The sequence below is a fragment of the Neopelma chrysocephalum genome, unplaced genomic scaffold, assembly GCF_003984885.1.
Source record: "Neopelma chrysocephalum unplaced genomic scaffold, ASM398488v2 Primary Assembly neopelma1_98, whole genome shotgun sequence".
Taxonomy (NCBI): domain Eukaryota; kingdom Metazoa; phylum Chordata; class Aves; order Passeriformes; family Pipridae; genus Neopelma; species Neopelma chrysocephalum.
In genome coordinates, this window is record NW_020897761.1 from 4,908,873 (window position 1) to 4,980,961 (window position 72,089).

The 72,089-nt window shown below is 40.6% G+C and overlaps 2 protein-coding genes and 1 long non-coding RNA gene across 6 annotated transcripts in view; 1 reads left to right on the top strand and 2 right to left on the bottom strand.

The window, feature by feature from the left end:
- The first annotated feature begins 9,043 nt into the window (after positions 1–9,043).
- Positions 9,044–12,060, top strand: RGS2 (regulator of G protein signaling 2). The gene is made up of 5 exons (XM_027694714.1): positions 9,044–9,163; positions 9,400–9,501; positions 9,597–9,658; positions 10,524–10,690; positions 11,066–12,060. The coding sequence occupies exons 1-5, from the start codon at positions 9,054–9,056 to the stop codon at positions 11,258–11,260; spliced, it is 636 nt and encodes a 211-aa protein (XP_027550515.1). The 5' UTR covers positions 9,044–9,053; the 3' UTR covers positions 11,261–12,060.
- A 13,249-nt stretch (positions 12,061–25,309) lies between these two features.
- Positions 25,310–51,947, bottom strand: LOC113973069. Its single transcript, XR_003536112.1, has 4 exons — positions 50,886–51,947; positions 46,008–46,148; positions 36,346–36,437; positions 25,310–25,682 (listed from the first exon to the last, which is right to left on the bottom strand). It is a non-coding gene; the product is annotated as an uncharacterized LOC113973069 (long non-coding RNA).
- Positions 51,948–62,962: 11,015 nt separating this feature from the next.
- The window catches only part of UCHL5 (ubiquitin C-terminal hydrolase L5), a 16,513-nt gene continuing 7,386 nt past the window's right edge, over positions 62,963–72,089 (bottom strand). For 2 of the 4 annotated variants that reach the window (XM_027694685.1, XM_027694688.1), the window contains 8 exons: positions 69,084–69,209; positions 68,936–68,997; positions 68,728–68,858; positions 67,334–67,397; positions 66,157–66,259; positions 65,634–65,747; positions 65,370–65,468; positions 62,963–63,572 (listed from right to left, as the gene is read on the bottom strand). In XM_027694685.1, the coding sequence (XP_027550486.1) occupies positions 63,528–63,572; positions 65,370–65,468; positions 65,634–65,747; positions 66,157–66,259; positions 67,334–67,397; positions 68,728–68,858; positions 68,936–68,997; positions 69,084–69,209 (744 nt within the window). In that variant the 3' untranslated portion in view covers positions 62,963–63,527. The remainder of the gene's footprint in view (positions 63,573–65,369; positions 65,469–65,633; positions 65,748–66,156; positions 66,260–67,333; positions 67,398–68,727; positions 68,859–68,935; positions 68,998–69,083; positions 69,210–72,089) is intronic. The other 2 variants (XM_027694686.1, XM_027694687.1) reach the window with 2 other exon arrangements.

Consider the following 72,089-nt stretch of genomic DNA (forward strand, 5'->3'; position numbering starts at 1 on the left):
GCAACCACCACTTCTCTAAAAGATGATGCAAAGCAAGGCAGTTGCATGAGTTAATACCCAGGTGCCTGTGATTTAAAAATCTTGTAGTACCAACTAAACTGATCTAAAAATCTCGTCACAGCCTCTCCACAGCAAATGTAGTCTTCCAGACAGCTTTTCTTCTACATTGTTTGGAGTAAGTTTAAAACTTCATCATGTCTTTCAAATGCATCCCAGAATTCTGTGATTTAAGTCAAAGCTAATGACTACCCTCTAGGAAGCCCTTGATTAACAGCAGGGCAAAATACAGGCCAATATAGAAACATTTGAGATTGCAAAATCTAAAAATCCTCTGTTACTGTAAAAATAACAGGATGCTTTCCAGATAACAATTTCTTTTAGATTTTTGAAAACAAGTAGAAATCTGACCCAACCTTCCTCTATATACTCTGGGAGAGGTTACATTTTAGCTATTTTAGCTCAGTCTGCAAAGGAGAATATTTTTGTGTTTATTTTTTTTACAAAAAGAATATCAGCTGGCACTTACATTATCTACTTTTTATATACTCTTGCTAAACAGCATATAATTTGTTAATTTAATTAAATCTTAATTATTATTTAATCTCACTGATCCAGTCCTTGGACCACGCTTTCAGCTGCTTTCATGCAGCTTATGCAGAGCAAAGTGGGTGAGGATTAATGTCAGCTATGGCACAGCTTAGAACAACCAATATAGACACCTGCAAGTTTTCAGAACACCTCATACCTTCCCATTTCTCCCAGTGTATTTGCTGGCAAAAGGGAAATCTAGGAGCTGCTCATTGGTAGCTCTCTTACCTAGGAGAACTCACAGAGCTGGAAAATTGCTGTAAACCTACTAAATGGTACCACATGACCAGGTTAGTATAGGAGACTGGGAAAACATTCCCAGTTTCTTGTTTCATTATCCTTTGGGTAAATATTTATAAATAAACATGCTCTCAAACTTGAGCAATGGCAAATGGTAATGACCTGCTGCTTTTAAAAGCTTAAAACATTGGACCAGTATTGCTATTTCACTGAGGATTTGAAGAAAAGACAAAAAGAATTACAATCACAGCAGCACTGAATGCGCAGTTCTCAGAATAGAAAGAAAACATGAAAAGTAAAATAATAGAAATAGAGAGAGGAAAAGGGAAACCTTCAGTCTCTTTATTCAGAAGGTTACTTCCCAGCTGCCAGCACCACTTCAAAGGGCTTGCTGAGCCTGAGGGCTTCACACAAAGGAAGAAGGAAGCCACAGACAGATTTTTCTACTGAAGAGAAGCAGTAGGTGCATGATCCTGGTGCACACCCGCCTGGAACTGGGACGGGGTCCAAAGTGAGCTCCAGCCCCGGCAGGGTTGGGGCTGCCCAGCTCTGCCCTCCGAGGGTGTCGGAGCCTGTGCAGGGGTGAGATTGAGCTGTGACAGAGGGAGAGCTGGAGCCAGGGCTGCTCAAGCCAAGTCACCAGCTGCTGCAGCTCAGCACGGCTACGTGGAACATTGGCACGGGGCTGCTTCGCACAGAACGTGATCTCGGGCTGACGGGTGTTTCAGGAGCAGATAAAGCTGTGGATCAGCACAGATGCAGAGTGGCAAATGCTCGTTTCTCACCACTTGATAAAATCGCTTCCCTTTCCGGGCACAAACGCATTTGAATATGCATTTGCAATGTAAACTTTTGGTCATGGCAGGGAAAATGGAGGTTCATGGAGAACAAGGAACAACCTGTCCACTTCTGAGGGCTGCTTCACTCGGAGGGGGTCCAGCCAGGCTCATAGGGGCTTTGCCTGTGCTGCCAGCTGGCTGGATGTCAGGCAGACCTAGCAGGAAAGCCTCACTGCCATGTGCACATGCAGATGTGCTCCAGCTGTGAAATGCTGCTATTGAATACTACAGCCATCATGGTAACCCATCTCCATCCCCAGGACAGCCAGCCCAAAATACAGGCAGACACCCTGTAGGCCTGACTGTTCCTATTCAAGATGACTTCCCTGCTCTAGTTTCCCCAGTTCAGAAAGGGCTCACTATAATAATGTTGTAAATACATGTTGATTCTTCAGTCATAAACTTAAAAAACAAGCAGACAGGCAAGCAAAACCAAATCTTATTAGATTTCCCTCCATGAGGGATAAAAAAAAATGGGGATGTAGTTTAATAAAAAGCTGCTGATTTCTCAGCAGTACTTGTCACTGAAAATAAAGTCTATCAGAAGAGAAAATGAGCAGGCTACTAATACATTAGAAATGTAAATGCAAACTGGCAAAGAAAACAAAAGTTTCTCAGCCATTTTGACATGTAACAAAATAACCTTTTGTTTCAATATGTTTTAATAAATGCAAATTAAATAGTGCTGGCAGACAGAAGATTTAGTAAAAAATATTCAAAGCAGTCAATTCAAATGCCTGTATGATGCATAGAGAGTAGTTTTGTAATACCTGCCAAAAAACCGAAACCACAGCAGAGGACATCACCACATCCTTCTTTACTCTTCATTTACTTGCAAACCACCTGTGTGGAAACTGTCAATGCAAAAATATCCTCTAGCTGCAAGAGGCTTTCCATGTGCTGATTCTGTGCCCAGTTCCAAATCTCTCTTCGCTGCATACTGTATATGGATTAGAGTATTTGTCTGAAATAAAGAAAATACACTATATAAAGAAGTAATAATTCCATTATACGTGGAAGAAAATGTCCTCGCTTCTTCTGCAAAACAAGCAGAAGATGATCAATACAGCGGGGATTAGTTACTCGGTGGATACTGGTACAGGACATGGCAGAAAGAAATTTCCTCCAGATAATTTTAGTTTCTTCTATCACTCCTTGCAATTTACCTATGCCTCCTGTGATTCCTGGTATGTTCATGTATATCCCAGAGGGCTGATGTAAGCCATCTTGTCCCCTGGTTTCTTTCTCAGTTATAAACGTGCTGGGAATATTTTCCCAGCCTTCAAGTAACAGTTCTTATTGGAAAACTACCAGAAGAACACATTTATTTAAAACAAAGGCATTAAGTAAACAACTTGATTTAAAAAAAAAAACACCAAAACCAAAACCCAACAATAAGACCATAGCAACTAAACACTAGTATAATGGTAACTGTAAAATAAGTTCACCATCCCAGAATTTGAACTGCAGCTCACAGATCACACCTCAGAACAACATGTACCAGAACAAGTAATGAAGCGTTCGTTTAGAAACTGCCATAGATTTGATTTCATTTTTAAAAGAGTTCAGAAAAGCTTCCTGAAAGACCCAGGTAAACTCACAGCTAACATGACAGAGCATGCCCCTCCTCTGCAGTAGCTGTTCACCTCTGAAAAAAAGCCACCAGGCTGGACAGAAATGCTGATCTGCAAGGTCACACCTGAGGGGAGCAAAGGCAGTGTCCACAGTGGGACTCGGGCAATATTTGGCCCCTCTTATGCAGCTTGTTCTCCCTCCCTTTTCCCCTACATGCCTGCTGGAAGATCACTCCCCTCTCAGGACTTTATTACTGTCTTTCATCCTAGCTTGGGGATAGTAAAGGTCAGGGTTTGTGGTATCTTGTGAGGTTCCAAATGAGCTGACCAACATCCTTGGTTGTCTTCACAGCTTGGCAGCCTTTCTAGATCTTTACCAAACTTACAGATACAAGTCTGTTCACAGATATATTCAACTCTACCCTCTGCACCTCTGATTAACCTTTAAGAACTGGCAAGACTTCCTTTTTTCACCTTAAATTATCTATTTGGGGCATTTTGGTACTTATGATCAAAGAAGAAATTGCAAATTTCAGCAACTCTGAAAGTGATAAAAAGAATATACCACCCTAAAGTAATTTTAAGGAAATAAAAAAATTTACACTGACAAATTTGATATTTTGCTAGTGTTATTATTTTCCACTAAAAAACTCTAAAACTCTGCAAGTTCTACCCAACCTGGAAAACAAGGTGTTCCAAGAAGTGGTTTTGTTGAAACTTTTCTGCCTGTCACAAAATAAGAAAGACTGACATTTTATCTCCATTTCAACGCTTATTTTCACTTACTTTCAATGCTTATTTTAATTTGAACTTTGCAGGTGGAGCAAAAATGTTTATACTCCTCTCTAATCTTTAGTTTTCTCACTGATGTGCTCCTGACAGTATTTATCTGTAGGAGCTGTAAAAGAGGATTGATTCTGTAAGCCACAAAGACTTTGTGAATCAATGTCTGAGTCATACCATTCAGGCACTTACAGAGAGTTTCATTAACATGGATTAAGTAGTCATCAAAAGGAGTGTGTGTTGACTGTGTTACATGCAGATGATATGACAAAGATGGTGCCCATATCCAGATTTAACAAACACATTTGATTGTTTAATGTCCCTCTGCACACCCAGTGTAACAAATACGGCCTTTAAGGAGAAACAAAATAGGCTGCAAGTGGAACAGAACATGGAGCCAGTGTTCTGCATCACCTAGCTAACCTCAAACAAGATTAATCATATCTCTTTACCTGAGATGGTGTAACCCAGCTCATCTCTGCTAAGAAAATTTCATTGTTAAAAATACACTGCTTCTTGCTAAGCTGTTTGCTTTCTCTATTGACAAAAGACGTAAGGCATACGAGAATGTCCTGTCCTTTAGAATGCAGACTATATTAACAGGTCTCCTTTCAGCTTGTCTTTGCAGAAGGGATAAAGCAGATCTTACAGGAGGACAGCCATCCCAGCCTCCCCAGGGAACCCGCTGTTCCAACTCCTGCCCACCATTGTTACAGTATCTCCGCTTCAAAACTAACATTTCCAAACATCCACAGGTAGGAGTGGAATCACAAGCAACTGCTCAGTGCCTGGATTCGTGCTCTTTTTCCAGCATCACTAAAACAGAGACGTACCCATCCACATAACAGCAAGCCTGTAAGCAGACATACAGTCCCAGCTGATCCACTTCTTGACAAATTTCAGCTCTATTTTTAGAACTTTTATAAACTAATGTCAGTGTTTATGTGAAACAAGGTGGCTGATGGCCGAGAATGATGAGTTCTCAGAAAACTCTGTCTAGTTTATAGATTACTCAGACAGAGGATTTTGCTGTTAAGTGAAACAAGATCCATTTGTAATGAAATACTTTTTTTTTTTTTTTTTTTAGGGAAGAGTGAACATTTAATTGGTCCAGCCTTAGTGTTAATCCATAGTAGTGCTAAATTTAGATCCAGGAATGGCTTCTGATGATTTGCACGTTTTCGGCTTTATGACTGGAAAATAATACTGGGGGAAGTACAACAGCCCAACAGGCACAGCCTGCAGGGCCAAAGCCAAAGAATGCAACGACTTGACTTCAGCAAGCTTCAAGCAATTAAAAAAGCCCAAACAAAGAAACAATAAAAATAAATAACTAAAAATAAAACAAAACCCCAAAACAACCACAAAAAAAAGCCCACAAAAAAATAAAAGAATCCCCCAGCGCCCCCCACTACATGTAATTGAAATTGTAACAGGGACTAGAAAGGCAGAATGCAATGAACAGGATTAGAATCAGATTAAGAGTTTGAGTAAACTTCTTCACTTCCACACAAAAAAAATGAGAGTGGCAATTTTAATATTCATAATCATAATATTCATCTAGAAATGAATACCATACAGCCCATGCTTGGCTGCTCTTATTTAACAATGCACAGCAGAGAAGCAGATCCCTTCCCCATAGCTGGGTACCTCCTGCCCTTTTGTACTGATACAGATCAGTCCCCTGCACTTCAGAGAAGACTCAGCTTAAAAGAGAGATAAGAACAGACAATCACAGTGTTTTTAGAAGCAGCACAGTGGTGTGAGTCGCTGATCTCCTGTTCTGATGCCTACATGAAGCATCTCACAGACACAGCAACAGGACTGTACAGCTGGAAGTTCAAGAACAATTGAAGTACAGGAAAGTCACCTGTGTAATTTGCATGACAAAACAAAAAGACATCGCTCAACATCTCGTGAATACATCTTTTGAATATAATTTTTTCAGCATCCCTCAAATAACTAACGCATGGTTTGAACTACCATGCAAGAGCATATTCTACCCTCTTGGCTTTATGAAACTCAGCTATAAAGTCTTTGGATAATTTTTCCTATGTCCTCTCAGCCAAGTAAAAGAAAGAAACAAGGGCTGGCATTTCAGAAAATGCAAACATGGATTTAAGTATCATGCAGTGAGAACAGCTACTCACTGGGGACTTGAAAAAGATCAGCATGGCTATTGCAACATACAACGTAACTGAGATGGAAAAAACCTAATCTTCCATCCTGGTTGTTTATTGCATATGTTACAGTCCTCTGTGCATCCAGCCATCGTTGATGCCCGCAGGAATCATATAAGCAGAAAAAGAACAGAACATTCTCAAGGAAGCCTCTGAAAAGAGAAGTGTGATCTCCAGGGTGAGTGCTTGTGCCATTAAATGTCTGACATCAGATTTCACCGCAGGCAATAGCAAATCTGTCACCAACTTCAACAGCAAAGTTTGGCTACAGGCTCCCCCCTCCCATCGCTTTCCATGGGCCTTGCCTCTTGCCAATGAATTTAGTGTTACAGAAATAGACTGAAGCTTTGAGGGGGATCTAAAGGACAGGCTTTGGCACTATGTTTGCATTTGTCCTCAGCTACCAAGAGCTTCCCTGTTTTGAAAGGGTAGAGGTCAGCACACCCACAGACAGATCTGGAGTGCTGCTCTGGATGCTGCTTTGAGTCACACAGCCCCGTTCCCAACGAAAGGAATCACAAGATGGAGGTGCAGCAAAGTCCATGCTTTAAAAGTATAATAAACATATAAACAAAAGATATACCTTAATGCAGCCAACAAAATTCAGTTTTTAAACCAAGTGTTACCATAAGTATGTTTTATAAGGCCATCTAACCTCCCAGTTCCATATTCAGCTTATTTTTTACCTGTTTTTTTCACTGTTGAAAGATTACACATTATAACTACCTCTCTTAACTGGCACTTCCATTTTATGGGTTTCTGAAAGAAGCAATTAAAAAGTTTGAAATAAAAAGTAGCAGATAAATACATGATTCATGCTGCAATTTTCCACATGCTGTTTACTGCCAACTTTACAACTTGGCAGATGCTGGGAGTATCCCAGCTCTACCCTTGCAGGTCTCCTCCAGGACCAACAAGAAAACATTTTGTCAGGCTTCAAACATCAGCAGGATCTCTAGGGTGCTATGAGTAAGCTCCCAGAATATCAATGCTTAACCAAACCTTACCGTCGCTTACTAGACTTTAACGTTTTCAACTTCCCAATATTTGGCACATTTTCCCACATTCAACTCTGAGAATCAGGTGAAAGAAACTTGAAACCAGGTTCAAAATTGGGGAAATCTACAAATGAGGTGGCAGGTGAGGACGTGCTGTTCTCCTTGAGCAGCACTTGATCCTTTGCAAAGGCTCCAGTCTGGGTAATGCCCCAGGGCTGAGTTTCTATCTGTAATTCTAAGACAGCCCGTCCCCCCCGCCTGGGGCCGCCTGCTGTCAGGTTCGCACGTGCAGAGTGTGTTCCCTGTTCCGTCCCCACGTGTGTTACAGGCTGTTCAGCAGCTCCTGGCGAGCTCCTGCCCAAATCACTCGCAGCTGCAAAGCTCAGCTGACCCTGGCACTGGAAGCAAATGACGATGGAAGCGCCTGGGAACGAGTCAGCACGGGTCCATCCATCACACAGGCACTGCCTCCCCTGCTCTTTTCTTTGGCAAGTTCTCCCCATGCAGTTTCTGGAACATATGCTTTTACAGCACTTAGAGCCTTACCTCTGTTGGTGTTTTCACACTTCCTCCCTTCCCATGGTAACCACCGTCACAATAATTTCTCTTTAAAAAATGTATATACCATACACAGGACTAAGAGCTACCTGTTGCAAAAATCATTTAAAGGGATTTGGTAAAATTTAGAGGATGGAACTTTATTTTCCTGTCAGAACACTAATATATATACTGCAAAGAACTTACCATCAGCAGCACTGAAAAGCATCCTTGTTTAAATGCTGTCAGAAATTAAATTACATTTCTCCAGACATCTCATTTAAAGCAAAATGCCTTTGCGCAGCTTTGTGAGTGTTCAGCACACTGAGAGGTTATAAGACTACAGTAATTACCTAAAAGGATCAGACATTTACGCTCCATGATTGTGTTGAAGTCAGCCAGTGTTTTGGGAGTTAAATAGTTTCTCTGAACAGTGCTTTTTATGGCAGGGAAGATGTGCTGTACAGCACTGTGGAAAGGAAGACACGTGCACAGAGAAGAGTAGAAAAGCGGGGTAGGTTAAAGAAAAACTCACATGGTTCCTAAATCCAAATTCTTTGGACATGATACCCTCCAGCTGGATACCGCTGAGAAGGACCACATGGCCTTTTCAACAGGCTGAAGGCTGGAGTAAGTCAGTGCGACTTCAACTTCGAGCGCTGGGAGTAATTTACACAACTCACTGGTAGGTGGCAACACTGTACAGAGCTAAAACACGTGTGCGAACAGACGACTGAGGGGCTGGACAGCCTGGGTTAGCAGAGGGGTGGCATCAAAAATACCGTATGCTCAAACTTAGGGTCACTTCATTTTTTTTTTAAAGAAACGTAGCTAACTCCTTCCTTACGCTTTTCCGTGTGCTGGCCATACCCAAAAATCTGAATAACCTTGAAACAAAACCAAAAAAACCCCACCTGCACAAATGCAGGGTGCATTTCCGAGTGACGGAAAGGAGGGGACAGCCAGCCCTTTGCTGAAAGCGTTCCAAGAAGAAGACGTTAGCACGGCAAGCTGGGCAAGGAAGAAAAAAAAAAATAAAAAAAGAAAAGAAAAAGGAGGGGAGGGGGGAAGAGAAGTGAGGGAAAACAAAATAAAGGGAAAAAAAGACGTGATCCTGGGGGGAGGCGAACTTTCCTATAATGGGAAAAGACATCCAGCCCTGCCTCCCTCGCTCGCTCCCCCCGCAGCCCAGCCCGGAGCACCTCCCTCCTGCCTCCCATCCCTCCCTCCGAGCCGCGGGGGCCCCGCCCGCTCCCGCCGGGCTATAAGTGCGGGAGCGGCGGAGCTGGCGCGGTGGGTGCCGGTGGGATCGCGATGCAGAGCGCGCTGTTCCTGGCGGTGCAGCACGGCGGGCGCATGGAGCGGGGCGGCCGCCGCCGCAGCGAGGCGGAGGAGGCGGAGAAGGGCAGGATGAAGAGAACGATGTGAGTCCCCTCGCCCGGAGCTCCCTTTCGAACAGGCTCCCGGGCGAACCTGTTGTTTGAGTGGAAGGGGGGGGAATCGTTTCCTCGCCCTCGGGGTGCTGTGGGTGACTCTGGGTACGGAACTGGCAAAGCCATCTGAGGAAAATTACTGCTGCTCTTGGCAGTAAAGGGGCTGGTTCCTAGAGCTGTGAGAGCTGTCATTTTTAACAAGCTTCTCTCCCTCTTCTTTCTTCCAGCATTAAAGATTGGAAAACAAGACTGAGCTATTTCCTGCAGAACTCTTCTAATTCTAATAAAAGGAAATCTAAGAAGGCGGGGAAACACCGCAACTACTTCAGGTAAGTTACGAGAGTTTGTTTAAATAACTCAAGTGTTCTACAAAAACAGTAAACCTTGAGCAGTGGAGTCTGATATTCTCCCTCTCTTTCTGCAGACCTTCCCCTGAAGAAGCTCAGCTGTGGTCAGAAGCCTTTGATGAACTTCTTGCTAACAAATGTAAGTTTGTCTTCAAAAAGTAACATTCAGAAGCAAAGGGATGGTGAAGTTTATATGCCTGTAAGAGATTGCTTCCTTCCATGTCAGCATTGCACATGTTTATGTAAATAGCTTTGATTCTGGTCTTGCAAGTGAAATGCTTTGAACAGTTTAAAGCCAAAACTCATGGAAGTGCTCTTTAAAAAATTGTAAACTAATAGTAAACCAAAGAATACCTCATTATAGTGGATTTTTTTTTCTGTAACCCCCGTTAGCTAAAATCAAAAATATCAGCTTGGCTTTGCCAAATGTGAAAAGAGCATTTGTTCCCTGAGCTCACTGCATAACCAAGACAAATGTCTTCCAGTAACATGAGAAGAATTCTGCAACACAGAAGTTCAGTGATCTCAGGGTTTTACTTTAGCTCTACAAGAAGCAGCATTCAACAGCAAAGCAAAAAGTCTAAGAAATAGTACTACTATTTGCTCTTTGAACTTGAGTCATCCTTTCCATTGAAAGAATATTCCAGAGTTCTGCAGCAGTCATATTTACTGCAGTGTAAAGGTTAACACAGGCGGTCTTATCTAGAGAGAAGTGGGGTTTTTACATATACATAGGCTTTGCAAGCAGGAACATAACTAGAAATGGCTTTCATTTTTTGTGTTTACCTAAAAAATGACTAACTCAAAGTGAAGCCTGCCAAGCTGTTAGAGCTTTAACTTGCTTGCATACATAAATGGGGACATTTTTTTAATTGCCATGATATCCCTGAAAATAACAGACCTACAGCAAAACATTTCTATAGAAACAGATGTGAACAGTGGGTAAACCCAAGCTTCCTGAAGTAGTTAACTGACAGTGGCTTTCCCCCCCCTCCTTTCCCTAGATGGTCTTGCTGCTTTCCGAGCTTTTCTGAAGTCTGAGTTCTGTGAAGAGAATATCGAGTTCTGGTTGGCCTGTGAGGACTTCAAGAAAACCAAGTCACCCCAGAAGCTGACATCGAAAGCAAAAAAAATCTACAATGACTTCATTGAAAAGGAGGCTCCCAAAGAGGTAAAGAAAACCTGACTAAACTTGTGCTCTATTCTGTGAGTTCTTGCAGCCTTTACTTCTCTGAACTCATGTTAAGATACAGATGTCAAACTGCATTGTACATATCTCGGTGTCAATATCTGTGTCTGAATGCAACTGTCTCCCGAACTGCCTTTTCACCAAACTGGAAAATGGCACAAGCAGTGTTTCAGAGCATTTCCATTTTATCTGAACTACTTTGGGTTTTGTGTAAAAGAAGAGTTTTCTTAAAGCTTCATTAATTTGACCCTGTAGTAACAGAGTCTTGCCTTTTTTACCTCTTCAGAAATTGTATTGTGTATTATACTTACTTGAATTCAGTTCTCAGAAATAAATGTCCTTCTTTCTCTATTTCAGATAAACATAGACTTCCAAACCAAGAACATGATTGCACAGAATATTCAAGAAGCCACACATACCTGTTTCAGTGCAGCGCAGAAGAGAGTTTACAGCTTAATGGAGAATAACTCATACCCACGGTTTTTGGAGTCTGAGTTCTATCAGGAACTGTGCAAGAAGACACCCATCACCAGAGCAGCCCAGGGGACATGAGCAATGGAGAAGAAGAAGCAGCCTCTCGGCCAGTGAGGAAACAAAGCCACAGCTCATGGCAGCATCCTGACCCAAAAGACTGAGACACTGAGCACTCAGTCTGTTTGCCACCGTGCAAGGACAAATACCAACTGTGGTGCAGAGCTGATGGCCAAGAGTGATGCTTGGAGAGTGTTCAGGGGTGATGGCAGGAGTGTGCCAGCCAGCTGCTGGCAGTGCCCTTCTCTGCCAGTGCTGCCACGAGAACTGACTCCATGCATTAGACAAAACCGCACCGTGTAGGAGCCCTTCTGTCACGGCTGAGGAGCAACGCAGCAGGTCCGAACAGAGCTTCCTTCTTCTCAACACAAGCTGCTCTCTGCAGTTGGGCAGTGCTGGGAACTTGAGTAATTGGTTGCCTATTTATCTTTCCTAAACATCAGCCAGCGTTGCTGTTGTCAGTCGCTCGGTGTGTTCACACCGGTTCTGTGAACTGCCTCGAGCTGCCACGAGCTGTGCTGGGTTTCTGTGCAACCTCCAGACAGTAACAGCACTGTGCAGCGTGGGGTGAGGAAGGGACACAGCTCAGTTCCCAGAGGAACAGGTTCTGCAACTAAAGTATGCAGGGCTGAGTTGTCTCAGCAGGGCTGCATGGGGCCAGACTGAGGGCAGAACGTGGCCAAGGCAAACAGGAGCTGTGTAGTATTATATTTATATGTGGATTATGATTGTGTTGAATGCTGCAATGTCATAATTCTGTCTCGAGGACAGCAAGCTTCAGTGAAGTTTTATTGTTTTTTAATAAACTATTTTCATACAAAGCTGCTTTTGCTTGATTTGTTTAGCACACACAGATATATACTATCTGGCACTGGATTCCAAAGTACTGAGATTGGGGAACCTGGGGGAGATCTTAATAGGACTAATTTTAAAGCAGTTAGTTCTTAATCGATGAAGTGAGTGTTCTGTTTGGGTTTTTTTCAACAGAATAAAAATCTTCAGAGCTTGAAAGCTTAGCCGGGGACACAAGTTATATCACATCCTCTGTCTTAAACACATCTCTGCGAAACCAATGTCTAGGACAGTACAAGGCACAAGTATGGCTACACAGGATGACAGATCAAAGAGAGAGCAGCAGTATTGCTGGAGGTCACAGGATGCCATTTGGAATGCAGGCACCCATAGTACTGCACTTTCTGCTTCAGAAAGGACTTAGGAGGACTTCAGTATCAGGCTGCAAAACCTCTGAAGGTTCAGTAGAGGCAGTACTACAATAAAGGCATTTGACTCCCAGCTAGGTTAGTGCTTCTTAGAGGGAAAGTTACTGGTTGTCATTATTTCATGCTAACTTTTTGGACAAAATCCAAAACCAAAACTTCCAAAAACAGTCCCTAGATTATTAGTTTTTTGGCATCTGAACACTAGGTCTGTTCAGGTCCTGGCTCCTTGACTCCAATCCTCAGGTCACAGCTTTAAATTGCTTATTTCACATATATCCACAGCAGTCACTTCTATAAGGGTCCACTTTTCCAAGCATCAAGAAACTATAACGATGGGATTTTCCACTTCAATTACACATGGAAGGACTGTTCAAAAGCAACTACTTCATGTCGGTATACATACACTGCAGGAAAGCCTACAAGAAAGACACAGAGGAATTTTTTACAAGAGCATGTAGTGACAGGACAAGGGGGGATGGATTAAAACTAAGACAGGGTAGGCTTAAATTAGATATTAGGAGGACCCTCTTTGCTGTGAGGGTGATGAGACATTGGAACAGGTTGTCCAGAGAAGCTGTAGATGCCCCACCCCTGGAGGTGTTCAAGGCCAGGCTGGATGGAGCTCTGAGCAACCTCATCTAGTGAAAGGTGTCCCTGCCCATGGCAGAGGGTTGGAACTAGATAATCTTTTAAGGTCTCTTTTAACCCAACCCATTCTATGATTATATGATGATTCTATGTATGGTATGTGTATATGTACAGATACACATATGTCTATCTGCTATCCTGACTCTGTGCATGGAAATAAATTTGGTACAGCCCCCACCTTTCTATAGCCCCATTTCTGGGGCTTTTAGAGCTGGTTCTCATACAGCTACATTTGCTGATCAGTTAAGTCCACATAAAGGAAGCACAAAAAAACCCCTCAGCCCAATAATTTATTGCAACAGAGGATTTTTTTTATTAACCAGGAAAAACAGATTTGGGCTGATAATTGCTTTCCTAGTATAACAAAATAATCCAAAGAGGAAAATAGCCAGAAGTATACCTATTAATGACTCAGAGCCAGGGCAGGAATAATTCCATGAAGCTTCATTGGCTTCAGTGAAGCTGAACTAATCTGTGCCAATTTGGGATGTGGTAATTAACCACTGCTGGTGTCTGGTTTTAAGGAAAGAAACATTTCTAGTTTCAGCAGGTGCTTGAACTACTTATAGCACAGTATGTATTTCAAGGGGAAATTAGGTGGGGCCGTTAGGCTTGGCATCCCTGCCTGAGGGCTGTCCTAGTGTATTTTTAAAATCTGAATCGTGAATATTGAGTCTTAGGAAGGCCATGCAGGCAGCTCTGTAGCTTCCACAGACCATGCCACTGGGGTGGAAAACCAACCAAGCCATGCTGAGTCCCTGGCACAGTCTGTCTGCAGCCTTGGAGAGCCCTGGCTGCAAGGCTAAGCTGTGCAGCAAAACTATTTGGTGCATCAATGGCAAAAAAACCCCAACAACAATAGGTCTGTTCATACAACATTGCTTCCAGTTGCAGCTTTTCCATTTTTTTAATCAGAGCCTTGTTTTCCCCAACTCCCAGGAGTAAGCTTCACCAGAAAAAGGGTACTACAGGCACTTTGGGAATGCTGCAACCCAAGAGATTACTATGAACATTTCCTGGGGAAATAAAGAAAACACGATTGCTTTAAGAGATGCTGGTTCTGTGCTCTGGGCAGCCTTACAGCTGCAGTTAAAATTGGTACTCTGGTGTCAGTATCCAATGACAACAAATAATAAACTGCTCATTCCCCCACCGCCCATCCAAACATTCACATACCCTCCAGTCCCACTGGGTGCTCACAGCCAAACACACCACAGTGCCAGGGAAAAGACTGGTCTGGGAACAGCAAAAGGAGGGTGCAGGCCAAGGTGTGGGTGCTGCTAAACAGTTGGCCAGAGCACCATCCCTTTTTTAGCTTCCATCAGGTTATAAAACAGCTCCAGGCCTATTTGGGATATAGGCTGGAGCCTACCAGGCAGGAAAATAAGAAAGCATCTCAGTGGGTAGTTGCAAAGGAGCACAGACCCTGAACAAGTCTGTAAACAAGCTTAGCATAGACAGGAAAAGGAAATATTGCAAAGAGCTGAGGAGTGAGAAGTAGGCACCTGTAGGAAGGCAGCCCAGCACCCTGGTGCAGGCTTCAGGGGCACAGCAAGCCCTGTCCGATCCCAGGCAAGCCAATGCCAGCCTGCTAACACACCTGATACTGGCACATAAAGTCTGAGTACCCAGAATTGCTGAGAAACACCAGCAAATCTAGGAAAAAGGCAACTTTTAACCATCCATACATCATTGTTTTTCAACCACAGTCCCACAATTTGTGGTGCTTTTCTTAGCTGCTAGGGGCAAGCAATTCCCCTGCTGTTGTATCGCAAAAAAAGAACACCTCTCACCCTTATGATAATGAAGAAAAATTGAAACCTGCAACTGGAGCATCTCTAATAAGTTCCTAAACCAGAACTTAAAGCAAAGACTACATAATCTCTTAAAAAAAAAGCAAAAAAAAAAAATCTAATTTTCTAAGCCAACCACATGATTTTGGGAAACTAGGTCAGGAGTTTCAACTGCCCACATCCGGCAACAGCTTGGGGTTTTAAGGGCTTGTGATGACACTGCAGCATAGGACAAGCTGAAGGAGAGTCCTCCATACTGTCAAGAGGCAACATGTAAATTAAACTCCTAAAACACAACACCAAAGCAGCTGACCCTCATCAGGTCAAAGACTGGAGAGGGCCTCTGAGAACAGGGTGAGCTAAACAGTGCTGATGATTCACCACTGCAGCCGAATGGGAAAGCAATGCCATGCAGTAAACAAAGGGCAACACAGGGCTCTTGCTCCATGTATTTGTGTATTGTGGCTGAAAGATATGCTCAGACTATAAATAAAACCAATCTGCTTTTCCACATGAAATTCTAGATCTCCATTTGGAGAAGGGGACACTAATGACAGCTTGAAGGGCTTTATAGGCCCACATGTACGTGTGTGGAAGGATTTCTTGGAGGAGACTTCGTAATTTGGCAACTTGCATGGAGCAAAAAAGTGACCTTTAGAAGTAGTTTTAGGATCTTCATGGATTTTTTTTTTCCCCAGATTTGACTTACTGTGATTCAAGAGGGAAAACCTGATAAGAATCTGGGACAGTGTCCCACATCCAACTTCCTTGGGGTGGCAAAACATTACCAAGAGCTCCTCCTTTATCCCACCAGCACAGGAATTTCTGGTGTGCCTACCAGCTCACATGTGCCAGGGGGACAGCAGGAGATGGGAATGGAACTGGTAGCAAGGCTTCCACATCAACCCAAAGTCCATCCCAGAGACTGGCCAGAAACAGGGCTAGTGGCAGACATACCTGCAGTGTAGGTCCTTAATCCATCCTGGAGCAAGAGCTGGATGTAAGATGGTGCCTACAACAAATTCAGGGGAAAGACAGAGGCTGAGCTTAAATGGAGCCCCAGCCAATGGGCAGCAGGTGGGGGGTCAGGTGGGGCTGGTCAGGGCCCATTAGTGGCCTCAGGGCCCTGACACAAATACAAAGAAATCCTTTTCTGAGGGTTCCTGCACTGAGCCATATGAGCCCATCAACTCACAGACCCAAAGATGACTATTTTTGAGGAGGTTCTGCAGCCAGGTTTGTGGTGACCACCCTAAGCAATTGGCCTCAGACAATTCTGTAGCTGTGCTAATTGGCATTACCCTGAGTGCCCTAACTGGAAAATGAGGGCTGGCCAGCACAGAAGCCCAGGGAAAACAGTCCCGCTGTTATTCTACGTAGGAGTTTCATATGCGAGTCCTTTGGCAATCTTTCATTAAAATAATCATTTAGATCAGAGTTTCCAACAGCTACAAAGTACCCATGAGCAGCAATTAAACAATGTTCCATTAAAAATATTAAATATTCCATTCAAGATAATCTAATTGACATAAATTAGTACTTATGTTCCTGAGCCAGTTTTCCCACTTGGGATCTCATGGAATAAGTTGTGTTTCTGCATTACAGATTTAGACTAGAGAGCAGCTCCACAGCTTTTTGGGCGGGAGCCTGACTTTAGGCTTTCAGGGGACATGGTACTAATATGATATTTATAGGGCTCAGAAAGTCGGCCATCCAATATGGAAAACACATTCAGGAGCAGAGTGGGCTGTTTACTGAGCCTGTGTGTTCCTTTGCTTCTGCGGGTGTCCAAGGGAAATGGAAATAACAGGAGCAGGGCAGGACACAGGCATGGCAGAGGGGCAGCGAGGGTCTGTCCCTGCACCCTCTTGACTTAGCTATTGTTTTTAAAGGCTAGCAGGATTAACTGCTTTGCTGGGACCAGCCGGAGCTGATGGGGCTGAGCCTGGGAGGTGAAGGGGCACTGGGAGAGAGCCGTCCCCACCGTCCCGGGGCCATCACAGCATGTGCAGATGTTGGAGGCTTCCCCGCTCCCAGCAGGCTTCATCCTGCGTCACAGAGATTATCTGCCGTGTGTGGCTGCCCTCCTGGTGCCTCCCCAGCCTGAGTGCGTCTGTTTGCTGAGCTGAGCTGTCTCCTGGCTTGGCTGCGGTTGGTTCCTGCTGTTTGCTTTCCCTGATACCTACTGTGGGCTGGGACCAGGTGCCTGAGCATGGGGAGGAATGACTGCCAGGCAGGACAGGATTCTTCCAGACGCCTTCGGTGCCATGGGCAGACTGAAATGTCATTTTTGCCACTTGTCCTCCCTGCAGGCTGCTGGGTTTTGGGGCAGGGTTCCTCTGTTTTCAAAAGGACAGGTCAGCAGCAGCCTCTCAAGAAGAAAATGCCAGATAAATACACACCATGAATGGGTCACAATATTTAAGCTACGTATTTAGATACAAAACCTGAGAAGGCTTGAAGAGCATCAGCCCTCTATTCCAGCAAACCTCTCTTCTCCTGTTCACTTCCTGCATCCAAGTATTTCTTCCCCACAGTCTAAGATAATTTACTTGCAAAGTAATGTCTTGAAGCTGTTTGACTCTAAGGAGAGCCCACAATTTTTATGAAGTGTGGTGTTCTGAAACACAAACACACTTGTAAACAATTTCTGCTTTTGTATGTTTCCTTAGAAAACAAAAAAATATAATGGCACAAATGCCACTACACTCTGGAACAAGCAGCCTTTGCACACTGAAAGGTCTCTTGGTGTGCTTGTGCCCTGTAACTTCTGGAGGAGGTACTTACACTTCACACACAAGAATTTCAGCAAATCTCTTTGTGCTTTTTTTCTCAAGGTTGCTGATTGTGGGAGAACCTTCTGAAAGTGGCTTCTACCTGCTTTCCCTTTTCATTGCTGGAATTGGAAGAAATAATTTTCTTAATCAACTCTACTGGCCACCATAAAACAGTTATTCTCTTTTAGTAATTTCCTTCCTGTGAGAAAACCAAATTTTTATCAAGGCAACAAACTAATGACAATGTCTAGTATTGAAAGGGGCAGCAAGCAGCAACTATATGAGCTGTACCCCACACCCCAGCCAATGCACCTCTCCTGCAGCGTACCTGTAGCATTTAACCTGGAGCAATTATTATGTAAAGCCTAGTTAAGCAAACTCTGTTTTTTTACGGTGTTCATGAAGTGTTTGAGCAAGGTGTTGGACCTGGTGTCAAATAACCCTAGTACACCACTGAACTCCTGCCCTCTGTAGAGCTAAGGGTTTGCAGAGGGAGAACCAGATCAGTGAAACGTCATCATTGCCCAGCTGGCTGCCAATGCATCCAGGGATAACTACAGCCCTTCTCCAGCCTCCTCTGAACAAGGGGCTGGACAGGTTCATCCCCACTGACTCACTCTGTGATAGAGATGGGGAAACCAAATCACTGATTGTTCATTAAGTGACACATAAAAGAGGCACAGCAATATAGCAGGAAATATTAAATAGAGATCCTCAGCTTTGTGCAGGGCAATTAGACCAATCTAGAGCATCCACAAGGTTTCAGCTAATGCAGTGTAACTGAAACAGCAAAGCAGGGACTATGCCTTTAATCAGGTTGCAATAGCCAGCTCCCAAAAGTAGCACCTAGAAACCTCAGAGGATGGTGAGCCTCTCTGGAACACCCCTGCAGCAGTGACTGGTCTGTTTTTAGAACAGGAGTATGACTCCAGCCCAGCAGCTTAGCATAATTACAGGAGTACTGGGATTGAAGAGAAGCACCCTTGGCACGGGAAGTGGCTTCCCTAGGGAAGACAGAGCATTCCCACCAGGCCAGCCACGTGGCTGGCAGCATGGTCAAAACAGGACGTTGTAGAGGATGGCTGGCCACTAGCGAGGGGGACAGACCTGCCAAGCATTTGCTTCAGCCCTGTGAATCACCTCCAAGGAAAGGTTTTAGTGGCAGCTTCAGGATGGGAGAGTCATCTCAGTTTGCACATGAGCAGGTGGAATCAGTGTAGACTTGCAGAGGAGTCTGTGAGGAACACATTTTCCACTAGGAAATAGTAATTGACTAAGAATGATGGCAGTCACTAACAAAGCAACAAGTTAGGAAATAATGCCTAAAGACAGCAGCAGCTTCTCTGAGTAAGCTCAGGCTGGTGGAGCATCTCCCACAGCTGCCTAAGTGGAAGGCTGGGCTTGGGCAGGTGCTGCTGGTGACAACCAGAGGACCACGAATTGGTGCCACCAGAAACAAACAAGTACGAGGGGACCAAAGTACTGTTTACATGCAAAGAACATATCAGCTGCAGGGTTTGTATGGTTTCAGTGCCACGGACAATGGAGTTGTGTGGGTGAACTGTCACTAAGGAAGTGTGGGTGTAGTTGATAGCAGATTGCCAGCAGATAGGAAATATTCCTCCCTTCAGATCAAAAGGAGGTGGCAGGAGCATCACTGCTTGCACTCCCCAAGGATAGAAATAATGCAGCTGCTTTGCTGCTTTACTGACAACAAAGCATAACTTGTGCCTGTGGGACTTAATACAGACTTAATTCCAGCTTTTTCCTGGAACAAGCCACTTGTGGAACTGACATAACCACAAATGAATACACAGGGCTATTTTAATAGCAGTTTACCAAAACCAGCCACATTTGGGCGTCTTTTTTTAAATCTCAACACGTTGTTAATGTGAGTATCAAAGGACCTTGAGCGACATCACCAGCTGGGTGACAGCTGTTTGGTCACATCCTTCCCAGTGCCACCACACTGAGTGACTGACAGGGCACAGGATATGGCCTTTGCTGGGACAGCATCAGCACTCAGTGTGCTTTCCATGGGGTGTTGCTGGCTGCATGGATTCAGGAAAGTTTGCTCAGACAAAGGATATGGAGTTGGTGTTACGCTTTGGTCTGACGAAGCAACAGCAGCTGCTTTACCAGCAAGCAGGACACTCACGCTCCCCCGCTCCCTCCCCTCCCTGGTCCCTGCACGTCCCTCTCTGCCCTCGCATCTGATTTAGCAGCTGTGCAGCTGCTGTGAAGCTGGATGAGCAAGCTGGCTGGGCAGGAAATTGTTCTTTTTTTGGTGGGCTTGTTTTCCATGGGATCAGATCACTGACCCAACTTACCCTGCAGACACTCAGATGAGGGTGATGGGGAAGAGAGGAACACACTGGGGAGGGCCCGTGGCCTGAGCTACAGGAAGGCGTGGCTGGCTGACGTCAGGGTTCATGTCCCTTGTCACTGTTTTGTCATACTCTCCCCTTTGCACTCCACCTCCACCTTCCTTTGGTGCATCACTAGCTTCTTTACAAGGAATGCTATTCGTCTGGAAATGGCACTGTTGATTTTCAGCCCCTCCTTCCTTGATAACCCAGCCAGACTGGTCACAGAGCAGCACATCAGGAGACATTTACAAACTGTGGGAGCAGCTGAAATGGTAGATATCACCAGCAAAGCTGTGAATGTGGTGATGCCCAAACACAGAAGGGGCAGCTTGGGTCAGTCATTAGGAAAGAGAAGGGCTGGTTGGCTGGTTTAACAGCCAATAAATGGTTTCATATTACAGATCACCTGAGTACCTACTGACGCTTAACAGACTTGTTGGGAGGTACAAGGTTCAATTATGGCCTGGAAATAATTTCAGTACATTGGTAATGTGACCTGATCTGAGTCATTGGCATAATGCAAATGGACAGAAGAGTCAATGGACAAAGCTGCTCAGCACCCTCCTTTTCCAAGAGCAGCTTACCTAGTTTCCAAACAGAGCTAGAAAAGCACTGATGCAAATTCATATCTTCCAGCAGTACATCTTCATTTATTTATTAGCTTTCCGATGACGAGTGCAGTTTTCAGAATAAGTAAAACCCATGCTGTTATGGGATAGGAAACACTGCCTACAGTGTATTGATTTTTATAAGGCAAATATTAGACAACAAGTCCACTGCCAGGAGACATTTTACCATTGATTAAGATAGCCAGCTGAAGGTGCTGATTTTTACAATATTTTAGTACCATCAAACAGAGATACCTTCCCAAACTAGTTAGGATTCTGATTTAGTCAAGGATCCAGTATATTTGAGATGAGGGTTAGTTTGAAGTTAGTTTGTTGCACCACCTTTCTTACTGTGTAGTTTATAAATATTCTGCCCCTCTCAGGCACTACCCGTAACAGAGAAAAGGTTTTACTGGCAGCAGGCACAACTCAGCAGCAGCAGCTGCAGCTGATGTTGTTACTGACTGCAGTTACTGGACTTACATTTTGACTGAGGCCAGACAGTTCCGATTAAAGCAAGGACTTTAACTGTTCTTGCTTGAACAGCTTTAACTTTCACCAAGATTCAATGAAATTTTATTTAGAGTACATGTGTGTTCCTAACTAAGCCATAGTTCCTAGTTTAATCTCTCCCAAAGAGACAGGGATGAAGCAAGGGAGCACGGTGATTGCCTCCTGCTGCAGTTTCAGATACGCCAAAAGACTTGGATAAGCTGACGTAGTAGGTTATTTCCCTTTCCCAGAGTCTGATGACTGATGATAATTACTTCTATTCTTGCAATCTTTCCCAACGACCGTTTCTATTTACTGCCATAGCTGCAGCATTACAAAATTCGGGGAATCCTTTTCACCCACATTTTCTCCCTGGCAGGAGTAAATGAAGTCAGCAGTATTGGATGTCTTTTTTTCTCCATCATCCTTCCATGAACTAAGAACCCAATCTGTCCTTGGTCACTAAGAGCTGGATCTAATGGACAGAAAAAAACTGTGAGATGACCATGGAGCCAGATTTCTGGTTTGAAATGTCTTTGAAATGTAGCTTTTCAGTATCACCAAATGACACCAGTTACTGGCTGGCACATCTTGAGCTGCATGCTGCCAGCACAACTTTCCTTCCATTAACCTCTGCAGCAGCCACTTTCCTCCCAGGGGGAGCATCTGGTGTGTTTTCTAAAATAGATTCCTCCCACAGGCAGCATTTACGTTTCCGATTAACCTTTCATAAGAAGCCGGGTTTGTCTGAAACCAAGCTCAGCCAACATCACTTCAGTCACATCACACCTGCAGTAATGACACCTTGCTTTCTTTCAGGGTAAGGATCAAGCCCTCCAAGACCTACAGCTCTGCTGGAAAGTCTCAGCTTCAAAAATTTCCCCCATTTATCATAGAATGGTTTGGGTTGGAAGGGACCTTAAAGATCATCTCCTTCCAACCCCCTGCCATGGGCAGAGACAACCTTCACTATACCAGGCTGCTCAGAACTCCATCCAGCCTGGCCTTGAGCACCTCCAGGGATGGGGCATCCACATCTTCTCTGGGAAACCTGTGTCAGTGCCTGACCACTCTCACAGTAAGCACTTTCTTCCTATTATCTAATCTAAACCTACTCTCTTTCAGTTTAAAACCATTCCCCCTCGTCCTGTCACTACATGCCCTTGTAAGAAGTTTCTGATACAAAAGGCTAACTGGTACAGCTCTTGATTTAGACCCAAAATAAAGCATGGTGATTTACATTACAAGATACCTGAGCACTCTGTAGGTGGATTAAAGCATTTTTCTTTCTAACTGGTATTAGGTAATATATCCAAATTATTGATTAATAGCTAGATCTGGTGCCAAGGGAAATCATCCCAATTACTTCAAGGACTGATCATATATTTCTACCCATCAGTTACAGCTTGGATAGGAGTTACCATCTGTAAAGACTGTGTTTAAAATACAAATACTCATTAGTATTAAAATAAGACATATATGAAATATCAACTGGTTTGAATAAACAGATATTCCCCTCAAGTTTAGCCCTTCAGAAAAGCCTGAAATTCAAATCAAGTAATCAGCCACAGAAGCATTAACTTAATCTTTCCCATTACTCCACCTGCGTATCTGAATGGGGATTTTGTAAGAATGCAGCTAAATATGTTGAAGAGGGCGTTATTTATTTATTTTTTTAAATGGAACTTGTAAAGACATGGAAATTGAAGAAATGCGATACCTGACGTTAGGAAGGGCTCAGCAATTTGCACAAGAAACAAAAGCAAAATAAATGTATACATCGAAGTTATGGTTACAATTCTTTGGTCTTCAAGACTAACCAACACTATTCTAGGAAAAAGTATTATCCCGAACATAAAAGGGAGATTTTTTTTCTGCACCATTGAGCATAACTGTTGGACTAGGTTCTGGACCATTAATTTTGAGTTAATTAGGCATAAGTGCAAACTGCAGTGAAAGTTGTGACTTAAAACTTTAACCCTTGGAGAAGAGCCTGCCATGTTTTCATGGCCGGTGTGGTGTGACTGATGGGGCAGCCCTGGCAGTGGAGGCACCTTTCCTTCTGTCCTGGAGCAGCCCCAGGTTATCAAGAAGCTTTTCTCACTCCTATACCTGCTGTTCTCAGGCAACATCAACTTTCCAGCTCTGCAGATTTGCTTCTCAAATTAAAATGAGGTCTTTTAAACAGAGTAGAGGATTTGCAAAAAAGAGATAGTTGGTAAAAAGACTGGCATTTATAAATGTCAGCATAACAGAATTTTCTATCCAAAATACCCTTTTAGTTCCTCGGTCTGGGAAAATATGAAGCAATTCAATGAGGTTACAGTGATGCTTTGATTTACTAGGGAAAAAAAAGGTTTTAATTCTTTCCACAGTTCCATTAAACACTTTTTTTCATAGGAGAATTTGCTGGAATAGTTAATGTGGAATAAAATAATCCACAGTACTCGGTCCAGGATAGAAATATTCAGATGCTGGTACACAGCTGTTTTTTGCTTACTTAGTTCAGCCCATTCAAGGAATTACATTAAGCTGAAATGAACTTACATTTGGAGTAAAGTACCAGGAACGCAGACATTCAGGAATCGCTTTAAATTTAAAAAAAAACTGAGTTAACTCCAGAGCAATTTCCTAACACTAGATCTTATTTTATTGCCATACGTTACTGGGAGGAGATGGAAAATAAAGACATACAAAATCCCCAGGCAACACTGGAACAGCTTTCAAAAGCAATTTTGGCTTCCCTGGGCTCCCGCTGCTTTCAGTAGCCAGTGTTTAAGAGAAATCGCATTATCACATTGGACAACTTTCCCTTTCAGAGATTTGTTTCCCACAGAAAAGCCCATGGGAACAGGACGATAAGCAGAAAGCCCCGGATTGTGAAATCAGATCCACGTTCATCTCCCCGCTGGTCTGGGAGCTGGCAAAGGGTCTGTTCTCAGGAAGGACTTCACACCTTGTTCCCCAACAGTCAGTTCTGAAGGGGTTTAATATTTTATGCTGAAGAAAAAAGGGTGGCAGAGGGGCCTGTTTATAATTTTGCAAGTAGTGAAGAGAAGTTTAAAAAAAAAAACCCAAAACAAACCCTCCTTGCTTCACACAATGCGGGAAGTGTCTGGCACCCAACTGCATCTGCTGGGAGGCAGATCTAAAACAAACAAGCGGGAACACGTCCTTGCACACTCTGTAATTACACCCTGGATCACCCAGAGGCTGAAAGTATCAACAGCTTTTAAGATGTGACTAGTTATAACAAAAAAAAAAACAAAACAAAACAAAACAAAAAACGAAAAGCAAAAGAATAAAATTAGGGCTGAGTGATTATTAGAGCCGATGGCCTGCTTGTGAGAAATCTCCAAGCAGTGGTTTGCAGCCAGAGCACAAGCAGAGAGGGATCATCTTGTCTTTGCCATGATGAGAAAGGCAATGAGCAGGGATTTGTGCCACTGTGCAGAGCACCCTTAAGACTTAAGGGGTTTAGTCAACATGCAGATCTAGAAATGGGAATGGGTTAAAGCAAAGCTGGAAAGCTTCTCAAGACTTTTGCTGAGGTTGTAATTAGGACTTAGGAGCTTCATATTTTCCCTGTCCCTCCTGTATGCTCTTGTGAGCACACACAGTCAGTGCTGCCAGTTGCTGAATTCTGCAGAAGAAGAAGGAGCAAGAAAAGCAGCCATTCACAAATAGTAAAAAATCTGTGTGATTGGAAGTTCTCTTTCTGCATTATCACTGCAGGAGCCCAGGACAAGCTTATGTATCATGGACAAGCACGTACACTCCAACATGAAAATACTTGCCCAACTTTATGTCAGGGATATATTTCTATATTATGCCAAAGTTGCTCACACACCCAGAGCTGGAATAGCACAGTGCAAGGCACTTAAGAAAAAGGCAAACCCAGCATTATGCTGCAAAAATGCGGTCTGAAAATCATGTGCTATTGTCAGAGACTGGAATGTAGTCCCACAGCAGCGTAACTGGGGACTTCCCATCTATATTTAGGATGCTGCAATCCTACCCTCTCGCCCACATGTCCTCACCCCTAGTGGGATGCCAGCTCTGGCATTTCTGGCACAGAATGCAGCCAGCTCCCTACACCTCCTTCCACCTCCCTGTCGCAAGTATCAGCTGTTGGTTTGGGGTGAGAGCGTGTGGCAAGGCAGGGCTTGGTGGCTAAACTGTTCATCACTTCCAACTACTGAAGTGGTTGAGAGAAAGGTTAAGAAGTGACTCAGAGCTGTTGAATACTTGATAGCACACAGTGCTAAACCTACGTGCATAGTTCCCAGAGGAGCTGTTTGCACTGCACCCGGAGCCTGACCCACAGAGTGGGCCTTGATAACCTCTCGTGCTGGGAGTCACACCAGGATTATTAACACTGATTACACTTCACCTGCATGTCCCAGTGGGCACGAAGGTGATATTTACAGGTGGTGCGCATTCCCACGCTTCCAGCCAACAGAAGCAGACTCATATTGATTCCCCATCATCACATACATTACAGAAAGGTGCACCCTTCACTGCTCACACACTGTTCTGCACAAAACCAAAAGGAACTTTCAGTTTAAAAATAGAAACCTGATGCTCCCTGCTTGTTTGATTTGCTGTTCACTTAGGCCAGCCCAGAAAGCTTAGGTGCAGTCTTTGTTCTTGCTCTGTCGACTTAAGACTTACTCAAACAATTGTCAGACGGCACAAGGCTTTTTTTAGTGAAGCCCCACGTACACCCAGCACTCCCACATACACTACTCATTATGCCACTTGTTAATATTTTCCACATCAGTCACTGCTGCAGCCCAGGATGTGCACATTGAAATTTGCCTTTCCCTTTTGATTCATTTGGAGATGTCATCGTGCACAGCTGCGGGTGTCAGCGCGGTGGCACTTACACACCCTCATGACACAGCTTCCTGAGCAGAGCAGTAAAAGTAGGGCCGTGAGGCAGTGGCAGAAAACAACCATGGCATGTTAATTAATTGGGGATTTAGCAATACACTGTAGTGAGATTATTTGACAAGGTTTGGGCAAGGAAAACAGAAAGTGAAAGTTTAAGACATAGAACCAGAGGTAAATTGAAAGCACGTTGCACTTGGGCAGCATTTCCAACTTAAGGAATCTTTTCTGTTTTATGAGAGCCCTCAGTTATGGGAGCTGTTGTTTAATATGATTAATTCAATCTTCTTTCATAAACATGTTTATAGCATTTGTGGTTGCAGAACAAAGACTGAAATGTGACTTCCAAAAGCACAAAAGGCTACTACATACAAGGCTAATAACCCCCACTTTCCTCTCCAACCCATATTCCTATTTTCTTATTATTTAAGAGGCCTTAACTTTTAAATTCTTACTGAGTGTTTAGGACTAACATAAAATGGTGCATTGCTGGTCCTTTGCCTGTAGCCCCTGTTGCTGCAGAGCAGAGAATCTGCTGGCAGGTGACAGATTCACCACCGTGGAACATTTAAAAATTATTATTTAGACCTAGTTGCAGAGGGTCAGAGCCAGACTTTCAGCAGCATCTCCTTAAAATAGCAACTGCTTTACTCAGTTTATAAATCTAAATACCATTTATGGACATAACCTCTCAGATGGGGGTGGGATCCCCTTTTGATGTATGAACCTCATGTTTCAGATGCTGAGAATCAAATGAAACTGCTAAGATAAAGGCACATCATGGAAAAACCTACAGACAGACAGCAGAGGCGATATATGAGCGTGGGGCTGTGTACAGATCCAGAAACAGGCACTGCATCATTGTTCATTTAACACCTCTGAGTGTGTAAGTATGAAGGGTGAAAGAGCCCTGGTCTCTGCCACTGTCCCTGGGGACACTCACGACCCAGCTCCTGTCATCAGCAGCAGGGACAGCAGATCCCAGGGCAGCCTGGGGTCGCAGCAAGGGCACACACAAAAAGCAAGAGGACTAGCACAGATTGCTGCAAGAGCAGGCAAGAATTGCCTCGATGATGACAAAGCAATTGCACAATTAGCACAGAAAGAAACAGGCTGCTACGTTTGTCACCTCTCAAGGGAGTGTGGCAGTGCCTGTACGTCCCTTGGTGCAACACTTTTTGCTTAATTCAGTGCAATCAGCACAAGGTCCCACCAGTGAGGGCTTTGTTATGTGTGTAATTCTAAATGTTACCAGGACCTGATGATTTTCAGAGGTTTTTGGGTGTTGGTTTGGGTTTTTTTGTTAGCACAAGCTGGATACAAATAGCGTTGATCATATTTAGCAGTACATTATTCTGGCTTCCAGAGACAACTTGTGGAGTTGGACAGGGAGATATTAAAAATGCTGAGTCAATCCCAGGGTAAACACAGTCCTTTCCCGAAGTGTACTGTCCAGTTCTCACACCTGTATCTACGTGGATTTAGGATCTGAGCACACAGATGTCACTGACCTTTTGTTTGTCACATCTCTTTTTGTTCACACACCTTTCCTCCATGTTGATGACACAGCAATGAAAAATTTAAGAGAACAAAAAAACAAAGTTCAAGCAGAACCCAGAACTCAAACATTTTACGTAAGAGTCTCTGAAACAGCACATTTTTAAACAAGTGCAGTAGTTTAGCTCTAAACCTGGTTGCATCTTTGTAAATGTAAGAGGCAGACAATAAGTAAGCATAATTAGATATATTTGTATTTTCCATCTAAACACTTCAAGAGCCAGAAAGAGGATCGGGTAGGACTGGGTGCACAAGAAGTTAATGTACTACAACATTATTTATAAATAAATTCTCTCAGGAATGATACAAACAACTTTTCTAACACAAGACTTAAATTCTTGCCATATTTTCCCTAAACACTTTGAGGAGTTTTGATTATTCTTTCAGTGAAAATGCCACTGTCTCATACAAATCTCTGAGAGAGTTCAGTGAAGCGCTATGAAGCAATGGTCTTCAGTGCTTTTGCTCTTTGCTGCTGTTGCTGGGCTCTTCAGAGGAACTGCCTTACAGCTAAATTTCAAGGTGAGAAAAAAGTTTGACAGCAGCTGAAAGAGCTTGTGCCTGCAAGACACACAGACAGAGAGCAGTGCTGCAAGCATAGGAAGGCAGAAAGACATTTCCATCACCAGCCAGATCCTACTCTAGGGAAACGCAGGTTTTGTTTTGGGTGCTCTGGCTCTGAAACTGTTCTGCAACTGCAGATTTCTGCATCTGTCAAGTGAATACTTGAGTCCCTTTGGTCTGTGTGAAGTTTTGCATTTTGCCTTCAAATATAGGGCAGAGCCCCACACCTCCTCCTGCCAGCAAGCTCGGATCGCTGGCTGAGGTTGTGACTCCTTCCCTGCCTCACTGGAGATAGACTGCTCGTACATCAGAGATTACTGCAAAGTCCAGACCAGCCCATTCTTGTTTGGGGAGAAAATGAGAAAGTACAAAAGGTGACCGTGGGTTATGTTTATAGATGTTCTGTGCAACAGCAAAGCTGTACAGAAACTAGAGAATGCACAAGGGCACCAAAAAATACCAGTTCCATGCGGATTTCATATGTTACCTACCTGTGAATGATCTGCACAGAGATGGGGGTACGAGCTGGCCACATCTGTGCCCAAACTTGGACAGCAGTGTGCATTTCAAATGTCTTTGGAAATCAAAGCAGTGCTTAAATTCTAGATTTAAAGATAGTGTCTTGATGTATTTACTCAGGGAAGACTAAGCAAAGTTTTACAAGTGACCACAGTTCAAGCATTTCTTTTGCATGCCCAGTTTTGGACCCGTGATTACGTTCTTCTGACACAGATGTACATGCATAATTTATACACTGATGCAATATCTATCTGTGTAATACACAATGCTCTCTGACATTCACCAGAAATTCTCAGGGAGGAAATCCTGATGGCTTGGTACTGCCATCATGCAACCTGCCCTTCCTTCCTCCTTTGTACTACAGTACAGAAAGTACAGGGCACATCCTCTGCCATCAGCTGTACATCCAACAGCACAGATCCCTTCTTATTCACTTTCCCAGGCTCATTTACACTGGTCACAAACAGATACACCGTGTTGGCAGATGCGATTTCATGGCATAAAATAGAAGTTACCTTATCTCTCTCCTGGTGTGCTCTAATGCCCTTCTCTTTGTGCTTAGTACACAAACAGTAAATATGTGCCTTTAGTGTGGTTTTTTGGTTTTGAGATATCCTGCTACTTCTAGCAAAGTAGCTCTGAATGTTTGTGCTGGATCTCTTGGAATAATTCATCCTGCAGCAGGGTCAGTAGATTCTCACAATTGACTTCAAAACAGTTTAAATCGAACCAATAATTTTGAACCAAATACTTCTTATTTTTTCAATAGAAACAGTACCTCTTGATACTCTTGCTAATGCTTTATCCACCCATCATGACTTTTGGTACAGTCTGTGACTGGGATTACAAAGGTTTGGAAAATGCAGGGGAGGGAATGGAAAAACCCTAAAGCTTTTGGTTTGGGATCTATCTAAAATGCATTGATGGATGCTGATAGCATGCAGGAACACAGTTACAAAAAAAAACACCCACTGTCACCAAGATGTCTATAAATAAAAGAATACTGAACTTTGCTCTTCCACATCTAGCACATTTCAAAGGGGGCAAATTATAGTCTCATATATTATACTGGGGTTTCTGCACTGACTGTTATTCTCAAATAGTTTTTAAGATGAAAAGACAATTTTTCCTGTAGATGGAAATGCCAGTAACTTTGAAAGCAGGTTTCATTATATACCTATATTCAGTTTTCAGAGAGGTTTACTTTTGCCCCTGTATGCCAGCAGTGAGTGAGCCATTCGCAATCAATAATGTCCAGCTCTGAGCTATAACCCACACGCCACCGAGCATCTGCTGTCTGTCCAATTCTGCTGTGTTTTGGAAACACTTAGTGGCCCCTGCAGCTGCTCTGGGTAGCTGGAAGATAACTCATCAATACATGCTCTGTATGAATTTACACCTTCCCCATGTTACCCTTTGTTTTTCCGACCCGTGCTGCACATCTTCCAAGTACCGGTGCGACTTGCTTTTTACCAAATGCAAACATCTCTGACAAAATATAAAATCTCTTCCAGAATGGAGGTCACATTGTTGTACAGCGAGAGCCTTGCTACTGCCAGGGCTGATTTATTATTGGCTGGCCACTTTGATCTGATAACGTTGTGTTGGTAGGTTGCTCACGTATTAGGATTAGTGCAAGACACTGACGAAGGAACACAGTGTTCTGCTCCTATTTATGTTTCTTGCTATAGTTCCCTCAAAGACAAATGTTATTAACTTCCCCTGTCAGACAAACGACATTCAATTACAGGTCATTTATACCTGTCTCTTACACTTCAGGAGTTATTAGAAGAGCTTAAATCCGACAGAAAATTGAAGTATAAACATAGCAATGTGTAATACACATATTTACATCAAAATAGATGGTTTTGGATGGCTCCTGTCACAATTTAGGACCTCAAGCCACCAGCTAATCACTAGGAGAAGTTATATTGATTTCAGTGGCCTTACTTGTGCTTTGCTAGACCTAAGGTCTCGGTGCTTCCTTTCTGGAATTTTGGAGTGACATTTGCAGAAGAGAGACCTGATGCTTGCCCATCAGGCTCTTTGGCAAAGGGACACCCACACTCACAGAGCAGGGTAGCCTCTAGCACGCTTGGCAGCTCTGTCCTGCAGAGCCCCATCTTTCTGAAAACATCTCCAAAAGGGACTCTGCTGGGACCATGGCATTGATAGCACCTGCAGGGGTGAAACAAGAAGAGATCTGCAGAGAAGAGTCTACAAAGCAAGACTTCCACTTATGGCCAGGGCTGGGATAGCATCTGCTGCATCTGCGTTTAGCTGTGAAGCACCAAGCAACTAAAACGCCAACACCCATATATCGACTGCGGTGATAGTACAACCTGCATGCAGGACATGAAACAGGGAACAAGCTGAGGCTGATTATACACACAGAAAACAGACCTACTTAGTCAGAGGCTGACATTTTTACATAGCTGCTGTCCAGAGCTCAAGTGCGCTCCAAACCGAATAGTTTCCACTGTTTCCCTTTTCACACACGCTCAGTTTTCCAAACCATTCACCTTTGGCAAAAAGCTTCATGCCTGGCCCCTGCTAGAAGGTCAGCTTGTTTTGAAACACAAGCTGAACTCCTTTGGCTGTTAAAGATCCAGGGCAGCAAATTAATTTGCTTCTAGATCCCAGGGTTTTTTACTTCATCATTGTCACTAAATTTGTGCATCCACTTCTTAAAATTTATAGGTCATTTTCTGAATGAGACTTCGGGAGACTCATGGAGAGAATTATCTCCTAATAATTTAAATATGTAAAAGGGAAATTAGCTCTCTCATTGCTACACAGATTCTTTTTTTTTATTAGCAAAACCTATTTTAGTCCTGTACTTTCTGTGCCATTGTCAGTTTTTTTATGTGCGCACATGGACATTTGCATAATTTCCATGAGGGAGACTGAAACCTTTCAGGGAAACACAATGCAAAGTCCAGGAAGAGAAAACTTTTCATACAGGCAGAAAGGAAACAACAGTGCCAAGGAACAACAGTGCCAAGGTTAATGGGGGAAATGCTTTCCACTGTGCCCCTCAGGGCTTGTCCCGGTTCTGGCTGAGCTCCTTCTGACATGTACTCTTTTAACCACACATTTTCATCAAACTGATGCATTTTGGCCAAGTGTTTCTATATTGGCCTATAGTTCCTGTTTAGGAAGCTTCCCTGTCCAACCATCCAAGAGCCACTTTGGCAGTCACATCTGGACCACCTGAGCTGGGACCAAAGCCCCTCTGGAGCTACATCCCCCCCACTCACAGTCAGACCAGGTTTCCTCACCAGCTCGACCCCAGGTTCCCCAGAGCAGAGTCTCCTCAGATGTCTCAATCCTTAAAATAATTTAATTTTGGTGCAAAAACTAATTAAGAAATTAACAACTTGAGGTGGTGCCTCTGAGGAAGGACCCCGAACAAAGGAACCCCATGGCTTTTATACCCTCACAGTCTAAGTGCAGTAGAGTCTGGGGCCATCGGCTCCTGCTGTGTCTCTGAGTGTCCCTCACCTGGCTGTGCCCCAGGTCCCCATGCCCTTTGTCATGAAAAGGGTCAGCAGTTCATGGCCTCTCTCCTCAGGCTCCTGCCCCTCAGAACTCACACCACAGCTGCCCCCTGAGCTACCTGCATGGAATGTATCCCTCAAAAATTCCCCTACAATCTGTTAGCAAACAAAAGCAAACAGCCACAGTGCCAGTAAGGCTTGTCTCTCGTGACAGAACTGAAGAACCCCTCTGCATGGACCATTATTTTCCAGCTCTCCCCCTGCTCTCAGCCAGCTTGTTCAGCTGGGTCTGGCACTTGTCAGGCCCTTCTGTTTTAGCTCATTTTGTTTGAAACATAAATTAGCTCAGTTATGGCTCACAGCTTGTTCAAGGATGGGGCAGGACTGCACAGCCAAGTGTGAGCAGAGGAAAGGGCAGAGGAAGGAAGAGGTAGGGCAGGGAAGGAGAAAGAGCAGCAAAACAAGTTATTGCATTGGCAAGACTGCCATAGTAAACAACACTGAACTGATATATGTTATTCTGGCCACCAAGACGTACCCTTGCTGGAACATGAAGAACAGCAAGGGAATATAAGAAATAGTGAGACTTAGTGGAATAACGACAGTAATTTTAAAAACCTCAAATGTCCAATGATATGATTCTGTATCATAAGTTAGCACATTACCCAGTAGGGAAAAAAATCATCTGAGAGACAGTATCAGCTTTAAACTGCACTGGAGCTATCTTCTACTTCCAATTTTCTTCTCTTTCTGTGATTGTATATGTTAACTCAGGTAATTTATTGCACCACCTCTATAAACACTGTGTATGTTAGATCATGTTGTCATTCAAATTTCATTTCCCCATTTGCTGTTTCTTACCTATATCTCCTTTTCTAGAATAATGACTGCAATGGCAATGACATTTCATTGAGAGGCAGCACCACAGTTCACATCAGTACAGTATTTCCAGTTGTCCCAGTCACACACTAATTCAAAGCCAGGAGTGATAAAAACAAGGCAGCTGGACATTTTAAAAACAGTATTGTGGTATATGCAACCTGTACCTCAGCTTCCATTCATCTAAAGGCAAACTCTTACTCGTGTTACCAAGTTACTCATCACATCCAATAGCTCAGAAACCCAGAGCTGGAGAAAGGTCAGAAGCAGGAAGACTGCCAGGAAAGATGTTTGGGACAATGCTTTCTCTTGTATTACCAGCAAGGTTGATGAATTGTAGTTTGTTTTACAGTTATCTTACAGTGAGAAGTCACATGGAAACGTAGTACACACAAGAAAATGTTCATCTTGGGATTGAAAAAAGCATTCATGGAAATAAGTAAATAATTCTGACAATATGTAAGAGAAAGCATTATTCTCATTATTGGGGATAAAACACCAAGGAAATATATGCTGATGACACAAAAAGGCAGGGTCAGAGTTTAGAGCTGAATCTTTAACCTCTAGTGTTTACACAGGAATTGCCTGCTGTCCTTTCTCCACATTTCTGGTACAGAGCACCAGAATTATTCTGTTACTGGTTTTACCACTTCTTTATAGCTATTCAAGGACCAAGGACTAAAATACTCCAATTCCATTCCAAAAGAAACATCAGGATTTTGGACTTGTTTCTGTACCTTTTTTTTTTTCTCATAAATGATTTTTTTTAATCTTTCTGGATTTTTTCTTGATTTCAGTTATAACCTCTGTATGACAGGTGGGAACCCAAATTAATCTCAGATGCAATGAAGCACTACGTTAATGTAGCAAAAAATGACCCTTATGATCTTCATAGGGACGGAATCACTTTACATTCATTACACCACTGTACAGTCTTCATTTATTTTTCATAGTTATTAGAACTTTATTGCATATATTGTAGAATAAAACCTCATTTATTTTATGCTTTAGAAGGAATGATGCTTTTTTCCACTATCACATTTCAAATTAATTCCCCTTACGTAACTCTGTCTCTTCATTTTTTGGTACAGGCCAAAGATTTCTTTAATCTTCTCAGTAATCTAGTTTTATCAAAAATAAAGAGCAATAGTGAAAAAAGGGACAGAGAAGAAGAAAAAATATACAAAACCACAGCTGGGCTAAAACTTTAATACTCACAGGAGAATACCAACTGCACTGGCACCACCAACTAAAATTAAAGGGTATTGCACGTTTCAGCCACCCAGCTCTGACAGCTGGCAAGTTCTCAGAAGAGTTCTACTTCTCCAGAAAATCCATGCCAAAGCAAAATGCTGAAATGTTTGTCTTCTTGTTTACAGCAATATTATGTCTTTTAAAAGAACGCCCCTTGCCCTACAAACAAGGAACTCAAGCATTTATAATAATATTATTTATATAGAACATGAATAGCTTAAAATTGGGTTAAAAAAGTCTGGCTTGTAGCGCTTAATGGAAGATGGAAAATAACGCAGTCAACAAAGAAACCTTATACTGCACAAGAGAAATGTTCTAATCTATTCTTAACTCACTTTTATCAATAATCCCATAGCTGGCTTCTGGCCATCCCAGATGAATAATTTAGAGCCAGGAAAAAATAGCGATTTGGGCAGACATTGTCCACATCTGTAATTCATCTGCCTTGCTATATTAAGTCATTCACCTGTTAAAATCCAATTTACTAGTATATAGATGAATATACTTAAAGGTTACACAGCTAAAAATAACACTGCCTCCAGGATTTTCTATACTGTGGAATACGTAAATTATCCTTGTCAGTATGCTGCTATATAAAGGCATTGGCTTGTATTTCTAGAAGCAGACATTTCAAAGTTCAGTCAGGGGTTGCATTTTGCTAGAACAGCTTTGCAGCATATATAAAAATGTTCATTTTGTTTTTAAGGATACTTTATTATGGCCATTCTTTGGCAAAGAAAGCTATCAGGCTCACCACGGGGGATAGTAGCACATGCCTAAAACTAACAAAATCATGAGGTTTTTGGTTTCCCTTAATTTTTATTTTTTTTTAAAGTACTCTGTGGCTGATCTAACTTAAACCTGTATATTCTTTTTCTGCAAAGTCACATGCTTTTTCTTCTTTGAGAAGCCTGATGAGGCAGCTTCAGCTCTTCCTTCTCTCCCACCATTGCTGACCCCCAGCTGGAGCCTGGACCTGCTCTCCCCATCAGCCCTTTCCCCCAAAAACCCTCCCATTGCTTGTGACACAAAGGAGTCGCTGTGATAGTCAGTCAGCATCCGAATTTCCTCTCCTTACTCCCTTGAGCTAGAAGGAACGTGGCTTTATTCCATCTTGAGCATCATGAATAAAACCATTTGCAAAGCTGTGCGTGCATCACAGCCTCTGTGTTGCTGTTGCTACAGCCCTGGTAGGGCCTAATGCAATATTTATTGTCTGTCATTATGCACAAGATGGAAAAAATGCTCTTTGACTCTTGGGAGCCTGAGATGACTTTCACTGGTCTAAAAGGGGTAGAGGTTTCCATCTCTAATATGGATATGGAAACCACTAACACGTAGAGGTAACTCTACAGCTCACATCTCCAGTGGCCAGGCCATCACCCTCCAGTGCCACTCAGCAAGACCTTACTAGAAATGAGTGAAGTTGTCTACATACAGCCACTGTCTTGCACTTTCCTTCTCCTAATGACAATGCAGCAGAAAAGCCAGTGTGGCAGAATGCCAGTGACATTGAACACAAAACATGCAGGTAGTAAGCTTTTGTCCATGGAAAAAGTCATCCGAGGGTCAAAAAAACAATGGAAAATTGTAGTTTTAGAGTCAACGCTATGCCAAGTATTGTCAGAAACAGAGAGGGTTTCTGCTCCAACCAAGCAGATGGAAATTATTCTATTGTTCAGAGATAAAGCAGGGCTCCCACCCGGGAGCTGACCACACAATTACACTTCTCTGCCTGGGCTGAGCCTTTCAACCACCCTCCATGGGGGTGGTTGGTTCAGGAAGAAGGTTTGATACTGCAGCTATTTTTACTTTTTCTCCTTATTTCTCTTGTCCAAAGATGCAAATGCAAGGACGACGCGTTCCATGAAAAAACAAGAGACTTCCTTTGATGAACAGGATGTTGGGTTTTCTGTGGAGTCACACACACACTCACAAACCTGTTCTCTTTATGGCTGAGTAAACATCCTCACCTCCCCACAGATCCTTTTACATATTGTACACATTATGCATCTTCCTCTTGCTGTACTCACCCCTGGGCTTCAGTGGGAGCAGCTGGCGTGTTGCTCAGCGTGCCCATGGAGTTACCAGAGTACATTAATCACTCATTATCTTGTTTGCAGTGCTGAGACAGAAAAGCACAAAGATGAACACATCAATCCTTTCACAAACATTACAAAGAAACACTCAAGTATTCCTTTCAGCAGAACAAATACTGAGAAGTGAGCTGACAAAACACAAGGTCAGCTGGCACCCTGGTCTATAGCATCACTTATATTTACTTTCTCTTGTCTTATCTAACTTGAATAACTTGCATTCAGGATATAAGCATACATTTATGTTTATCTTTCCGAATATAGTACCATGACTGGAGTAAGCCTCTACTGGAGTGAAATTCCACTCAATGCTATCCAGCCATGTTCCAACATGTGGGCTGGATTATCTTTGTTTTGACTCTTTAGATGACATCCTCAAGCGGTGCCACAGCTGCACTGAAGATCACCACTGCCCACGCTGCCCTTCAGACACGGGGTGTGGGCGCTCCAGCCTCTGCCTCCAGCAGGAGACTTGGGATACCAACCTCCTGATGTTTCTGAGTAAGCACACAAGGAGCAGTGTCCACCTTTCCCTGCTCTTGTGGGCCCATACCCTTCTCCCAGTTTTCTATTCCATAGCTCCATTTCTCCCTGTCTCCCTAGGTTGATGCGGGTTTTCAGGTGCTCATGTGCCCCTCTTCCCCTCCTTTGCACCCAAGGACCATATAATTCTGCAGGACAAGCCTTGGCTGCCTTTTTCCAGAGAAATCTGACTGCAGCACATCAGCAGAAGCGCAGACATGAGATACTAAGTTTGAATCAAAGACCAGGTTTATACATTGCAGTGAGGGCACTGCCCCTTGAGACAGGAGGCTCCCCCAGCAGGTATGTGAGCTCACACCTACAAAGACTTGGCTCTGAGCGAGTAAAAGTGCAAAATATTCCCTTTTAAATCAAAACACGTGACAGTTTACCAGATCGAAGAAACCTGGTCTGGCTTAGGGTTCCAGATAGGAAAACACCACTTCGGTTTCATATGTTTAAAGCCTTTAAACCCAAAGCAGTAGCAGCCTATGAGCTGCAGTTGACTTTTAACTTGGGATCATTTGACTCTGAAGCTTGAATGGTAAAGAAGCAGCATAGTTTTGGACCTGAAACTTTTAGGCTTTGCACATATCCGATATATGAGCTAATGTAAAATTAAGTAACATTGATATCTTTGTTACAGCATCTTCTTTTTAGAAGTTGTTTTGACAGACACTCAGTGGCAGTTAGTTTCAGAGATGTAAGTGCAGACCATCATATCACTGTTCCTGGAACACAAATAGTCCTTTTTTACCAGCAACCTGGAAATGAAGTAATGAAACAAAGAACACTGAGGTGTTTGATGGCTCTTCTAGCCATTACACTTGTGATTCAGCTCTTAAATTCAGGGTAGCAATTTTCTTCTAAGATAAAAGAGAGAGAGATATGATATATGTAATAAATGACAGACTATCTTTAAACATTTATCACCGTAATAACACAAAGACAAGGAGAGAGACAGGAAATCAATACAATAATTTTAGAAAGAACATCAGGAACAATGATCTGAGGGAGAATAATAAGAGGAAACCGAGAAGCACACTAGAGTAATTTTAGACAGAAAGGCGACAATAACATTCTTCTAAACTAGCAGGGGAGCTACAGCGAGGGCAATCTGCGTAGCTATAGGTTATAAATAGTATGGAAGAACAGAGGACAAGAAATATGAGAACTTGTCAAATTGAGGGGGCGAAAAGGAATCACACTTTACAGTCCCATAAAGCTCTTCGTGCAGTAACTAATACTCATGTGAGTGGGACGCTACTATTCTCCTCATCAGTGCTTACGAGTGCCATCAATGCTTACTGCATGCCAGAGTCAGAAAGACCAGGGCTGAAGAAAAACCTAAGATCAGGGTTCCTGGCACAGAGTCACAGGAAAAGATCAGAACACTTGTAATTGAGCATTTCTTTCCACAACTCCTGTTGCTGCGATGTTGGTAGAAATGACTGATGAGCTCCATGACCAGCTCGTCTTTGAGAAGAACCAGACCACAGTCTAATAAATAAGCTGTTCCTCTTTTTAGAAATTGAGTCATTTCACAGGGATTACTTTTTGTCTTCTTGATAATATTTTACCTGACTATAAAAGCTTTCTTCTGACTGCACGGATTTCTCCCCCTCCATTTTCATTTGCTTTAATCAAGCATCAAGGTACAATAGTTGCAGACATTTACTATTACTCTGCAATGCACAAGGAGAAGTAACAAACAAGATAACATGAGAAAGAAGAGATGCAGGAGGAGCACTGGTAGCCAAAATAAGGACCACACTGTAATACTTGTTGTGACTTGAGAATTCTTAATTATTCCATGAAATGAAATAAGGGGGGAGGCAACCCCACCTCCCAACACATTTAATGACTTGTCCAAGTCAGCACCTGGATATTTTACTGAAATCCCTTATTTAGCTTATGAAAATCTATTTATAGTAGACACTGTAACCATTCAGTTTTCAGACCTTTCATGGATATTTCATTACCTTCTCTGTTTTCCAAAATGAGTCATTCTTCCTTCAGAGTAATTTTTGAAGATGACAATACAATATGCAGAGATAATGCCATATTTTCCTTCCTCCAGACATTTTCTCATTACTTTTCTTATTCCATTTTAGAGGATATTATAAACACATATAATCACATTTCTATTGTTCTTGGGTCATCAGCTGCTTTTAAGCAGCAGAATTTCTGTTCTGTTACCAGCTCTAGTGAGTTCTTTCTCACTGAAATTAGTAGAATTATACAGATATACATACAATTAAGATTTGGCCCAATTACATAAATAAGTTAATGCCTGCAGCAAGAAATTGTTTCTTTCTTTTTAAACAGCTGGAGGAACAACAGGTCATTTAATTTCATAAAAAAGTTTAAGGATAGTATAAACAGGAGGAGCACTGAAAAATCATCACATATGTAATTTAAATGGGTAGGCAGAATTCTTTTAGATCCACCAGCAACTCTTTAAAATTCTTGTGAATCACTAGGCAGTTTTATCCCCAGAAGCAGTGGTGGACAGCACCTTTTAGACCATCATGGTTTAAATCTGAGAGTTTGGTAAACATCAGTTTGAAATACTTTAATAAAGCAAGGTTGATATATTGTGGTAATTCCTCATATATTAGACACGAGGAGAGAGAGGAGGTAAAGGGAGTTTGCACTCTGGCCTTCTGTCACCCCTGAGTGTGGGATCCCCAGGAAGCCCTTGGGGTGGGAGGATTTACCTGGCACCACAGCAGCTCCCCAGATGACATAAGGCCCTCTTTTGTATCTTAATTAAGTGCTGCAAAATTAGCATCCCTACCTGAGCTCTAATGAATAGAATAAGCAGAAAGGAGGCTCTATAAACAGGCTCTTTTGAGGGGGAGGAATTTTTGCCCAACTTCATACTTCTAAATAAAAAAATTCTATGTTTAGACTTGCTGCCAAACTTTCTTTTACGTTTGGTGAGGAGAAATGGACATTTCAAAGTTGTTTACTCAGCTTTAAATGGAAAGATGTTTAAAACAGAGCAAGCAAACAACACTCCAGATAAACCTATTTCTCTGCACTCACTTTGTGCTCAGTAACTACACCTATATATCTGGAGTGGGTGAGAAAAATCCCACCTTTTTATTTTTTACTGAAGGTAGTTGTCTGGAGGTAAAGGGCATGACCAGACTTTGTTTTGTCACTACTGAGGCCTCAGAGGGTTTTTTTGGATTTTTTAACTTTTATAGATTTTAGAAGTAGTTGTGTAATAAATGTAGGTTTTAATGTAGCTGTATTATATCCCTTACCCTTTCTCAATCCCTCTAAATTCCATTAGCGTGTTTAGCCTTCTTTTCAAGGTAGAATTGCAGAAAAACACCCCTGTTTAAGAACATCTCACTCTAGGCCTGGACCAGGAGATATCGTGCAGACAGAGCAACCTTCAAGCCCCTTCAAGTCCTGGAGAAGCTCCAAGGACTGTACCTGCTTTGAAGAAGACGAAGATGAGGAAGAAGGGGTCCCAAACGCCCCCAGACCCAATTCCCAAAGGGGCTTGGAGGGGAGCAGAACGGGGCAGAACTGGGGATGGACAGATCTGGGATTGGATGGACCTTATTATGAAATCACAGAGCCATTGTCTGGGCAGGCAGGCATGCTGTGCATTCCTCTGGCCTCATTAAAGGACCTGCTCTCTTTATCTTATCTTATACACTAAATTGGCCCAGAGGCTTTTTCTCTGAGGTCTTTTTAGGCAACACTACCCACAACTGGCATTCATTTATATGCCAAAAAAGAACAGTGGCCTCCTTCCCAGCTGTCCAGGAGGCATTCAGGAAAACTCATAAATCTGTCCCCACTGTGACCACCCAGAAAGCACAGACCTGCAGGATGCTCGACACAGGTCACTGCCAGATCATAATTTGCAGTGTTGATTAAAGAGTGCTCTTGGCTATTTTTAAATTCTAGAAAACAGGCTTAACAAGGAAAGATAATTAAACTATTCTTTATTTGGAAACATACTTGCTGACAATGGATTTGGCTTCCTTTGCCTTTGCTCTTTTCTGACTCCAGTAATTCAATATTTTATCCTCATCTTAAAACTAGAAGACCAGGACCAGATGTGCTTGATACACACGTGATTTCTATGACTGATCTCTTTAAATACACTGACAAATTCTTGTCTTAGTTCTCCTGTGCATCTCCTCCTCCCTCTGCTCTCCTCCAAGCAAGAAACAAAAATATCTCAACCAACTGAAAGGTCTATTTGACCTCATCATACAGTTAGGTTAGAAACAATGTTCTGTCTGAGAAAATATTTTGTAATACAACCCTTTCTGCTGTGCTACAGGATTAACTTTCATACTAGTTTCATGTAAATAATATGAAATCTGAAAACTATAGAGGAGGGTTTTTTTCTGACTTTCTTTATCATCAGCTGGTATGTTATGCGACCAAGACAAATAAAAAACTGCATTTTGTACAAACCCATGACACTTATGTTAGTTTCAGTGAAAAGGAAACAGTCCCTGTTTTGTCCCCCAGAAATAATTACAGGTTTTAGTTATTAATCTTTAAGAGAACCCACAGCATTCATTTCTGAAGTCATAAATTCCAAAGTGCTAAAGCTACTGTAAGTCAGCAGAGCTGACAGTCTCAGCAGCCCTGCCTTAAAAGAACCACTGACCAAAAATCTCCAATAAACAAGCTAATTGATAAATATCCTACAATGTAGAAGATAAGTTTAGCAAAGAGATCATCACTAATCCTTCAGACTTACTTAGGAGATTATATTGACAAATTATTGGTCATTTAACATCTACCAGTTTTAAACTTGAAAATTCAAGATTCCAGGATGTCCCGCCACTGTATGTATTTTATATTTGAATAATATTCACATGAATTTAACAGATAAATTTTAAAAAATTCTTATTTTCCCTTCATGGATCACAAAAGATTGTTCTGCACAGGAAAAAGAAAAGTTAACTTTTTTTCAGGTTTTCTGCACAAAGGATTTAGTGCAAAGCACAGGAACACAAGTTACCAGCTGAACATGAATAAAGAGGCCAAAATCAGCCTCTTGAGGGAAAGGCTTCCTTGTTTACTATAAAAAGCCAAACAAGAAACAAAAGAAAGAAATGTTGAGAGAAACAGTGAGCACTTCCTGCACAGATTTCTACAAGTTAAGACCAAAAGACCATCTGTGCCCTGGGAACAGGCTGAATTTGGAGATAGGAGAAAACTACCTGACTGGTAGAACAGCGAGATCCTAAAAGAACTTCTCAGAAGGAGAGGGTTGGGACAAAGAGAAACTCCTAAAAAATTCCCTGGTGGAATTTGATTGGTTTAAGCTGGTTACCTTTACAGCTGTAAGGTATGTCTGTTCAACTGAGACTATCGGAAAGAATTTTGGTAGCAAGACTGAAAATACACAAGTTTTCAAAGTTATGGAGATTTAGTCTCCTAAGGAGCAAAAGAGAATAGAGTCCTACACTCACAGACCAGCAGTACAGTGATGAGACCCAGCTTTCCCTACTAATTATTCTTATTTAAGCTAAACTTGCATTGGATACACTGGGACACTAGCTAGGGAAAATATATTGGAAGCTGGTCCACAGGGATCACACTGGTTATTAACAGCATGCTAATATTTATATTCATCTTCTACTGAGGTTAATCTCAATTTTTACAGTGGTTTCCAAAGAGACAAGTGGATCTCTTAGAGAAGGTCAGATACCAAAAACTAACTTATTCACTACTTCATCTTGTCCTTAAGTAGCACCTCTGTGTCTGTGTTCAGCTATTCCAACCTGCATGTTCAAGTTGAAATGGCTTAGTTTGGATGAATGCCTGTGACAAATATACAAAATCAGCCTTTGTTTACTGTTCTAGCATTGGTTTTAGTTGCTGCCAGTATCTTTACCCCATGTCAATAAAAAGCTTTAGATTTTTTGATGGTGGAAAATCATGATCCCTTGCATGGAAATGCTATTAAGTACCCCCTGACACACTGAAAACCTCCTATAAAAATTGACATTGGTGTGTTAGGTGAGATACCATGGAAGCAGTCACTTACTATTTGTAAAAAACTGTGCATTGAAGAGGTCTGTGCTTGAGTATCTTGGTGTTTCATGGACTTAACTGTACAGTTAAACAAAAAATAACAACCCTAAGAGCTGATTTCCCAAGTAATCAAGTATTTCCCTACAGTTCATTTAACATTCATCAAGTACATAGAGCAAAATCATACTTAAGAGACAGTAAAAAGAACAAAACAGGAAAAGTCTTCATAAAGTCCTAAAAAAACCCAACTGCAAATGCTGCAAAGAGGCAAGCAGAGAGGGAGAAGGCACAAAAGCTGTTGACTTGCAGGTACTGAGCATCTGAAATACTGCAGTTACTATCACTTGCATCAATCCATTCTCACAGTGTTTACTGTGTTTTAATAGTTACTCAAATATTGGCAGCACAATCCCTCATCTCACTGCTCTCACCTAGAAATCTTAAATGTTCCATTTCCTTACTGAATGTATCATATAGGACCAATTACTAGTTTTATAGTATTTTCACCTGTAAAAATCTCATGAAAAACAAAGTTAAAAAATATTCGACAGTAATATAGCATCGTTCTCTCTTGCCTCCAAACTGAAAGGAACAAGAGACTATTACATGTTAGAAAAGCAGAAACTGGAAGCATAGTGGGGACAAGAAAGTTCTTCTCCAAAGCTGGGGATAGATCAACAAACCAAAGCTTTTCAAGAGGATCTCATTCTCAAAAGGGTGGAAAAAAAGTTAAACTTAAGAGTTTCATTTCAGCCTTCTAAGTTTGGGCACAGCATCTGAGGCAATCTGAGTGCAATCTCTGCAGATGCAAAGTTCATAGACGTGACTGTCTGCAGAAGCGTATTAAAGGGTCAGTTATATTTGCTTTTGCACACAAATGGAAATGCTTCCCAGATGTATTTACTGGACTCTTTGACAATGTTATGGAATAGATTTGGTCAGTCAGAAGATCATTCAGTGTGGTTCAGGGTATCACACGCTTTCCTCAGAGCTATTGCAAAATGGATATTTCTGGATGACACATCTGAAGACACAGGAAATTTCTTCAAGGAAGAATTGAATTCAAATTCAATCACTTCTTGGTGATCCTATCCTTACAGTGGCTCTGATTGCTTCTCTCTCCTATCAGAGAGGTATCGAAGATAAAGCCCTGTCCAGTCACAGAGTGTGGTTTATTATTTCAGCTGTTATTCAGACAAAAGGAAGGATACTGCCACTACCCTTCTAGCTAAGGAAGACCTGGTTAAACATCTAGATGCACCCCCTGAACTTCACATCTTTTCATACTTGCACAGGACAGTAAAAAACTGCAGCACTTGGGTCACTCAAATGTACTTAGTTGCAGAAGATAATACTGTGGGCAGGGAATTGCACACCTGAAAAACCACTGTCTTTTCAGGTTTTGCTTTTGTCGTTTTACAGAAGATACAGTCTAGTTGGAATTTCCACATTTAGAGATCTGATATTTGATCAAAATGGTATTGACACAGCTTATCTGGCAATTTGGCTCAAAGTTTTAAATTATAATAAGGAGGATCAATTTTTTCTCTCTGCTGCCATGGACTTCAACAGGATTAGAGTTGCAACAGAACAGGATTTGTGTTACTTGCAGTAAATCAGGGCTAAGTGTCACTTCTCTTTAGCAGGTTTCATTTCAAGTAAGTAATTAAAAAAAAACACCAAACAAGTTATTCATTACAGCATTCAGTAAACATATTACTTCCACCCCATTGACTGACAACACCAATCAAACCCAAGGAATTTCTGGACAAAGATTTTCCTTCATCTGACCTGTAAGGGGTTTTGCATATAGTTCCTTTCCTCTGCTTCAATCTGAGAGCAGCTCAGTCACCAAGGTGTGTCTTGAAGTAGGTTCAGCTACTCATGTCTAAGTATTTTAACAATCTGCCTTTAATTTATTGTTGGAAGAAGCAAGACTGTTGCATCTTAAGCCTTTTGCACATTGTGGAAACTCATAAAGCCTTGAGAGCTTTGTCCGCAGACCCCACAATAAGTATGACTCATGAAACACTTTTCTCTTCTCAGTATGCAATAAAGAAAAATATTATTTATAGTATCATACAAACTATTAAGAAACTGTTTTTCTTTGAAGTTTAGACATAGCAAGGGAATAATAATTTGGACAAATGGCGGTATTTACAGTTTCTTTGAACTGGGGCCACACATCATATCTTGGCCAAATATGTGGTTATGATGAAGGATTCCAAAATTTCCCAAAATACTTCTGACATTCACAAGTTCACTGAGGTCTAATATCTGGTTGGTTTTGGCTCAGAAGTGACTTAAGCACCAAAGTAATTTTAAGCACATGAACAGTAGAGCAGTTTCTTTGCCTTAGGGCTCTCACTCCGTGCCTCACATTGGATCTTTACGTACATCTTCAGAAAGGTCCTACAGTTCTCAAAAAACGCACTTAGTAGGATTTGTCAAAACCTTTCAGCACAGGCTTATCTGCTCCCACTCTAGTTTGTAGCAAGAGCGTGGTAAAACCCACTCCAGCAGAGAGCTGTAACAAGTCGTACATTGCATGACTGTTACAGCTCTTATCAGCTGTGCTCCAAGAACTTAAATCACGCAAGAAATAGCTCATCAGTGTTCATTCTGGCCCAGACTAAAGAGATAAAAATAAGATGACATTTGAGGCACAATCAGATGTAACAAGATGTCCTAGAATGGCACTTGCTTTACGGCAGACGTTTCGCACAGAGAAAAACTGCTCTTTTTCTGAAGCTGATTACAAGGAAGACTGGGAAGCATCATCTTAGCAAAAAGTAAGAGGGAATCAGTTGTTTTGCATGTATCAGTCAGAGGAGAAATGTATGTACAGTTCCAAATAATGTGGCACCTTTTAACTTGCGCAACCCAAAATGTGAGTGTTTAAAGCTGGATTCAGATATATTAGTTTCAAGCCTACTCCTATTTAGGTTAAAGTCTCTTTCTCATGCCTGCATCTAAGTAACATTTTAAAGTCTAGTAATAGCTATGTGAGACTCAAATAAGACAAAATACTCAGTGCAAAAACCCCCTACCTGTGTGAAATGGAACATGGTAAAGGTCTATTCAGGAGCAAACACCAGAAAATGGATGACAGATGCCCTCTCTTTAGGACTTTCTTCATCTCCCAGGCTCTTGTAGTCAGTATAAGAAAAGAGCCTTCCACAGTAGTCCTGCTATGGAAGTAACACTAGTTCTAGTCATGGTGCAAAACGTATTCTCCTGAAGCTGTTCATTCTGCAGCACAACTTGAAAAAGAGCAGTAAAAGAGAGCTTAGATGAAAGATTTAAAAATATGCTTGATTTCGATTTTGTCTTCCCTGCCTTCCTGGAACAGTGTAAATCCATGCAACATTCACAGACCCTGACAACAGGTGACCTTTCCTCTTATAAACAGAATATTGCCATAAGATTTTGTGTTTCCTCTGTTTTCATTCAGAACAATGATATAGGAATCGAATGGAATAAAAAGCAGTTGCTGAAGCACATACTGAAACATGACCTGAGCTGAAAGAACAACTGTCGCACTTTTTTACACAATTCAGAAGGGCATTTTGGTTCCTGCTGTCACCAGAAGTTGTATTTTAATCACTACAGAACATGATATGCCCAAGACAAAGATGCAAGAGCCACACAACGGCCAGTAATTTTCCTCAGGTCATGTCAGGCAAAAAGCACCATAGTTTCTTTTCTCTCTATCTGATTTTATGCCAACATGTACTCAGAAAGCTGTCGTCTGGCCTTTCTGTCCCTGTGATGTATTGCATCAATCTCTCAGTTCCCACAAGTTCATATTTAAAGAGCTTCTGTTCATTTATGTCTGCCTCGTAAAAGATCTCTTGTGTTGTTTTTCTCCCCACCCCCTTCAAGATTAATAAACATTCTGCTAAGAAAAGGCTTTAGCATCAATCAGATTTCATAACTGATTAGACAGGAGGTACTCTGGCTGCATTTGAAATGGGCCTCTTTTGACTGTTTTTGCTTCTAAAATTAGCTCAGCTATTTCCCGAGAGAAGTCTCTGGATAGAAGCAGACACCACCACAAGGCAGTACACTGGACCTGTGTCAGAAAGCACACTGAAAAGCTGATCAGAGTGTCCAAGAAAACTGGGAAACTGCTCTCCTCCCTGCCAGCAGCAGGGCCACAGAAGACCCATGCCGCAAAACACACCCTGGGGGTCTCTGTTCAAAAGAGTCTATGTCTGGTACAACAAGAGGAAGCCCAAATCTGATGCCAAGGACAAAACACCACTCATTAGCTTCACCCCCTGCAGAATCAGAGCTGCTGTTATTATTTATGCCAGGACTTGTTCTCCCTCGGTTTGTTGCTGAGCAGCCACAACACCACCTCTATCAACAGCAAGATCCACATTTCCCGGAGATGCCCAGGGTGCAACACTGCAGCCACCTGCAAGGCAAAGGCAGCAATCCATAAAAAGGTTTCCTGCCCTCATGCATAAAAAGATGCTCTACACATTTTCTTTCAGGAGTTATTGAATTCAGCCAATTTACTCAGTTCTGTGAAATTCAGTAGAGTAAGTTCTGGACTAAGGGGAAAAAGTTCCAATATCCCCATTGTATGCAATGCATCTATGTCAGAATCTGTGCAGGCCCTATTCAAGGCCTATTCTGACAAGAGGAAAAAGATAAAAATAGGTTACAGTTACTTTTGCAAGACATACACATCTTCTCTCTTTGCCCAGGTTTACTTTCTCCCACCTGCCAGCCCCTGTTATGAAACAGGAAACAAACATTGGCATCAGGTCACAGTGTGGTGAGTCGCATGCAAGGGATTTTACAGGAGGCATTCCCTTTTAAAATGAGGAACTGGAAATCTGTGCCCTGTTATGGACAGCTCTGGAAGGGTGGGCTGAGGATGGAAATTTAGATTAGATGCAGTTTCTTACAACAACTCATTTGAAGAACAAGAACGAGACACCGACTGCTGCTGACGTTCTGCTCTAGCAGAACTTAAAAAAAGTAATCTAGTTGTAACAGAAAGGGAGGTATATCTAACATAAGTATATAGTTTCTTTATCTAACATGTACTGTATAAATATAAAAGATCCTCAGTAGGTGAGTGAAGCCAGCACTAAAAAAATAAATAAATAAATAAATCAAACACAGCCTAGTTTTCTAGGGAACTAACATTATAAATCCTGAGCAGCTCTTTGTAGTAGGGTAACTTGGCAATACTGTGAGTAGCACCTTCAGGTTTTTAGGCAAGGTTTGGGATGAAAGAAAGAGGCAGAAGATCTCTTGTTCTTCTGTTTGTTTCTTCTTTCTGACACCCTAATGAAAAGATTTGAATTTTAACTTCTAGGATTTTTTTTTTTAAAGATCAAAGCTAAGATTAGAAAAAGAGAAGGGAGCATCTCTCTGCAGCTGTCATTGTCTTTATGCACCTGAAGTTTAATTTACACAAACTAATGCTGACATGCAAGCACATGTAACAGTCAAAACTGGTTTTAAAAAAAAGAATTAAAAAAAAGCATCACTCACACCTACATATACAACAGGAATATTCCCACTCCCACATTTCACATATTAAATAGGAATATGCAATACTAATATTCATACTAGAACTGCTTCTGGTCTTCTTCTGTCTGAATGTGTTGATCCAAAATGGCAATGGGAGGAAACTAAACCAAACAACAAATGCTAAAATTTTGCTTTCAGGGACCTTCATTAGATTTTATTCCCACAATTATATAAACACATGGGAACTAGTGCTGCTGCAGACTGATTTCGTGTCACTTAGTGCAGAGGAGACAAACTCTCTAGTGCCATTTGAGATTCTTGCACTCTACTGTTAACTCGTTTTGCTTTACACCGTATCTTTTTTACTGTATCCATTAGGCCTTAACTAGAGCCTTTCAGAGGCTCCACTGCACTCTCAGCTACAGCCCAAGGGTTACTTTTGAGTGTACCTATTCAAATTAAACTTTAAAAAATACTCTTTTCCTGTCCCTTCAGAAAGGGGCTAACTGATATTTCCAAATCAAAACATTTCATAGGTCTATGACTCAGATAATTTTATTCCTGCTGAAATCAAATAAAAATCAGAAGTCATCATGAGAGGTTTTTGGCAGATGCACTAAGGATTGAGTGAGCTGGAACCTCCATTTCAGCAACAACATCCGTAACTCAGGCGCTCTTGGTTAAACTTTGTTTCTTATTAGTCAAGTACTCTTGGGGACATGTTAGTGTGAAATCTGTGAATGGCATTTGAAACCTTTGTGGTTCTCCATATCCACAGCTAAACTTTACAAAAGGAAAGTTATTTTGCACAGGAAGCTAATAAAATACCCTGTGAGCTCGTGTACCAGTGCAAATAAGATATTGCACTTGAAATTTCACTAGAAGACATAATTCTGTTCAAAAGAGCTATGAAATAATAAAAGAGCATGTCTGGTGGACATACAGGAGTTCAAAAGTAGTGACTGACAAGCAAGAATGTTTTACTGGTTTACTGTGACAGTGGATATCTTATCCAGCCAGGAAACTACACACAATTCTCTTCTTTTTCTATTATTATTATTATTTTCTTTCCCTTTCTTTCTTCCATAAGTGATAACATATCAAAATCATATCATTATTCATGTAGGATTTTAAATGCAAATTGTAGTTTAATGAGCAAAAAAATTATTTCATCAAAATGCCCACCAAGGTAACTTCAGGCCAGCTTCCTTCTATCTATGTAAAGACACTACCATGATTACTTAAGAACATAAAATGCAACATGTCTTCTCATGAAGTTGATATATAATCCACCAAACAAAAATAAAATAAAAAAATCCAGAGAAAACTTCATTAAAAAGCCCAAAGAAAACCAGAATGTCTTGAGGCAAAAAGGGGTCCTGCTACAGGGGTTTTTTTCAGTCCTGTTAAGAATTTAGACTTTTTTAACTATAGGCATGACTGCTTTCTTTAAAAATCAGTAGGTGCCAAGGACTTGAAGAGAGAGAGAGATGCAAACAAAATGGATCATAAGACAAGTGATGCAACTGAACATACGCACAAACTTCCTTAATTAATGAATTTCCAAAACATGATACAAAGTGATTTCAGTTAATTGAGTTAATATTAACCTCTAGGAGCTTGTGATTAAATTAATGTACACTCTCGATCAGTCAATGTAAGACTTCTCTACACCAGAGGGACTATTGCCAGCAACTTCCTTATTATGATTTGCTTGACTTGTATTAAAAAGCTATTTTTAACATTATATGCTTAAAGCCAAATCATGCTAGACTGTGTAAATTACAAGGCAATTATAAGCACCATTCAGCCTCATCTAGCCTAGAACAGGCAAATCCAATATGCTACAGCAGTGCTTTATGGTGACCGGGTGTGAAAATATCAAGCTAAGAAGGCAGCAAAAACTGAACAGCAATTGAGGGCAGTCCCTACTTTACCCCCATCCAGTCATATGTGGACACGCTGTGATTCTCCTCACTGCTGTTAATACAAAGATACTGTTCCAAAAGTAGCATATCATGTAAAATACACGTTGCCAAAGAAGATTTTCACAGAAATCCTTGGCATCCAACTCCACTAAAGAATCGGAGAATTTAGGTCTGTATCTTTTAGTCAGATGGTCTCTAAACTCCAGGGAAGTGTGTTCACTACTACAATACTGAGGGGGAACTTAGTGTCCAAAACAGTCAGAAAGATGGGAACTCCTATGACTGGCCTGTAGCAAACACCCAATGTAATTATTGCCACTGCAAACCCTCCCCTGTGCCCTCTGCCAGCACAGGACACTGAGCTCTGGAGGACAAAGGGTGACATCGTGTGCAGAGTCCATTGTGCACCGGATAAGCACATTCCCACAATTTCCTTTCCAAAGGACAGGATTAACGCTTTTCTTTTAAAGATCTGCAGAGGAAAAGAGCAGTGCTAGTGCTTACCTGCTCCATAACCTTCTCATGGTTAAGGCATTCCCCAAGGAGGAAAGCAAAAATCCTCTCCTTTTTCCACAGCAAGACCACTGGGTGCAACATAACAGCGGGGGCAGACGTACCTTAATCTGGATACAGGCAGAAAACAAGAACACAATAAAAAATGCAGAAACACTGTTCACTCTCTAAGTAGCAAAGAGCTTTCTCCATCAGTTTCTGCTGGCTCCAGTTTCTGCATTTTCACTCCAATTAACCATAATAAATTACAGTTATACTGCAGTCAACTTAGACTATGCAGATACAGCCTGGAAACATAAACAGCAAACAGCTGATCCCATGCTATCAGCTGTGTTTTTTCCAGAGTTTAGGACAAAATATTCACTGAGGTCAGGGTATTCTGAAGGTACTTGTAAACCAGAAGTGGCTCCACTGCAGGAGGATATCCAGACTTGGTGCTCCCCCTGCCTGGCTTAGGCGGAAAGTGTCTCATCTCTGCAGCAAGCTCATCCTCCCAAGTTCCTGACGTGCATTATCTTTGCAAAATAAAATATCCCAGCTGACCAGTTCCTCTACCATCAATGTCACAAGCCTTTCTGGACATGTCACACATCATTAAGCCTGTGATGTCATCTAAAAGATAAAAAGAATCAGTCAATAAAACTAGCTGGCATCCATCAACAGTAATTGTAGCTCCCAAAAAAAAGCATGTCCCATCTTGACTTGGGCTCACACATCGTATCCCTGAGACACAAAAAGAGTTGGGATTATTTGGTAAATCCTGAGGTAGTTTTAACAGCAAAGCAAAGCATGTTAGTGTTTATGTTTTATTAACTCTGTATGTGCTACTCATGTATGTGGTGCATCACACACTAAAAAGTAAAATTATGCCTTAATGCTTTATCCTGTAAGAAATAAAAATACAAAAGTACAGATTAGGACTGGATTAATTAATTAGTACCTCATGCAAAGTTGACTACTTTAATATTTTGTAATTTCAAAGTAGTCTTTGCACCTATAAATATTATTCAACTGTTCTTCTTCAACCTCTATGTGAACTTGTAAAATTTATATATTTTGCTTGACCATTGCAAAAGCAAAAAGGTCAGGGAAGTAATTTAAAAAGTAACAAACAATAAAGATAAGTTTAGATAAACATGAAGAATGGGAACAGTACATAGAAGATTTTTTACTTTAATTGTTCCATTTAAGTTCAACATGGTTTAGCAGAAAGAAACGGTGACCTCAAACACTGAGCATTTACAGTAAAGCATAAAACCTCTTATAAATAATGGACTAAGAACAATATGAATTGAAGCCCAGTCTAAATTAAACATCTCACTTTTAATTCATCACTCTCTCAGGGCTGTTCCGAACTTAGTTTTACTTAACTGTGAAAGAAAACATTGTAGGTATTTCTTATCTGCTGCAGCTAAACACTAGGATCTCATATTTGAAAACTACTTAGAAATACAGCAAGTAGTTACTCAAAGACAGGAACTAATCAAGTACATAAATTATATACACAGGCATGAGCTTTCCTACATGTCTACAGAAATTATTTATAGAAGAAACCTGACTTTGGTAGGACTCTTCACAGGCACATAAACACTTTTAGAACTAGGAATCAGTCAAATGCTGGAAAAAAAATTCTTTATACACTAAAAAAAAAGTTTCAAATAGCTTGTGACAACATTTAAAACACTCACAAAGCTCTCAAGCTCCACTATTTATCATGACATTGTCACAAATAAAAACTTCCCCACATGTATGTGAAACCTAAGTCCAAAAACTAACTGAAATACATAAAATATAACAGATTAACATGGCTCATCTTTTTAAAAATGTTAGTACTACCACATTAGTTTTTCTCTCCAGTGGAATGGTTGATGCATCCAACATGCTGTTTCATTTTTCTACTAAATATTTTTTTTTGGGGGGTGGGGGATAGTATATAGATGTATGACTTCAAAATTATATTATATGGACAAAGCAAGCCTTTACATCAGAACAAAGATCTGGACTTTGGTTTCATCACAGTGAAGGTGACTGTCTTTAGAGTTAACCTTTTGACATTTAGCAAGGGATTATATTTACCAAGATATGAGGACTGTAAATTCAGTCTATCTAGAACAGAACCTGGAGCATACAATGTACCCACTGTGTCTGCTGTGAGTGCAGTCATTAAGACATTACTGCAGTTGAGAACTGTAAACTTTATTTCCTGCACATTGTGTTTGTATATGTAATAAACCATGTGGTAGACAGAATTCACTGAATTTAGCTCTGTGGAAAAAGAGGCACACAAAGAAACCAGGATCTTCACTTCTGCTCTCCCACCCAATCAATGCATATTTTCAAGTGTTTCTTCCGCCTTCTTTACAAATGTCCCAATTCCTGCCTCAGATTTTTGAGAACCAAAGTCTCGGGACATTTTCTTGGACAAGACTATCTAACTTTCTTATCTCTTGTGTATCTTGTATATCTGGTTGTACTCATTTGTTTTGGAAAGAATGATGGCAGATTGTATGATGCAATTATCCTGATGCAAATATTGCAGTATTACTTCAGTAGAACTCCATCTAACATGAAAAACAAGTAGTTCTAGCACTATATAAATTCTTGTCCTTCTCATTTGTTTTTAAGTCTCTTCCATTTCTGCAAAAGGTGCCAAGCAGTTGTCTGTGTGAGAGAAAAGGCCACTTTTCTTGTTTTCCCAGTCTGAGTACTCTTCATTCATACTGAGCTCCATTTTTTAGCTCTTTGTTTTCAGTTTTTCATAAACTCTTCAAGCAGTTTCAATTCCAGCGTCATCTTGTGCTACAAGCATTTCTAACTTCTCAAGACAGGAGAGCATCCAATCTCTACAGAGCATTAGGCCCTTTCAGTGACACCTGCCTTCCTCTTGGGTGGTCACAACTTTTACCATTTTTGGTATCCTGAGTCTGTGTCAAGCTCTAGGCACACTTAGTCAGCCTTTTATGAAGCAACCCAGACAATACTGCTAATGGGGATTTGGTGGCTTCAAACTGTTAGCAGATGGCACAGCATGCAGCTTTGGGTGATTCATGAAATACAGAGAGGATGACAATCTACTGGAAGTGTCTCATCCCACTTCAAAGCACTGAACCAAAATTCCAGCTGCACCGAATCTGGATGCTGCTGCATCACTTCCAGGGAAAACAATTCCCCCCTCCTTTCCCTCACACAAGCACTGTTAGGGGCCAGGCCCCCAAAGCCAGCCATAGATTACAGTGTCCTATATTGCATCAATCCAAAACATTTCTTAAAAGGTCAGCCAAACATTCTCTTCTGGCTTTGACCTTTTCCTTTCTATTTTACTGTAAAATTACACATTAATAACATATTTTATAAACACAATGTAAAACATCATTAGCAGTTCATATTCCATTCAGTAACTGACAAAGAAAGAAAAACATGGAATTAGACTTTCCCACCTACTGAAGGGGTTTGAGCATGTAAAGGAGACACACAAAGAAGGGACATCTATGCAACATACTACTATCATCAAATTATTGGAAATTTGACTTGAATGTTTTCCCATGGGAACAGCTCCTTTATAGAAGTTACTGAGGATTGTTTTCATGTTAAGGATATATTACTACACATATTGAAGGCACTTTGAAAATCTAGTTAAATATTGGGATTTCCAACTAGAAGGCAGAAGCTAGAAACAGCACCTGCAGTACAGCGTGAGCCCTGAAGGGTCTCTCCAGAGGCACTGGATCTGACTGAGCTGAAGCACCAGAAGTGTGGCACCTAAGGAAGGAAGAGGAAAACTGAAGTCTAGAAGAACATTAAGCTTGAGAGCATCAGAATGACTGTGATTGCTATGAAAAACAGCTAATAGAAATAGGAATCAAAATACTAAGACAAGAAACGGAGGGCAGTGCTACCAGAAAACAATGCTAATATAATTATGCACATAAGCCCCATAAATACCTGAGGATTCTTTGATACCTTATTCGATTATTTTTTTTTTAAATTTTGTCTAGAAATTACCAAGTCCTAGACATAGCTGTGATTTTGATGGTATTCAGTGTGTTTTAGTTTGATCCAGGTCAATGCAGTAGGCTGTTGTAGCCCCATGACTGCTTGGCACAGAGCAGGACAGTGCCAGGGAGCAGCACGAGCAGACTGCTGTGCCTGGAAGGATGAGCTGGGATCTGAGGCAGGCAGGGTCATGCCCTCACTGACAGCACTGCAGTCCCACCAGACCTGGCAAAAGTGAGCAGACCAGATCCAGTGATGGTGGCCACGTTTAGGCACAGTTCAGATCCTCAGACAGGAAAGTCCAAGGTCAAGCCAAGAAACTGAACCAGCAGGTAAGGGTCAGGATCAGATCTGCAGAGTCACCAGGGTCAGGCACAAGCACAGATCACCAGGGAAGTCCACAGCAATAAGGCAGGTCTGAAATCAAGCCAGAAAGTCAAGTCTATGGGTCAAAGCCACGATCTGTCTGATCATCAGGGCACACAGCCAGGCACGAGCACAGCTGCAATGCAGGGACCTTAAATGTAGCAATGGGAGGAGGAAAAAATACACCTGGGGCTCTGGCAAGGTGCTTTTTAAGCCAAAAGAGCCAGAGGCTTTATTCTGGATCACACTGTAAGTGCAAGAGGTTCAGGAATCTTCAAAACTTCAAGTCTACCATTAAAACAGAATGAGAAGAGCAGGGTGGGAAAAAGGGGGGAATGTTTCCTTTGGGCATGGACACAGTAGTTTCCCTCTTCATTTGTCATGTTATTTTCCACATTTGTTGTGCAATAACAGCAAGTCAAACACAATAATTTAAACATATGTAGTGAAATGATCTCAAAGTGAAAATGTATCCCTGAGACAAAGCACAAAACAGAGGCTAAAATTCTACATTCAAACTTTTGTTTCTTTGACTTTTTTCCCCCCCCTCAATTTTAAGATTCAACTTCCAAGTAACTTTGGTTATAAAGTTTGCATGTGCATAACACATTTCTTATCCAGAATGCTTCCTATGACCATAAAAATTTTGAGATGGAAAAGAAAGAATGCGTCACACTACAAGCAAATTGAAATTCAGTTGCACTCATTACAGCTTTCTATTACACTTCTCTCAGTTATTTCCTTCAGTACTTTTCCTTGCTTTAATTGAATTTCTGGTATCTGAAGTATTAAACAGTTATTCTGACCAGGAATTTATAATTGATTTTTCTGGGTACTTTCCCGAAGAACTGAAAGACCTTCAGTGAAGCAACTACTGAACAGCTTGTAAAAGGAGTTCATACAAAGTATGGATTATAAGCACACAGGCAAGTCCTTAACAATACCTACTCGACCCTTCAAGGTGCACAGGTAGTGGGAGAGATCCTTTCTTTAGAGTGTAAGGAAAATTTTCAAGCGTCCCAACATCCTCAGGTCCCCAGTACCTGTCACACAAAGAACAGCAGGACTGACACCTGGTCAGTAAGGCCACATCAGCAAAACCTGTCTGTCTTCTGCCCTGTGCATACACAGGGAAGAACCTGGACAAGGGAAGTCAGTGAGTCAGGGGTTGGGTTTGTTTGCTTTTATAAGCTTACTGAACTGGAGGATGTGTAGAGAAGAATCTGCACAGACCTCCTTTCCCCCGGTGTTTTTTCCATGGCACCTGTAAGACTGTACAGAGACACAGGTGAGCCCTGGATAAGGAGTATCAGGGATCTGGGACAGCATAATCCTACTGTCCTTATCTCTCGACTTTTCAGCACTGTGTGAAAACTGCCCTAAGAGAAGCTCTCTTTTATCATCTGTCAGGCAGGCAAGAAGTAGTTTTTTTCACTAGTACACAGACTATTAAGTAATAGTCTCTACTAGTTCCTGTCAGGGAGATAGTTATGTCTGTCTCATTTCCACATATCAACATGTAATTCTAATGATTTTTTTCCTTCACATGAGAGAGAGATATAGAAAACTCAGTACATCTCTCACTCTCACTTTTTACCAGAGTTGGGAATGAGTTCACAGAAGGGGAAAAAACTAAACACAAAGAGAAAACTAATACATCATCTTACATTGGTAACTTTTGACAGTATAAATATTCTCTGCACTGAGGAAACAATGGTCTGGATGAAGACAGGAGTCACTGCAAAGATACCACTTCTTCCCACACCACAGCTTTACATTAAAAGATGAGATAAATGAACAAAAATGCTTATTGTCATTCCCAGGGCTATGATAACAAGCTACATTTCTCTCCTTCGTCACTAGAGCACTTTCAGGATTAAAGTCATGGTCTGTTTGGCTAGTTCCACCTTTCTGATAAAACTGGATGAAAAAACATCATTCACAGACATACACAGTTCCTAAAAATACCTATCTGACGATGCTTCATCACTTTAGACAGCAAATCCCTGCTCTCATGTGAATAGAGATACAGAGATGGAGGACAGGGTGACATTTAAAAAATGGAACAGGGAAAAAACAAATGAAAGCAGCTGAAGAAGCTTCACTTTTAAAACTCTTCTTTTTCCCCTTAAGAGCAATCTGTAGTCATGTTTAGTTCACCTCTTAGTGCTATCACATTAAGACCTCAAAGTAAATACTGAGTGCCAAACTTCCTGAAATGCTTTACAGATTTTTGAGTGATTGAGAAGTCACCAATGCATTACTGGAAAAAACAAGAAGTGGAATTAGAAGGACATGGCACAAGAAAAAGCTCATGATACTCTTTTCCTCTCTTAGAAAACATTTTTTCTATTGAGAAACAGTACTCATAAGCCACAATGCTGTTTTAATTTTTGAAGCACACCACAAAGTAACCACGATGAGTCAAGTCAAATATGTCCAGCTGTTCAAAGGGTCACTTTAATACTATCAGCAGAACTCTATGCACATGCCTTGCTTCCTCAAGATAATCTTTACTTTTCCATCAACTCTCAGAGTACAACAACTTAGCAATACCATTTTTCTGCATTTGATGTGAAGAAATGTTAATTCACATACACACTTTTGTGCACATTTGCACAGCAAGTGTTTCAAGTAAGAGGTGCTACTGGATGTTCAAACCAGAAATTATTTTTATAAAAAACACCCTACAGCTATTTAATGTTTTCTTGTTTAAATTGGGATACAATGATTACCTTGGTACCAGTCTGCCATCGATAACGTTAGCAGAAATTAGTAAAAATATTTACATAAAGCACGCTTTATTTTTCATTCACTGGACTGTAAATATCAGACACTGATAACATTGCAGATGATTTGCTTAGTTATTGTCAGAGACGTAATCCCAGCAATTAGCAATGTGTATATTGAAAAAAAGAAGTCAAATATTAACATAATCTTCAATTGGTGTAACTAAAGCATAAACAAATCACACAAAATATGGAAAATACTTGCTTATCACGGAAAAATATTTAACCAGATTTTCAAAGTGCCTTCAATATAACAAACTCTATTAGATATTATTAATGGAGGAAAGTGAGATTATCCAGAGCAGACAAAAAGGCTCCATGGCTAAACCAACATTTGCAGCTACTATATGTAACAGAGAAATGTACCTCAGTTTCACTTAACTTTATAATTGTAACTCTGTGGGAACAACTCTGCACGATCACCACTTCCACTAAAAAGAGATTGCTTGAACAAAAAGAGTGAGATTGCCAGCAGAACTTCTTATGAACCTACTGCATAGAGATGACTGATTTAAATATCCCTATCAGGTGTTCACCAAACCAAACCAAACCAAAAAGAAAGACCTGTAACATTTCCCCACAGCTGGAGGGAATGCATAGGATGACTTTCTCTTTCCATTTTATTTGATGAGAATGTTCAGGGACCTCGGAGAAAATCTGTATTTTATAATCTCACATAATTCCCATTTCAGAAATGCATAAACTTTCAGGAAAGAAATTTCACTAGCAAGGCACAAGGTGATCAAGCCCGTACATCCTTAATGATCCAATTTTTACTGGTTTTAACAAAAAATGGTTTTTTCTACTCTACAAAACTTATCTGTAACATAATTCCATAATAAAAATTTTGTTGCTAAAATGATTCACAGTATTCTGAGCACTCTGTAAGGATTTAAATTGGATAAAGCTTCTTAGAGTAGCAAATCATGATAAAATGTTTTTGCAGGAACACCAGCACTCTTTCACAAAGGTATTAAGTGAATACAGGCTATAAACTTGACACTTCTCCACTTTCCTATTATGCTTTTGAGGTTGAAAACAAAATTGATCAAGTATTCTTTGCTGGACACATTAATTTTACTGTGGGAGTAACTGCACTGTCAGTTTGATGCAGCTGAGTCACCCTACTTAAACCCAGGGACTTCACAGACAAGTCTGACAGTGCGTATTTCAGCATCAACTCTAATTCTTCCAGAAAGCTCCCTGTCTTCAACCAAACCAGGCTGATTAAGCAAACACTGTTTCACTAACAGAATGAGGAGTTTCAGCTTTCTCAAGACAAGACTGAAGAAGTGCTTCCAACCTGAAGACCACTAAAACATTCTGTGGTTGATGTTCATCAGAAGCCAGAATGTTCCACGCCTTATAAATCCAGTAAAGTTGGATGCTATCACTGCCATATCAAAATAGGCTTTAACTTACCAAGACATCGATCAGCCACCTACCAACAGAAACAGGGAACATGACTGAGTTTAAGGTGAAACATGAAAGGTTTAGTACCTACCTGGGGGGTTAGGTACCACACCAGGCTTTGAAAACACCTAGGAAGTAGGTTCCCCTTCAATCCCAGTAGTAAGCCAACTTTTAAGGAAGCTGCAGGATAATCAACTGAAAAGATTTCAGTCATCACAGGAGCAGTTTGAGAAATGTGTAAGAATTATTTCATTTCTTTACACTCATCAGGTCTAAGCACAGAAACCACTTAAATGTTAACATGAAACTTTGATTTACTGATACAGTATTGGGATAAAGAACATAAACAGCTCAGCCCATGCTGTAAGATCACACTTAAAGTCTGCCAAACATGACATGCACAGTAACACATGCTGTGTCTTTGACAGGTAAATATTGTTATTCACCACACCAGTAAGTACTGTATCACTGGCTAAGAACACAGGATTTTTGTTTTCTGGCAAATTACTATAACTTGAAAGCAGTAGGTGATTCCGTATTTTCTAATTTTGATGTTAATTCTATTTACTTGGTGAGGGAGCAAGAAAACATTTCTCAAAGTTCACAACCAGTGCTGCTGAGAACTGCTTCTTCTCAGCCAGTCATCTAGAAATACAGCCCTGCAGTTTCTCTGGATGCACTACCCAAATCCTGGCAAACGCTCTTAAAGTTCAGGTTCACAGTTTAACTACTATGACTAACGAGAGCTAAAATAACTTTTCAGATATATTTCCCTTAGCCTCCAACAAATACAAGGTAACACACTTTTAAAACTTTCCTTAATGATGACAAACTATGCTTAAAGATTCCATTACTGGCTGCAGATAAAACACTGACTTGAATTTATCATCGCATTTTCAGCTGCACAAAACTCTTTAGAAATAAGTCACGTACAAAATATAAAATGTTACCCTGTGAAGGAAGAAATCAGGCTACAGTAGGATTCTAAAATTTTTATGTACTGTGCTAAGACTAGCAGCCAGAGATCACACTGAAGCTTGGGATTTTATGCTTGCAAACTTTTAGCAAATGGGAGACACACTGATCTCTTTTGAGCCAAAGGAAAAAGCAGTTGCGTGGCAAAATTCTTCACAGAAATGGAACTTACTGCTTATTCTCATTATACCCAAATTTCAGTTCTGACAGCTATGCCACACCATTTGTTTATACCAACAGAACACAGTGGTCCTTGAAATAAATCAGAACACAAACCTTTCACCATTCTACATACAACAAAATAGTTTCTGAAAACTGTAAGATAGTTTAAGGCCCAAATCTCTAATTTGATTTTTTGAGCACCTTTAATTTGCTAATTCATTGTCCTGGTTTAACCCCAGCTGCCAACTCAGCCTCACAGAGTTGCTCATCACTTTCCACCAGCGGAATGGGGAAGAGAATCAGAAAAGTGAGAAAACTCGTGGGTTGAGAGAAAGGCAGCTCAAAGGGTCAGAACAGGATGATGGTAATAGTTATAGAATTAGAATGTACATGTGCTCACAGTGTAACTGCTCACTGCTGGCTGACTGATGCCCAGCTTGCTCTAGAGTAGAGCCCCTGGTCAGCTTTCCCCTCAGTTTAAACGCAGAGCATGATGTCACATTCTATGAAATATCCCTTTGGCCACTGGAATCACTGTCCTGGCTGTGTCCCCTCCCAGCTCCTCATGTCCTGCCTCCTTGCTGGCAGGACATGAGAAGCTGAGAAGTTTTTTACCGAGTATAAGCACTACTTAGCAACAACTAAAAACACCACTGTGTTATCAACATTATTCTCATACTTAATCCAAAACACAGCACTGTACCAGCTACTTGGAATTAACTGTAGCCCAGCCAAACCTGGACATTCATCAGCTTCATACCCGGCTTTGTGTTCATGTGACACTGTCCTAAAAGTAGGCAATAAACAAATAATAGCCTTTAAAGCCAAGACACACATGAAAAAATGGTTCCACAAATTCAGTGAAAATAGTAAAAAATTATCAAAAGGGTTTTGATCAGGAAATAAATAAAGATTCTATAACACAGAACACCAGTTTTGACTTGCTCTACTTCTGCATTAAACAGCATTTTCAAAGAAAAATATTTTTCATTTACACATTGGACTAACAGATTTTGTGAAAATTTGATCTTTACATCCATCCTTTTTTGCCTTCCACAAACCCAGACAGTTTGCTTGCAATACAAGTTTTCTAATTTCTAAAAAAATTAGTATTAAAATTTGTTGATAATTGCAAAAATAATTTTCTGCTTCGGCAAAATTCCTTTTCCTTTTGTACATGCTCAAGCATGCAAATAAAAGGAGAATGGAGTGACTTCAGTAGAGTTTAAGCTGACATCTATTAACAGCAAAATTTTATGGCAGACATCAAAATTCTCCAAGGATGACAGGGTGCAGCAGGAATCGTCAGGTCACCACATAAAAAGAGAGACAAATGTTTTCAACAAGCTGAAATGGAGTTTCAAATGGAATTTTAAGATCAGAAATTACTGTTACAGAGGAAGTGTCTTTCTCTTCCCCTGGACAATAATGCTGCAATGATTTACTAAAGTGGGAGACTCTCACACACACATTTGTGTTCTCATTAACCTGATCAACTTTGTACAGAACATGAATATGGATCTGATGTTCTTTTCTGAAACACATCTTACCCTTCCAGCCACAGCAATGACTCAAGGAGATCCTTCCAGCAGTAGAAGACCACAGTAAATGTTTTTCTTCAGCCAAAACTTTATCCTGTTAATATATATGCAATATATATGAAGCACCAACAGATAACAGAATTTGTTTCATATTGGGGTTTCAAAAAATTCTCTAAATACACTATATTTTCATCATACAAGCCTAGAAGACCACAGGAACTCACAGTTCAACAAAGTAAGCCCATAGGCAAAGTAAGGGAAACAAGCATTTTAAGTTTAAAATGCCTTCCAAACAATCAAAGTTCTCTTGCTTTTCTTTCTGTTTTTTTACCCAAACCTTTCAGGAGGAAACAGGAAGTGTTCTAAACAAATTCACATACAGTGACAGTGTTTGAGTAATTCAAATAGTGTGTATTGTTGCAATGACCTGTTATTATTCATACTAAAGCAATTTGTCTATTCATAGTGCAAGCAGTTTTTAAGGTGGCAGGACACCAAGTGAGCTCCATCCCCCAGATGTTCCCCTTGGTCCACAGAAGACAGTGCAAGTGTCTTCCATCACAATGATTTTAACAACAATAATCCTCCACACACTTTTCTTCTTATATTAAATTACCTCTCAAGGTCAAATAAAAAACATTGCTTTAAAGACTTGAATTTAACATACTCCAGAATAGTAATAGCTTATATCCAAGGATATTAACTCCCCAAAACAACAGCATAACTCCCCTTCTAACCCAAATTTAGAATGCACATACTCACAGTCCCAAGGCTGATGAACTCCATATCCTAATTATCTTACCCAGGAATAAAATACCACAGAAGAAAGTTTGCCAAAATAAAAATGGGAATATTTATTATCTCTTCTACTAAAGCAATGCAGTTCTTTTAAGATTATACATTGGTCTTTGCAAATGTTTCTACAGCTAAATTCATACTTTTCAATTTTGTAAAAAAATTAGACACATACTTCATAAAAACAAAGACACAGGCTATGCCACTGAACAACTGGAAGGTATTGTAACTGTTAGTAGGGATGAGCAAAGAAAGCTCATGCTTATGCTTAAAACTCTGGCGTTTGTATCGTTATATGTTCAAACGGGACAAATTGGGTACGTTCTCCTTGCACATTTTTGGGTCCACTTCCCAAGTTTTCAGCAATCAGACAGACTGTTAAATACTGAATTTGAAGAGAACTTAAACATTGCTTAGCAGTACTACATGCACAAGATGCAGGGGAAGGAAGGAATCAGACCCGTGCATACAGTACAAGACAAAGTGTTACAACTGTCAAACGTGCACTGGACAAAATTTGAAGTTTATGAAAAGTTTTATTTGTAGTCATGAAAATAGTTTCAGAAGCAAATAACTGTATGTATTATGCAAAGTCATCTTCACTTGGCCTCCTGAGCTTTTTTGGCATTCTGTTTTTCTTTCGCCTAGAAAACAAAGGGAGATGATGTCAAGCTCCGAGAAGAGAGATCTTTCTGAAGCTTTGAATGACTGCTCATTACATTCCTGAACATCAAAATATATTGTAAAAAGAAACATTTTAAATGTAAATTTAAACCCTTCAGAAGGCTTTTAAGAATAGATACAGACTTAAATAAATAATACAAAGGAAATTAAGATTAGGTGATTTCCATGGGGAAAATGAGAGGGGGAAAAGCACTATTTTTAAAACATAATTTAAGCCCTCATTTTTCATACCATCATATTAATTTCATCTAACAAAGAAATAACTCTTCCTAATGAAAACATTCTGTGTCACAAGGAAACACTGCATTCAGACACACTGACTAGCAAAACTGAACTCTGCAATGACCAAGATCTTAGTGTTTTAGATCTTTCAGATGAGTGGGAAAAAAACCCAGAAGAGTTCCTACCAAGATATTTGCAGACAAATTCTTATAGAACTTGTATCAATTACAAATGGCTCAAATTGACAGGGAACTAGCATTTTTCCTTATGGATTTAGTTAAAAGACAGGCTGGCCAAGAAGAGGGGCCAGTTCAGAAGCAATATCAGCCAATTTTCTGACAAAATATTTGTTCATTCTGAATCAGGTTGCTGCTTGTATCACTTGTTATTGAACAGAAAAGTATCTAATTCTGTGTTTAGAATTAAGATCTATCACCAGCTGCTCAGGTCCACTGGAAATTTGCTTGTAAAAGCAGCTTGATGGTGTTATAAATGACTCCTGCCAACATGAAACTGGATTAAAATTCCACACATTACCCAAAGAAGGAAAAGATTAAAAACTAGAAGTTACTGTCTTGTAAGCTACAGGCCAGTAAACATACTTCCTAAGTAAATTCAGCTAAAGAATGGACTTGTTAAAATAATATATAGCTTTTTTTTTCATTATAATAATACAGAGATCCTCTCTCAGTGAGTTCAAGACCAGGGATACTGCCTCTGGCACACGAGCAGATATGCAAACCAGCACTGAGCTCAGTACACCTCAAGTACTTGACCAGCCAGTTTAATAACCTTACCAAAGTGACAGAAACTCTTTAATAACTAAGTTTTAATACAAACCTTAACAGTAAATCAATGTTAATAGCTAAACACCTTAAATAGGGGGAAAGTAAAGCCCATAAATGAGTAGAACAGGGAAAAGGAGGGAAAGAATTCAGAGCTCCCGTCCCTGTGCCACGGCTGCCACCAGGCGGTCACAGCCCGGTACTGCACCAAACTGGGCGGGGAGAGTCCGCACTGGCCAAAGGGACCCATCGCGGACAGTCCTGGGGTGCACATCCAAACACTCTGCGGCTCAAAAAGGGATATCAGGAATGATATGGGGAACTCTATCACATACTAACTGAACCTACGTATCATAATTTCAATAGGATTTTTAATTATCCATGCAGAAAAGCCCAAATCTTACATCTCTTGTATTGCAGCACCTTACGCCCTGTAATGTGATTTAGATGATATTGAACTGCCTCTTCCTAAATCACCATCAGAAAAATTTGTTTAGTTTATTAAAGGGGAGATACAGTTTGCCTTTGCCTAATACTGCAAAGTTGGTTTGTCCCACAATCTCCAATCTGCACTGAAACTGTGCCTCTTGAGAACAAGGTAAAGTAGCAATACACGTGAACGTAGCTGTTAAAAAATGTGGTCAAATATCTTGGAGCCATAAATGTCATGGGTTTATTTAATTTTACATAGAAGGTATGAAGAATTATAGTAATATACTGTTTCTTAAAAGTCAGCTAGAAAATACTCACTTTTTCTACTAATGGTATTAACTGCTGGTGCTCTGCTAGAGTCTTTAATAATTCCATGATGAAAGGCAGGTAATTATGTTTTCTTCTAATATTTTCGATCTAAAAATAAATTAAAAACATTAAAGTTATTATTATATCGCTCAACTATCTTCTAGTCCCCATCCAGTTCTTTCACATTAACTGCAGCAGCTCCCATAGGTATAAAAACCAGCTTTTTCTTACAACTGTTGCAATAATTTCATCAGAAAAGCAAAGGCTACATACCTTATATCTTTTTAATTTTTGGTTCTCTTCTTCAATTAACATCTGGTATTTTGCAACTTCTGATTGTATAGAACTTAGCATATTACTACTTTGATCTGTATCCATAGGCTCCTCCTTCCACAAAACAGAAAAAAACCTAAACTAAGTCTTGTCTTCAGAATATTTCTATCACACATTAGGGTATCACAGTTATAAAAATATTCCAGGAATTTCCTCAGTTAGGTATAAGCAGTTAGCTCAGGCACTAGGTAAAGAACAATTCCAGTACCACAGCAGAGGAGTCAAGACTGAAAGCCACAATGACATGGTCACACTGTACCCATGCTCAGATCAGCTCTGGGATGTAACTGCGAAGGAACCAGAGCTGCAGCAGTGACTGTGCTGCACAGGGAAGCACTAATAGTAATCCTTCCCTGCTTTCTTTACTGATACTCCATTTGGAGCAAGGAAAGGAGGTGAATAGTAAAGCAAACACACAGAACTACTAGAGAACTACTGCAGTAATGTAAATATCATGGCCTACCTCTGCAAGCTGTTGCTGTAACTCTGCAATCCTCTGCTCATATATCATCTTCCTGTCAGACACAATAGCCATCAGGTTAAACCTTATCTCACCTTCACTGTATCTAAAGGAGGAACAGAAAAACAAAACAACAAAAACAACCCACTTTCAAAATTAGTCACTAACATGACAATTCAAAAACCTCCTCCTCTATTTCATTAGAAGGGAATGCATTTCGTGGAAACAACATTTCAAATGGATCTATTAAATGAAGTTGTGCTACAGATCTAATCTTGCCTCAAATGAATTCTACCCAATTTGTAACTCCTAATAACCTCCTCTCCCCAGATATTACTATTCCTGTCTGTGGTCACAAAACATAAACACTTAAACTGTGAAAAAAGGAAAACAAAACACTATATAGTTGACAATAAAAGTTGCAGAAGACCGCTGCACACAATAGTTTTTACTTTCTCATTACTATTACTTGTTAGAAAACATGGGAGACTTCTTCATACAGTGTGAAAAGTACATTCAACAATTAGACTAGCAGGCCTTTCACAGTTTAAATTCTCCAAATGCAATTTGGTAGTAATGCTTTGCTTACTAAAAATAAGTCTTCAAGCAAAAGCTTTTAAAATTATTTTCTAAAAATGGCATAAAATCAACTTTATTTCTAGCACATTTAGGGCTGCTGTTTGGAGTCAGAGTCAACAAGTAGGAAAACTTACGTAGTATGTTTTTCCAGCCTAAATTTCTAAAACAAGCCACATATCCAAAGAAAATCTTGTTATCTCTAAATCCCAGCTGTATGGATACAGTTACTATCTAGTACTTCTAAGAACAAGCACACACTCTAACTTTATTCATGGTCATGACACTCTCTGTTTTCACTTGCAAAACCCACAGTTGTTTAACAGAGATAACAATCTAGCTCTTTTTTTCCAGAGCACTAGTAGGGTCTCTCTTTACTACACAGATACCTACTTTGATTAATTCCATAGCAGTACAGTGTCTCACATTTATCTCATGTTGGGCAATAGGTTCTCAAGTCACACAATGATATGCATATAAAAATGATGCATAGGCATAATTCCTTAGAAATTCAGTTGATATTCTTTAACTGAAGGAAATTAAGAGTAAGGAATTTTAAAACACATAGAAGGTGCTATATTTTAAAGGCATCATGACCATTTACTTTTGTATACGCTTCTCTATGACAGGCCGTACAGCACTTATCCAGTCATCTTGATTGCATGCACCTAGGGAAAAACAAAGAAAAAAATTAACCATCTTGGCAAAATTTACTGCAAAGTCAAGACTTGGATAATTCAGGTGTATGCAGCAACTTGAAAGTATGTAACAAGTTCTTCCTTAGCAACTGTAGTCTCAAATTACTCAGGTGATTTTTCAGGAGGCAGAAGACATTTTATTAATTACAATATTTAGATAAAGATGTGACCAAAGCAATGAAGCAAAACTAAATTTTAAGGGCATAAGCATCTAACAATTTATTTTGTTGATAACACAAAACAATAGGGGGAAAGTATGTTATGGAAGATTTATATGAGAGGAAAGAACTTAGTTGGTATGACAACATTACAACAGACAGCAAAAGAAAACATTACGGATAGCTACAGCTGTCTGTTTAGTATTAACTCTTGATTTTTGTCTCTGTAGATGCAATACAATGTTAAAAAGTCAGACACAGAGAAAAACCATAAAAGGCTATATGATAGATAACTTGACTTTGAGATAAATGAGAGAATAACTAGAGGTGATTTCCTAAGCTGACAATGCCTCTTAAACAACTTCAAGACCTTCAAGTAAATGAAGAGACTCATGATCTTGTGACCACAAAAATGATGTTACTGGTAGGTCTGCAGACTGTACAGTATCTCTAGACTGACTAAGGACAAGTCACTTAGCAGCAAGCCATTACTCAGCCTAAAAATAAAATATAACTGTCAACAAAATTGGGAAAACACCCTGGAAATGGAGTGTGGAATACACTGACATTTGATCAGACATGAAAGTACAGATACATGATAGGCACTGTAGAGTTTTTCAGGACACAACACAGCACACATATCACCAAGTTAAGCAAGACTACAAAAACAGGAGTAAGTCTTACAGAGAATAAAACTATGCTGGAAGTAGCTATTTTTTTTCAGAACCATTAGGAAAATAATTGTTATCTAAGAAAGAGGGCAGGGTGCAGAAACAAGCACATAATGTAAAAAAAGTGTTCAGAATCGGTTGTGTCCATGCTGCCAATATGTAAACTTCTCTCTTGCAACAAAACTGTCAAGGTATTAGAATGGATTGCATGGCCTGTTCTTTTGATTACTGAATGAAAGAAGAGATCATAAGAAACATGGAGGAAGCAGGAAGAAAGCTGTATTTTCAGTCCAACAAAACTAAAACAATATAAATGACTACAAAGAAATACAAACCTGAACTGCACATTAAGAAAACTTAAGACATTTTTTATTTTAATAAATAACTTGGTTTGAGCCTATAATATCTGACCAATTGTTCAAAAAGCTATTGTTACAATGAAAGATGTTCAGAAAAAATACCAAATGTTACCTAAATCAATTGGTCCTTCCCTTAAGCCGTCCAGCTCATACAGACGGCCATTAACAGGAACGTAGCTCACAAAGTGAAATGCATCTTCTTCCTTTGCTGAAGACTTTGCATCAAATTCAAACATCTGTTGTCTGCAAGGAGAATTTAAAAAAACCTGAGATTAAAAAGAATTTGCTCCAGTTTTGCCTAGATTTAAAACATGAGTTACCTGGCAAAACTGTTGTGAACTTGCCGAATCACTTCTGAGTTGCTTAGTGCCAAACCTTTCATCTGAAAGGAAGTAACAAAATGACTGTGAGCCAGCACAGCTATAACACTGTAACACTGAAAAAATACAGAAAACGGTGGGCACTTACTGCAGCATCAAAACTTTGTGAAAATTCCTTAAATTCTGACAAAGTCTCTCCTAGATGGATGTCTTGATGAGCACAATTTAACAGCACACTTATTATGGCTTGAGTTGCACAAGCATTATTAATTACCTAGAAAAAAGTATTGAGAATTTGTTCATCACTGGTGATAAAAAATTACTTTAATCTGGGCAACATTTTTTGTTACAAACACACACTTTCTGTGCTGCTTCATATTACAAGTTCACTCTAAAACAGACTAGATATGCTGCCTGAGTAGCTGCAGAAAAGCTTTTGCTGTAGAGAATTGTAAAATTAATTCTGGATGGCTGCAATATACAATTCATTGACAAAACTGGTACTTCATAGCTCTATTTAAAAACTGTCATTCTACTACCTCGACATCTCCCTAAAATGATTAATGAAGGACACAGAAGAAATGTAGGAATCCTCTGATCTCTGTGAAAAAACACAAAGTACTATTCAAAGCAAGCTGCCCAAATTGCATTATTGTATCAACTCTCCCCCTAGAAAACTCCTTCAAATAATCAGAATTCCTACCGGGCACAGCAAGTAAAAAAAATTAATTTAGAGCAATAGAGCACATTATGGAACCTAGAATTTTTATTAAAAGGTTGTGTTGGACAAAAGAATTTCACATATTCTAGGGATAAACCAATAAAATTTAGAAGTGTTCCAAGATGTGAAAATTGTTCAAAATATAGTTTGCTGAATACTATAATAAGCCATATGATACTTCAAGATTCTTCTTTTTTTTTCTTAATTTACAATATACCTATCCTTTTCAAGCTAACATGTAAGATACTAGTTTGACACTGTTACTTTTCAGTGTTAAATATTCCATTTTTAGAAAATATAAACAACCCCCTTCACATTAAAGCCATGTTTTTAATGTTGTTTACTAATACCCAAACTAAACCACAGTATTTTAAGAAAGAGACTACAAGGATTATTAAATATAATCTGAGATTTAATTAAAAACAGAGTAATCAAAAGTTATAAGACCATAATATAAGACAGACTTTATATTAGTGTTTTCTCAGTGAGCTATAGGTTAGGAAAAAGTAATGTATCTTTAGTCTATGACACTATTCTGCAATTGAAAATGCTACTTAAACCATAGGACTGGTAGAGAGGATGTGAATTTTGTATTAAAAAAATGAAAATTAGTTGAGGGTTGTGAATGTGAAACCACTTCCAACAAGAAAGGAGAAGGAAAAAAAAGTGAGAAAACCCGACCAACTTGTTTTACAGTCAAAGCTAGTCATAACAAAGGAAAACCTACTATGTTAATACCATAAGCCACATTACATATTCATTTTCTATACTTCAGGGTGTTCTCAGTTCAGATTATGTCTGTATGCAGATGATAAAGAAACAATAAACCACTCCTTAATTTAATAAAATTACGATCTAGTTGACTTAAATGGTAATCAAGGGAGTAAACTACACATGCAGAGAGATTACAGCAAGTGAAACTCAGGTTAAACAAACTGCAGGTACACAAGCAAGGGCTGGAGTACACACAATTGCAAAATTAGGAACTTAGGAAGAAAAGCCATCAAGGGCTGAAATAATGAAACAGAAGCAGAAAAATTCAACCTCCCCGGCTACAGGAATGGCATAATTTGAATTAACACTGTTACATAGGAAAAGGAATCAAGAACTAAAGAGTCTCTCAGATATGACTAGAGAATGTTATCAGAGACAGTTGTAAAAGTAGCACTAGGATGAAAGCAGAAGATCCCAAGTGGATCAGAGTGGGCTAACCTGACACAGTGGTTACAAACACTCCAAGCTGATAGAGAAAGGAGAGAGAAGGTAGGGACATCTGTGTTGACAAATATTAGAACAGTGCTGCTACAACAAAGGGAGGGCCACTACAGCAAACTCTACTTGTTAAAGCCTGATTAATACAGGACGTTATAGAGAGAGACAGGACTAAATGGCAACTACTTATTCTGAAAAATCAGGATGGAACAATCAGTTGCTTTGGCAAAGATAACTCAATAATGGCTTAAAAAAAAGGGAAGGGAAATTTAGAGACATTTTGTGCCTAGAGGCAAGATCAATGCTGAAACTGTGCTGACTTGGCAGGCAATTCGTGGGCTCATCCAATACCGAGCATAAATATAATTTTATATTTCAGCTACAGTATGAGTTGTGTCTGATCAAGTATATAAGGACCAAGCTAAACAATGTCTAACTGCTAGAAAACAATATACAAAAGATGCAGACCTGAGGCCAGTGGCCTCCAGCTGTTGAAATGAAAATACATCACAAAAATGCATTACAGAACTTCAGAAAGTGAGAGGCAGAAGATAAGGAAAGGGCAGCAAGAACAGTCCTGTAGCAGAGGAACAGAAGCAAGTGCAGGTGATGCACATAAAAATCCAGTGTTCCTGGATCTAGATGACATGGGAGAAGTACCAAGGTGGAAGAAGGAGGTACCTGGCTAGTGGCAGCTCACAGGGAGGGTGAAGAGTGCAGAGTGAGGAGGATGTGACTGCAGTAGCAGATGTGGACAAGTGCAAGGTTTACTGTCACACAGGCACGATGCCATCAGTGCACACAGCCAGGCCAGCACTGGTACACACACAGCTACTGAATCCTTCAAGGGAAACTGCTCAGGATACCCATCTCTCCAATTTCCAATGTATCTTATTGAAGGTGCCTCAGCATTGGCTGAAAACATGTTCTGAATGACAATAAATGCAGGTTTTCACAAAGGACTTTTTTTTTTTTACTTGAGGCTTAAGAGGATTTTCTTTATATGTCCAGAAATCCCAACATTTGCCTGGATATTTCTGTCCAGGAAGCCCTGGTAAGGTATTTGATCAATATTCAGGACTCCAACTTAAAGCATATACCTGTATTTGAAAGATTTTTCTAGCAAAAGTACAAAGGGCATTTAATAATATTTGAAACAAAATTATAATATACATATACAGGTATGTATCAAGAGAAGATTGCCACAGCACCCAGTGAAAC

What these genes read in the sequence shown, in the direction of transcription:
- RGS2 (XM_027694714.1), top strand. Translation starts at nt 9,054, where the DNA reads ATGCAGAGCGCGCTGTTCCTGGCGGTGCAGCACGGCGGGCGCATGGAG. An exon ending in AAACACCGCAACTACTTCAG is followed by an intron (nt 9,502 to 9,596) that starts GTAAGTTACGAG and finishes CTCTTTCTGCAG; the next exon opens with ACCTTCCCCTGAAGAAGCTC. An exon ending in TGAACTTCTTGCTAACAAAT is followed by an intron (nt 9,659 to 10,523) that starts GTAAGTTTGTCT and finishes TCCTTTCCCTAG; the next exon opens with ATGGTCTTGCTGCTTTCCGA.